Here is a 72,089-nt window from a genome sequence, read left to right on the forward strand (position 1 = left end):
ATAGTAGAGATAGTGGGATTGGAGATCAGATGTGGAGGATGTCAGGATGACAAAGGAGTATGAGCAATGGTTTGCATGACGATGGCCTGTGCCATTGACAGATCCTGATATTCCGATATCGAGGAGATAGGAGGACTTCCCACTCACTGGAGATGATGAGGATGAGGGGGATGATGAGGATGGAGGGGATGATGAGGAGGATGATGAGGACAAGGATGAGGAGGATGAGCCAGATTCAGCCGATCAGGAGTCATTGCAGGATATACCCATAGAGCCAAAGACAACTAGGATAGAGGAGATGGAGATATGCAGGGCTACCATAGCGAGTCAGCATGATCACATTGCGACATTAGAGAGACAGAATGCTATCTTGAGGATAGAGTAGGATCAGTTCAGAGTAGAGATAGCCAGACTCATAGCGGCTCGAGATACAGCAATAGCGCAGGCACAACAAGTAGAGCAGAAAGTGACTGAGTATATTGGGTCGATTAGGGATGCCAGTGCATGTGAGATGGCACAAATGTTGGTAGAGACTGGAGAGGAGATACACCATTGGAGGACACTATATGAGAGTGCAGTTCCACCAGAGAAGAGAGCAGTGTCATATCAGGCATGATTGAGGACAAAGAGCAGGCCACATTCTCGAAGGTCAGTGAGTAGCATGGGGGTGAGTGGACCTAGGAGACCACCACAGCCAGGACTAGGGATAGGAGGGACATCATCCTTGAGACATAGCAGGGATGAGGAGGATAGAGGGAGCACCCAGTGACAGAGGCACGTGCTCCTTATGACAGAGACATGTGTAGTTTGACATTATGTATTCAGCCTATGGGCCATACTTAGGACAAACAGTCCAATTTTGTACTCTGATATTGTTTTGATATATGATATGATATGCAACTATATGATGGGATGCAATGTGTTATGGCTTATATTTAAATTCCATGTATGGATGGCTTATGCACTATTTATGTACCTTGGATATTTATGTTTTGGATGCATTTATAAGATGAAATGGATAAAACGCTTGATGTGATGTTTGATGCAAATGTACTAATCAATGAATGCAGGATGCAGCTTATATGTGTGGAGATCGGAAAACTAGACCGAACTGACTACCCAAATTGACGGAAGAAATGTTAGTAAGAAGAAATTAGACAGAAGACAGTTAGAGATGAAGAAAAACTTGCTTTCACCAATGCACAGAAGTAGGTGAGAACCTTTATTTAATGTAGCAAAGCGGATGCAGAGCATCATGGCATTGAAGGCCAGAGCTGGAACGCAACTCCTTTTTGCAAAAGACAGACACATCGCACACAAGGAATGAGTGAAGCATCCTAGGGTGCATACATCAAGGGTTGAGGTATGTGCGGCACTCACAAAGCGAACGTACTTATCATAGACACCCAATGATATAGTTGCCCCAGTTTGTGACAAACATTTCATAAACAACAAACACAACAAAAAATGAAAGGGACCATGAACCATCCCGGTCACTCTAAATCACTCAGTGACATCCTCAAGCAACATAGGAACATGATCGAAGACAAAGATAAATCAGTAAAAAGATAAGACTCACAAATTCAACCAAGTCAAACAAACAGTCTGATTGTCATTGTCAAAGGTGGAAATCAAGAATGATCATGCTATCTGGTTTCAGGGAATGCGGTACCCCATCTAAGATAGGACACAGTTTGGTTTTGAGTATACCACACCCTGCATAAGACCCATGATAGTAGTGACAAGGACAAATGATATTGATGTTGATTGATTGATATGACAATTTTGATTAGTTTGAATGTCTAGTTTGATTGAAAAGTTCATCTGTTAATGTGTGATTTCATTAAAGCACAATGTTTGAAGTGAGAGTCGTTGGAGGTATGCTGAGCGATCTGTCTATACACAAAGGGGATATTGTTGTTTTGTTTTTTCGAGTTTTTATAATTTTTTTTTCATTCATGTTTTTCAGGACTTTATTTGATTTTTTTAGGGATTTTTTCAGGACATTATGTGATTTTTAGGGATTTTTTCAGGACATTATTTGATTTTTTTGGATTTTTTCAGGACGTTATGTGATTTTTATGATTTTTTTTTCAGGACATTATATGATTTTTAGGGATTTTGCCCTGGTGCAGGAGCACCCATGGCATAAGGAAAGTATATGGTCAAATTCATCATTTGAAATATAATTTATATTTGAAGGTCATTTATAATGTATTTGAATCCATTTGGAATGATTTGTAAGACTTAGAAGCCTAAAAATGTAAGCAAGTCCTGATTATGTCCTAGTTGTCCATATAGGCCCTTATAGATCAAGATGGTCAAAATTGTATAAAAGGCCATGAGAAGACTATCAAGTATGTAAAAGGTATTAAATATATTATTTGGACATGTTTATGAGGTTTTTACAATTTGGAGAGTCATTAAGAAAAAGTGTCAAAGTTGCAAGAAAATTGCAAAAGTGCAACATTTGCAAAAATGTAAAAGTGCAAAAATTGCACATAAAGTTGTAAAAGGGAAGATGAAGGGTCATAAAGGTAGTTGGATGGTTTATAACTACCAAAGAGTCTATAAATATGTTGTATTGGTCGAACTAAATCATGATTGGAAGAATAGAGAAGAAAGGAGAACATTTTGAATACATTTTGGTGCTATCTACTATTGTTATTTTGGTTGGCTTTCCAGTTTTTGTGTTGGTTCCAGGCCTTGTACGACCATGTATGGCCTGGAAACCTTTGTATATGTATAATTTATAGTTAGATATGTCAATTAACTTTCTTTTCCTTTTTTTTTTAGGTTATTATGTTTAGGAATGAAGAAGATATGGAAGTTTTGGTGAAAGTTGTTAATTGCAGATTTGATACTTCCTGAGAACAGTCACATTGCAGCGTATAGTATGAACTCATATGATATTATTAAGACCTCTAAATAGACTTATTGGAAATATATGTGAATCATCTTTCTTTTCCCTTTTGTTTGAGGAATTTTTGTTTATATTTGAGAAAGTTATGAAGGTTTTGGTGAAAACCGTTTGGAACTACCCAAAACCCTGATTCACTGCGACCAGTTTTATAAAACGCATCATAACTTTGGATTTAACCGTTGGATCTTTCTATAATTTTGAGAAAAGTTTTATAACTACCATTTCGATAATCTGACCGGAGAGATTGTCTGGTTGGTTTATATTTTAATATTTATTAATGACTATTCATGACTGTAATTTCATGACCAGAATAGAGTAAATTTCACAGTTTGGACAAATTCTTGGTTTTCATTTGCAAGAAATGAATAGATGAAGGGTTTAAATCATTCAAGTTCAATGCATGATATATGGAGAAGATTTGATAATGGTTATTTGGTTGATGTTTTCCATGATGCTCCGCATCATGCCCCCAGTGTCTAGCAAGGCAAGGAATATGATAGGTGAATAAATAGGCTTTCTGAAATGTTGGTGGATAGAGGGAAGACAAAGGCCTTTTATTATGGAGACAATACGGATGCAATTTTAAAGGGCTATGGTGTGATGGGACAAGAGACTAGATATGACAATGTAAAGTAGTGACATGGCATGAGGTACATGTCAAGAGGTTTTTGAAACTATGTTTAAATTTTGTGTCCTTATGTCAGATCAAGATCAAGGGATAGAAAGAGTGTATGAATAGTGATAAGATATGGATAGGATAAGCAAGACCAGGAATGGATAAGGGACATGGATTGAAGGTTAGGGTAGGATACGGGATAGTGGCAGAAAGTTGCAATAAGCTAGGGAATATAGAGAAAATGGATAAATACCAAAAGCTATGATGGACTAAAAGTTGCAAACAAGATGCATGATGCTTATGACGATCCTCAGCCTTGTCAAGATCAAAGGTGGAAAGGGAAACTGGACATGAGGGACAATAGGATATGAAGGGTAATGACATGGTATGATAGGATAATGAAGGGCAACAGGATATGAAGGAGGAAACCTACCCCCAAGTGTGGTGTGCAAGAAGTTCATAGATTGCGCATGACGCCTGTTTGCCAGGTTTTCATCATGGTACTTGCCTAAGGTGCCTGTTTGCCAGGTTTTCACTAGTGGACGAATTATTTTTGCTTTACTTTTTCTTTTGTCTTTTTTTTTCTCACTTTTTGTTTTTTTGGATTTTGGCATTTTAGTTGAAAATGGACACATGATAGGGGATGGAAGAAGGACTCAAACATGTTTTTGTTTGGATAGTAGCCTGAAAAAAAAAAATGGACCATGACCTTTAAAAGTATGCTCAAAGACGTTGGTAGGATAAGGACATGGAAAATAAGATGAAACTAAGGCGAGGATTTATGCAAAGGATTGGATCAAAGGGATCGAAGGATGGAAAATATGCATTGGGTAATAGATAGGGTATTGGAAGAATTGGACTTCAGTGGATGGAAATGAAGGCAAGATCAACATTGGCACACACCTTGATGGGTGGTGGATTGATGGAGGAAAAATGGATCTCAGATTGTGAGATTTGGATGGAGGAATAGCTTAGGATTTTGGGACATAAGGGCCCAAAATGGATGAAGAAGGTGATGGAGGAATAGAAACTTTGGATGCCAATTTTGATGTTTCTTTAGGCTTTTGTGCTTCAAGGAGTTGCTTAGGGATCCACACGGTTTTTGATTTTTCATGCTTTTGTGGTTCCTTGGACTGCATTGCCAACACAAGGGATTTAGGAACCCATATAGATTTCAACTTTGCTTTATTTTGCTCAGTGGGCCTTTGTGGCCTTTTGGATTTTTCCTTTTCTTTATAGATCAAATTTTTCTTTGTTTTGACATGTTGATTATATTGGACATGTTGATCCTTGAATACATGTGGATTTCTAAACTTATGACTTTTATACTTGGCATCCAAATTGCTTGGAGGGGGAAAGGAATGCATGGATGGATATGAATGAAGTGGAGTTCTTTTGGATGGATGAAATTTACTCATAGATGTGTGCCTTTGCTGACCTTGCATAGAGGATGAAGGAATATAAGGACCTAAGATGGATGGAAAGTATGATGGGGAAGGTGTATGTTTTGATTGTGATGGAGGGATGTTGGATTTAGTAGGGGTACCCACGTCTTGAGGAATTTCACTGAGGCCATGACCCTTAATATTTTCTTTAACATGAAGGGATTCTTGCTTACGAAGATCTACTCCTTTGCCTTTATGAATATCTTGACTTGTAGGATACTCTTTTCTTTGGGAAGAAGACGCGATTCCATTATGAGGTGGATATGATATGAGAGAAATAATGAGATCTTGAAGTGGATCGTATTGCACCAAAGTGGAAGAACCCATTATGCATGTCGAGGGTTCATGAACATCTTGCACTGACACGTTAGAATCGTGAGGGGGATTAGCATCATGAGGGGGACTAGGATTGTGTATTGGACATGGTTCAATGACAAGCTCTTCAAGAGATGGAATGGGAGAAATAATGGGATCATCAAAAGAAATGCGATCTTGGAGGTGTATATGGAGCATTAAGACAAGGAGATGGAGGAACGAAAGGATCTTGTGGAAGATTTAAAGGAATAATTTGATCTTGAGAAGGAGGAAGATCATTGGAATCCTCTTTAATGTTGCTTTGCTCTGGACTTTTAATGGGATCATCATAAAGGATGGAAAAGATATCTTGATCTTTCTTAGTGAGTGGAATGCCAATGGGATTTGAAAGGACATTTTTTTCATGAAATGGAAGGGGATCATTTGGGATTGGATGGAATGGGATATCTTGATCTTGCTCGGGGAATGGAGTGTCAATAGGACTTTGGATAGGATGGACAAGAATAGGGGAATCATCATGAGTGTCTGGGAACATGGGGTCCTGGTCAAGAATTGGATGGGATGATAAGGTTTCAGGATCTTGATCTTGATTTTCTTTAGGACTCATTTCTTCATGCTCTAAGTTATCCTCTTGACATGGGGTTGGACTTTGGATATGCATGGGGGATTTTGGCAAGGGATCAATGCTTTGGCACGAAGTGGATGGAATTTGAATGGGACTCTCTAAAAGAGATGCATTTGATGGCATTAAATCTTGCATTTCCAAATAGTACAAGGGATTTTTATAAATGAATTGATTAGCATATATTTCTGTGGCAAACAATCCTTGGGAGGATGCATTATTTGATGCATCATTTGGAGGTGATTGTGTAAATTGCTCTTGTGAAACTTCAAAATATGAGGGAATTGGAGTGGAAGTGGAGGCAAATTGAGGGTGTTGTTGATATTGCACAGACATCAATTGTGGTTGTGAAGTAAGATAACTTGTTTTGCCTGGCCCATATTGAGGCACATGTTGTTGTTGATGCTGACAAATTGGAATTTGCTGACTTTGTGCCAATTGTCGTTGTCTTGATGTAAATCCCATCATTTGCAAAAAACTTTGCTTGTGAGGTTTCTTTTGTTTCTCCTTGAGATGGGGTATGGCACTTACATTTACTTGTTGTGTTGTTTGTCCAATCCATTGTGGTGGTTGCAAGTTTGAATTGACTTGTAATGGTGCATAAGTCACTGCAACGTGTTGTTGAATGTGATATTGTCATTGTTGTTGGGTTGGATATAATTGTGATTGCCTTGGATTAAAATTCGATTGCATTGTCGGTTGATACGTCAAACTTTGTTACATCATTGGTGCTTGGAACCTTGTTTCAATAGACATGGTCACTATGCAATGTTTTTGGGATTTTTGATTTTAAAAGGATGATGTATGATATGCAACTAAATGCAAACTAAATAGACGAAAATGCAATCTATGGCAAGAATGCAACCTATGTCTTTGTTGCTTTTTCAATATTTTGACAAACTTTTTGGAATGCAAATCTAAAAAAGAGACCCTTAGGAAATTGAAATGATGTCTAGACCTCAAAGGACAAAAGGATCAAGTGACAAAAGGACAAAATGACAATGTCTCCCCTATATGCTTGGATACTAAGCTAGGTTTGACCAAATGACATTGATGACAAAAAGACAAAAGTTTGATAAGGTCTAGACTTCTTAACAATGACTTAGGGTTTATTCAAAGATTTGGATTACTCAAGTATGACAAAACCTAGTTTTTGAGACTACATGCAAGAAAGCAATGATTATGACAATGACTTAGGATATGATATGGAAATAATCTAAGGATATGATATGATAATGCAATGATAAGGAAATGCGAAGACCAATGACTTGGAATATGCACAATGCAACCTATGCAACCTAAATGGAAACCTATCTTGGATATGACAATGAAATGCAAACTTAGGGAAAATGATCTTGGACCTAAGTGCAAAATGAGGACGCTTGCAATGAAAAGGACTAAAATGAAAGGAGATGACAATATGCCTTAGGACCTAAGTGGGACTATGCAAAACCTAGCCTAAAGTGACATGAATTTTGAAACAAAGACATTTAATGTGTTGACGACCATGTTCAAATGTTGGATGAATACTTGGACAAATTTGGACCTTTGTTCGGATTGTGTTTTGAGTTGAATGTTGTTGATTTTGAAAATCCAAGTTGATTATGAGCACTTTTTTAAAAGCTTGTTTTTAATTTAACCTTTGACAATCATGGAAAACAGAATGTTTGTTTGACTTTGACTCAAGACAATCAAGCATATTTACAACAAATCCTATGGATGGCAAGGGCAATATCTGTTGAATCCTCTAACCATAAAATACAACACTTAGCTAGATAGCTAGACGCTTGGTAGCATTGGCTCCCCCTTATAGTGCACTCACTTCTCGGGCATCACTTCTCGGGCATCACTTCTCAAGAACTTGCTATCTCTAACTAAGGAGTACATGAGAGGTGTCTTCGGCATGCGCGTATCACAATGCCTGAGCCAACAGATAGAAGGATTTTGGCCTCTAAAAACAAGAGATTCTAGTAAGGGCATCCGTTCGGGTGGGTATTGATCTGGCAAATAAATTGTCACAATACCATTCCAGCACCCATTTTCTACAACTTTCATTGCATCCATAGTTATTTAGAGTGGTTCAGAAGAGCTTGGCTTTAGCCCGTCACCACTTTGGGTCGTTCCCTCTCACCAATGCCTGTGTGAAGTGCCAGGCAAATCGGGAGGCAAGCCCAATTCTAAGGGTTAAAACATGCAATCAAACTAAAAGCAATCAAACCATGCATGGTGTTCATTAACCTTTAGGAAACTAAATGTGCAACTACTTTAAAAATCACATGCAAGATGTTTTAATAGAAATCTTTGACCGCGTCCTGCATAAGATTTGTTAGTAGTTTCATTCTTAGTCTTCATCACACGTAATGCCAAGGTGCTGCATAGAGAATCAGTACCAAAGAAAACCAGAATATAAGAACAGAATGAAAAACAAACAAATTTTCAATAACAAAAAAAACTTTTTTTTTTTTTTTTGTTACACAAGTGCAAAATGCCTTGACACAGGCGCAAAACCCATCAAGATGCGCCTGTGTACCTTACACAAGCGCAGAATGCCTTAACACAGGCGTAGAACCCTTCAACATAGGCGCAGAAGTGCCCAGAAAGCTCCGAGTTGCTCTTTTTCTTGAGTTTTTCACTTGCAAATAGCTCAAAAGCACTCAAAACATGGTTAAGGGGTTAGTTCATGTCGGGTTCACCAATTAATGTAGATAGGAATTTGGAAATCATCAAAGCAAATAGCAAATTAGACTAGTTCAATCATGAAAACTCAATTGCAATGATAAGAAAACCTACAAACATTCAATTGAGATATGAAAATAAAACATTCAAATCAAATGCAAACCATCACAATGCGAATGTCTCCTCCATGATTCTCCATTGTCCTTCTTTCTCCTTCAAATTTCTTTGTTTGTGGATCTCACCTACAAATGCAAAGGTATAGCATGAAAGCAAGATTGTTAAGATGGCAGTGTAAGAATACTAGAAGCGTGATTTATTGATCCCGGGTCCTTTGATTGAAGAAATTCATCCAATTTATAGATAAATTGGAGAAAATACAAGATTAGCATGAAATTGATTCGAATGGAAATTCAAATCAAGAATAGAAAAATTATGACAAGTGTATGACAAATTGATATGCAAGGAGTTATGACAAGAATTTATGACAATTTATGACAAATTGCTATGCAAGAAAGTTATGACAAGAATTTGAAAATAGAAATAGAAATTAGAAGAAATTAGAAATTTAGGTTAGAAATGATGACTTGGAAATTAGGAATTTAGAAATTGATGAAAATTAGGTAAATTAATTAATAATTTTTTATTCATTAATTAATTTACAAAAAGAGGAGGAATTAATTAGCCAATTAAATAAATATTTAATTGTGACAAGAAGACTTAGGATAAATAAATAAATTATTTAACCTAGAGAGAAAATGACAATCAAGATTAAATGAATAAATCATAAAATCCTAGAAGATGAATTAGAAATGCAAGGATGACAATTAGGTCTTGACAAAAGATAATTGATGTAGGATCGATTTAATCATGATTCTGACTTGATAAATGATTTGATTGATAAACAATTGAAATTGGTTGACAAATTGACCAATATTGATAAAGAGACCAAATTGAAAAGTGCCAATTGACATGATTAAAGAAGACAAGGATTGATGACGAATCGATCGCAAAATGACAAAATTGGCAAGGACAAGGATTGATGACGAATGGATCACAAAATGACAAGATTGACAAGGACAAGGATTAACCAAAATCATGACTAAAGATTGTTATCGACAAGACCTAATTCGAAAGCGAGAAAAATGAGGAATGCAGAAGGACTCGATGCTCGCAAATGATAAAGACCAAATGCGAAACATAGAAGAAATGTTAATGTGACGCAAGAACCCTAAAATAAGGCAATGCGCAAATGTTAAAGTATGACTCCACAAGCATTGACTATTTTTAGATGTCTATAGTAGTATCAATCTTGGACGAGGTAGTAGGAACCGAGTTTGGAGCATTGTACCTATAAGAAAGCAGTATAGATAAAGAATATCGACCCTCCATAATGGTTCATGCTCATATGGTCGAGGTATATGTTGTAGTCAGTAAGCCATAGTGATCCATGGCTGGATTTTGCATAAGATCATGTAGCTTAGTGAGCTTCCCACGTAGAGACCATTAGTACATTCCCAAGAACTTCATTAGAACAATTCACAGATAATAAACAAAATGATACTTAGGAGCCATCCCGGCCACTCTAATCACTTGTGGATAGCCCGGAGTAGCATAGGAACCTGATATAAATGAATAAATAACTTTATCAAACTGACCAAGTATTTGATAGCTTAAACATAATTTTCTTGTCAAATAAAATGTTATCATGTCTTTGTTTTGGTAAGGAAGGATGCATCCTTGTTAAGACAGTTGTGTGTTGATGTTTGATTGTTTGGTTGATTTGATAAGTGATCATCATTTGAGTAACTTAAAATGTTTGTTTGATATCTGATTTGATGTGTATGTGCAAATAATTTTTTATCCATTGCCATGTTTTTGATCAATTTTTGAGGCTTTTATGATGTTTTTGGATTTTGTGAGTTGTTTTTGAATGTTTTTGGATTTTTGCGAGACAGTTTTGAATGGCTTTGGATTTGGTGAGATAGTTTTGAATGAAGAACTCAATGAATCACAAGTAATTCAGAATCCACTTCCATCAATAGGTCAAGAGCATTGCCCCCAGTTTTGACATGACTATGAAAAAGCGGGATGCAAGACGCATGAAGGGTTATCCCTGATTGTAGATCAATAACAAGTCATGGTTTGACTGATGGATTAATGGATGCAATGAATGCAATCACAACAAGTCTGAAAGATAATGGAGCCATAGCCTTTACAAGTGGTGCCTTTTTTCTAGGTTTTCACCATCGTAATCACCCAAGGTGCCACCAGAGTGGTTGTTCACCGTTTTGGATGTATGATTTTTCTTTACTATTTTGATATTTTTGTATTTTCTTCAGGACATTTATCTGAATTTTTTTGGTGTTTTTTATATGTATTGGAGCCTGATGCTCTGTACAACTTATGTATGAAACCGTTTGAGGTGCATGTTGTTGATCGAATTTGCAAGCGGTTCTCCTTATAAAGTAGCCAACTGATATGCCCCGAACCCAAATACAGCGGTGATAACATATGGACCCAACCAGTTTGATTCAAAATTTCCCTGATGTTCTCTGTTTGGTTGGTTACAAGGATTCTCTCTAAGAACAAGATCACTTACCTCAAATGTATGAGGCTTAACCCAATGAATATAGCTTATGCTCATGCATTGCTGATAGGCTTTGAGGTGGTTGTATGCAGCTTGTCATCTTTCATCAAGTAGTTCCAAGTCTTGAAGATGGGAGACTAGGTATGCTTCATCTTCTATCAGATTATGAAAGGCAACTCATAGAGATAGTATCTCGACCTCAATAGGAAGGATGGCTTTTGTGCCATAGAACAATGAATAGGGAGTTGCGCCTGTAGGGGTTTGAATGCTAGTTCGATATGCCCATAGTGCTGGATTTAATTGAACATGCCAATCACGGCCTGCATCATTGATTGTCTTCTTTAGAATTATCTATATGTTCTTGTTTGATGCTTCAACCTGACCATTTCCTTGTGGGTAATAGGGAGTGGAAAAGCGATGCTGGATGTGAAAATTCTCACAAAGCTCACAGACGTCCTCATTTTTGAAAAGAAGCCCGTTATCTGTGATGATAGACATGGGTACACCATACCAGTAGATGATGTAATTAAGGATGAATGAGACGATCTTCTTGCCAGTGACTTGGGTAAGTGGAACAAATTCGATCCACTTTGTGAAGTATTCGGTGGTAGTAATAATGAATTTGTGGCCATTGGATGAATTTTACTAACAAGGTCAAGTCCCCATTGACAAAAGGGCCATGGTGTTGTGATTGATTATAATTCCTATGCTAGTGCATGTATCAAGTCTCCGTGAACTTGGCATTTCTTGCATTTTGTGACAAAATAGTAGGAGTCTTTTTCCATGGATGACCAATAGTATCCAGCACACATGTTCTTCTTTGCTAAGGAAGGACCACTTGAGTGAGTCTCACAAATTCCTTCATGTACCTCTTCCAAGGCCTTTGTTGTCTCACCATGTTCCAAACATCGAAGGAGAGTACCATCAAGACTCTGTCAGTATAGGGTTTCAACAATGATGGTGTATCGAGCGGTTTGGCGAATGAAGGTTTTGCATTGGTTATTCGATTGGTTAGGAGGAAGTGTGTGATCATGGAGGTAGGTGTAGAACTCACTGTACCATAGGGATTTGGAACAGACAAGGCAACATATCATCTCATATTTGGGGATATCATAAGCGGAAATCCAAAGTTGTTCTACCAAGAACTCGTAGCATGTTGAATTCTATGGAAGATCTAGGAGAGATGTAATGGTAGCCATGGCATCAGCAACTCAATTCTGATCTCTAGGTATCTTGTCAAAGGTGATATTCATAAATGATGCTTTTAAACTATCCACCATTTTCTTGTACGACATGAGTTTATCATCCTTGGTCTAATATTCATTTGTAACTTATTGGATGACTAGTTGGGAGTCGCCATATATATGTAGCTCTTTAAGTTTCCATTGTATGGCTAGTCTGAGTCCTTTGATTAGGGCCTCATATTCTGCTATGTTGTTTGTACATGGAAAAGTTAGTTTGTAAGATTTCAGGATGCTATCACCTTGAGGTGGGATAAGCAGAATGGCTGCCCCCAAGCCATGTCTAGTATATGAACCATCAAAGTAGAGCTTCCATGGTTGTGCTACTGTGATCATGAAGATCTCTTCATCTGGAAAGTTTGAAAAAAAAGGATGATCACTTGTGAGGGGTGCATCGGCCAACTGATCTGCAATAACTTGACCCTTGATAGCCTTATGGTCCACATACACAATGTCAAATTCAATCAGAATCATCACCCATTTGGCCAAGTGGCCTATCAATTATGCTTTGCTAAGTAGGTACTTTAGTGGATAGATCTTTGCAATGAGTTGTATGTTATGTGTTAATAGGTAGTGCCTCAGTTTAGTGGCTGCCAAGATTACTGCTAGGCAAGCTCACTCAATAGGTGTATAATTGAGTTTATAGTTGACCAGTGTGCGAGAGATATAGTATGCAACACACTCTTTCCCTTCTGCATTATGTTGTGCCGGTAGTACTCCCAATGTTGTATTAGTTGCTGAAATATAGAGAAATAGAGGTCTACCTGGATCGGGTGAGATAAGAAATGGTGCACTCATGAGATAGTCCTTAAGCATCTGGAATGCTTGTTGGCATCTGGCATCCCCTTGAAAGCGGATGTTTTTGTGTAATAGATGTGTAATGGGATGACACTTATCTGCTAGTTGTGCAATGAATCTTCGGATGGATTGAAGCTGCCCTTGTAATGTCCTTAACTGACTGATGTTCTTGGGAGGTGGAATGTCCATGATTTCTTTGAACTTTTTTGAGTCGAACTCAATGCCTTTAATAAAGATAATGTATCCTAGAAGCTTCCCTAAGGTTACTCCAAAGACACATTTCTTTGGGTTGAGTTGAATATGATATTGTTCTAGTCTGTCAAATATTTTCTCTAATATTTCTAGATGACCTTCTCTTGTTAATGATTTTGCCAGTAAGTCATCAACATAATCCTCCATTATGGTATGCATAATATCATGAAAGATGGTGGTCATTGCTCTTTGATAGGTCACCCCTACATTCTTAAACCAAAAGGCATTACATTCCAACAGTATGTTCCCCATGGACATGTGAAGGTCATCTTATGTTGATCCTTTGGTGCAATCGTTATCTCGTTGTACCCTGAAAAGTCATCCATGAGAGAAAGCATGGCATGTCCTATTGTTAGGTCCATGATCATGTCAATGTTTGGTAGGGGGAAGTCATCTTTAGGACATGCCTTGTTTGGATCTCTGAAATCAGTACAGATACAAATGACCCCATTTGGTTTTCTGATAGGTACAATGTTGGATATCCAATCTGCATAATCAATTGGTCTAATAAAATTAACATCTAGGAGTTTCTTAAGTTTTTCTTTGACTAGTACCGCAATCTGGGGGTGCATCTTGTGAATCTTCTATTTTACTAGTTTAGCTCCTTCTGCCATGGTGAGGTGATGCATGACCAAATCAGGATCTAGACTAGGCATTTCTACATATGACCATGCGAAGTTGATCTAATGCTTCTGGAAGAATTCTACAAACTTAGGTTGTTCCTCTGGAGTTAAAAGAGATGCCAGATGTATGTGGTGCAGAGTTTTAGAAGTCCCCATGTTGAATTCTTGTGTTTCCTCAATAAGGATCGTTGATCGTTCCTGATTTGCACTAGAGGGGAGGATGTCAAACATTTCATCTGTAGGTGCCTTAGAGAGGTTTTCACCATTGGATGCGCTCTTTCTTTTTACTTTTTTGGGATCAAACAGTGCCATAGTGTGGTTTTCACTGGAAGATCCATGTTTTATTGTAATATTTTTGCAGCTGAAAGGTTTGGCATCCACCCCAAAGTATGTTGTGCTATTAAGTTCAATGGCGAATCCAGCTTTGTGATCGCCTCATCATTTTGGAATTGGTCAAGGCATGGGGGATTTGGTTGGTTCCATTCAATGAGTATAGGATGGATAATGGGCATTACCTCATCGATTAGGTTAAGTTCATAAGATCTGACATTGAGGGTTAAGATATTATGGTGAAGGTCGTTGATGGTACTCTCCCTATCATAATTAGGCGTAGGATGTGACGTAGGGTCTGTGGAAGGTGTTTCTAGTTCAAGAACCCAAGAGGTTTTAATTTGTGTTTCTCCGTAAACAAGGATTTATTTGTGAGGTGGAGGTAGTGATGTGTCTTCCTCATCTAAAGTATTGAGATGTATGGAATCAAATTCCCACTCATGTGATTTTGTCTTTGAGTCGTTGTCCAGCATCTATTACTATACAAAACTAAGATATCCTTTGAGTTAAACACTACAGGTGTAATCGGTTGATGTACCTTTGGAGATGGAATGGCTAGTGTTGCGGGGAGGATTACTAGGATCAGTGCATCTGATATTGGGAGTATCGACATTATTGAATCTACTACTTCTGATGAAATTATTAGTGTTGTCGATACAGCTAATGGTGTTGTTGATGCGGTTGCTATTGTTGATGGGGTTGCTGGTTTGATTGGTGGGATGATTGGTGTTGTGGATGGTATTGTTGGTATTCTTATCCTCATTGCGACAGTTGGAGTGGTTCTTGGTGCTACTAATATAATCAAGGGTGGCCTCTTTAGAGTATTAGGCTGATATAGAGGTTTGTTGCATTTCCCTTTGAATATGAGCTTGGAAGAGTCTCCTTTTGAATGCCTAATCCAGTGTTATCTTTAGGCTTTAATTCAAGTTGCAATGGCTCATGTCATCCTTTCTTGTAAGGTCCCAAAGCACTCTGACCATCATTTCCCATTCTTTGCATAATGGTAAGGCCTTTTCCATATTGATTTGTGGGAAGCTTAGCTTGTGGGATTTCTGTGGTAATAGGGTCTTTATAGATCCATTCTGCTAAGTCCTCATCTCTAGTCTCCTCTTCCTGACTCTTTCCAAGGATAAAAGGTGCCAAAGTGCATGTTGGCTTAACCAGTGGTGCTTGAAGTAACCTTTGAGGCTTACCATGAGTTCTAGGGGAAGTGGATAGCTGTCCAACACAAAATAGTTGTCTTAGATTTTACTCCCTAGGACCTTCCTCTGCCATTTTCATTTTTAGCTTTTCTTACTTTTCTATAGTGGTGTTTGAAATAGAAAGAGAGGCTAGACTAACATATGATGTGGATGGGATAGCTTCTCTATTGTTGGGAATGGTAATCTTTGGCTGATGGTTGATATTGTTACAATATGTAAATGAATTTGCATCACCAAGGATTGTAATTTCTACACCGTTATGAGGAAACTTGATACATAAGTGATAGGTGGATGGAACGGATTGCATGGCATGTATCAAAGATCTTCCTAATAAAAAATTATATGATAGAGGACAGTCCAGAACTTGACATATGATATGATTCACCACTGGGCCCACTCAGATTGGTAACACAACTGCTCCTTTTGAAGAATGCTCCACATCATCATAGGCTTTTCTAGTTATCTTTTTGCGGGGGTCCATTGATTCAATTGCATATCCCAATGTTGTGACCAATTGTAATGTACATATATTTAGGATGGCTCCATTGTCGATCAAGACTCACTTGATCCTATGTTGGTTGATAAATCCTTCAATATGGAGTGAGGCGTTATGAGGTTGTTGGAAGGATGTATTGTTGCTTTCAGAGAAAGTGAGACATGGTGATGACCTCATATTACCAACCATAGCTTGAAATTGATCTATATTAGATTAGTAGGGACTGACACCTCTTGGAGAGCTTGATCCAAGATTTTTTTATGAGATGGAGATAGGCGCAAAAGCTCTAAGATGGATATAAGTGTAGGCGTCTTATCTAATTGTTCCACATGGTTATACTGTTTTGGGATGGAGGTTGTGCCTTTTGGAGCTTCTTTAATGGTGATCTTGCTATGACGCATAACAAGTAGGGCTTGGATCTTTGATGGTAATGGTTGCAATTTGTTCATTGGTATCATATAGGTGATTCATAGTATAATTATAGGTAGCTCACGTATAATCATTGGTATTTGTGTTTCTTCCTGAAGTGGAAGGACCCCTTTGATCTTGTGATGGAAGCGGATTATTAAACATGAGATGATCATTATTTTTGGTCTTTGGGTCATGTCCTTCAATTTAAATCTCTCCTCGGTCAATAAGATCTTGAACAAGATCTTTTAGTCTGTGACAGTTACTTTTTTTATGCCCTTTCCCTTGATGGAATTCCCAATGTTCATTATCTCTCCACCATGGAGGTTTGACCTGAGGTTCATAATTAGATGTCTTTGGTAAGGTCACCAGATTAGAAGAGACCAATTAACATAACACTATTTCAATAGGTTCCCCTAAGGGAGTGTATGTACATTTTGGTTTATAATTTTGTTGTCATTGTCTCGGTTCCTCTTGTGGTGTATTGCATCCTTGATTTTGTGGAGGAGCAACCATGTTGTTCTTAGGAGGAGGATTTTGCCCTGCAAATCGAACCACAGGTTGTGCACTCTATATAGTACTTGCATCTACAACCCTATAATCGATGATGTTTTTGTTTTTATTCCCGAAGTTGGGTTTATCACCATTAAAGCGCGGGTGAGGGCCATCTTTTGGTTCATTGTATATCTTGATAAGCCCCTTTTTAATGAGGGCTCATTCACATTTTAACCCTTGGGTGATCATGTCAGCAAAGGATTTTGTGCCCTTCAAGTCTAGGTGGAATTCCATTTCATCATTCAAGTTGGAAATAAATATTTCCACTAGCTCTCATTTAGGTAGATGAAGAGAATGCCTACTAGATAATTGTCTCTACCATTATAGGAAAGATGAAAAATAGTTCCCTTGGTTTTTGCTTGGTATTACACAGATCTGCCATGGTGATATCGCTTCTATGTTGTGTGAATAATGTGCAATGAATTTTTGGACCAGTTCTTGGAATGTCCAAATGCCGCCTGTTAGTCGGGAAAACCATTGTGTAGTTGTCCCTCCCAAACTCTGAGGAAAGAGGCATATTAGATGTGTGTCTTCATATGCCACTTCTAGGCAATCTGAGTGAAATTCCCTGACATGATCTCAAGGGTTTCCTTTTCCCCGATACTTTTCAAACTTAGGTGTTTCAAACCCTCGTGGAAAAGGTGGCATATGTATATTCCTATCAAAGGGATAGGGACAAATATCATTAAGTCAAAACTAAGTAGTTTTCACACCACTGTGGAGTTTTGGGGCTAGATTCTTAATTTGTTAGCTCAACATGTCAATGTCATTAGGAGGAGGAGGAGGTGGGGGATTTCCTTGATTAAGGTCGCATCTAAAGTTATCTCAACCTCTTCCACCCTCATTACGAATATGGTGTTCTGATGCTTGTCGGAATTATGTGGTATCAAAATCAGAGGGTAGTTTGGCTTCCTCTTGAGAAAGTCTCAAAAAATGAGCATCAACGTTGTTTTTGAGGATTTCATCAAAAATTCAATTGAAGAGGGGGTTGTGTTGTGCCCTTTCTATTGCTTCAGGAGTGGGAGTACTAGGATTTTCATCATTTGCATTTCCTCCAAGGGCTTCTTGGAATTCATTGATATTTTCCTCCTCTTCTTCTTTGAGTTCTAGTTGTCTAGTCCTTGATCTGGTTTGAGCCATTTTCTTTGAGAGTTGTTGAAGTTTGGTGAATATGATTATGAGTTGGTGAGGAAATGAGAGATAAATGTTTGGTGAAGTGTTTATCATATAGATCTCTAACACTAAAGGTTTGATGTTACCAAAGTCCTTCTATGAATTGATTGTTTTGTTAACAATATTTGATATGATAAGGTATAGCAAGGTCTGAGATGTGTTACAAACCAAGCTACCTAGTAATGAGGGGATGCACTCATATACTATTTTTAACTTGCGTAGAAATGCCTCTTAGGATGAGTTTATCCTAGATGTAGAGACACTCTAATAAGTGATGTGTTGTTTTGATTCAAGCAATATCTAAAAGAAATCAAGACAAGACCTTTTTATGTTTTGAGAGTTGAAATGGATTGATGATGTATGAATGTGAGAATGGATGGGGAACTTCAATAAAAACTTTGTGCTACAAATGGGACAAATTATTCTTCTTCTCTCTCGAGTGCTAGTGGTTCTTCTCGAGCTATGTTATATGTAATGCAGATGTCTGGAAAGAAGGCAAGATTGATTTTGCCTCCTTTGTTTTTATGATAACTCAAAGCTATATATTGAGTAAAAGCTCTATTGTTCAAAGAATCTTGATCAAACTCATTGGATTTTCCTTTAAGATAAGATGCATATGACCCAAGAAGACTCTGTGTGAGACAAAAATTTATCTATTGAGATAGAAAAATTTCCTTCTTTTGATGAAAGTCTTTGAGCTCAATGGTATTTTCATCAAATTGATATGTTGATGAAGATTCTTCCTTCTCAAATTGTGAAGGATGGTCATATAGTTTGATATCTTGTTTGCACTTTGTTTTGATTTTTGCCAAATGTTTGGTTTTGAAAATTGGTGTTGGATGAATACTTGTTTTTGAATAGGTTTTTGATTTTCTTTGACAAGAAAACAGAGCAAGCACACAAACATAATAATGTTGCCTCAAAAGGCACAAATAAGTGTGGGTCCAAATCAACCCAATCTTTGAACTTTTTGACCCCTTTTCAAATTTTTTTGTGTATGTTTTTCCAAAATCTTGAAGTCAGCTTAATTTATCACTCGTCTGATACAAAACAAAGACACTTCAAACACATTTTATCCCTAAGGTCAAATGGCCAGTTGCAATAATTTCAACCCACATCTTGATATTTCAACTTTGGTACTACATACCTTATGAATCTCGTCGTAGCAGGTAAGGATGTGATATACTAAGTATTGAGCGAGCATAATAGATAGATGATCCCTATGATGGGGGAGTCACCACTTTTATCAAGCTACAAGTAGCCTTTCAAAAATCTTTGTTTCTACTCAAGGAAATATGTATGGTGAGTATCTTGCGAGCAAAACCATCTATGCTCTTGCACTGAATTCATCACAAATATCCTCAATCAATAGAACAGGTGGGTTTCTATATAAAAAGGTGTCTAGTAATTTTTTTATATTTTTGGACATAAGTTCATTCTACAGTGACTCACTTAAGAGCCTTGTAACTTGTGGTGGGGCCCATATGTCCTTTCAACAAGTTACACTATAGGAATAGCTATACCCAAGGCTACAACTTTCGCTCACACCTGATTTCTATAGTGGCATGAAGGATTTACCACACGAGGTCATTCCCAAGAGTAATGTATCTCTTGGCAGGCCTCTCTTAAAAAGATAAAATTTTGAGTGTTACTAACACTTTTCTCTTGCACCTAGGACCACGAAAGCCAAGGGAGAGGATAGTGTTTGTTAGAAGAAGGACCACTCAACAAAATTTGCACAAGTGTGCCAATCACTGAAAATACTTGTTCTTTTTAACTGATTTTCATTGCAATGTGATCTAACTATTTGGAGATGTTTCTCCAATAATCATGGTGTTCTTTTTAACGTCAAAGGCAAAATGTTTTGAAGTCTAAGAATTTGAAATCCTGGTCAACTGAATTGAGAACACGTTTTTGCTTGAAGTAAAAATCTCTTTGAACTTGAAGGAAAAATGGTTTGTTCTTTTTAAACTTTGCCCAAAATGAAGTGTGGATTGTGATTTCTTTTAAGTTTGATGCAAGAAATAAAATTTGTGTTGTTGATTTTAAGCACCAAAATAAAGATTTTTCTCCCATCTTGCAAAAAAGAAATTTTGTTCTGTTTTGAAATTATGGTTCTTTTTACCTTTGACAAATGAGATTCTTTTTATGAGCCTAGACAAAATGTGTAAGTCATTTTATACCCAAAAAGAAATGTGAAGTTTATTTAAACTTAAATAAAAAAGTGAATTCATTTTTAAGCCAACTTTGAAAAAGTTAGTAAAAAAAAGTAAATTTACTTTCTAATATAATTTAAAAACCTGCACAAAGAGATAAACAGTTAGTAAAAATGATTATGGTGGGCTTCTACAAGCCCAAACCCTGATTTTTTGGTTACAAAAAACCTTTTTACAACTCTCTATTACAATAGTGCCATTCTATTTGAAAAAAAAAGCACTATTTAACATGAATGCGCTAAATAACAATCTAAAGCACCAAAAGAAGCACCAACGCCCTAAAAAAAGAGACAAAAGAGCTAAAAGAACTCTATCAAACAAAATTAATTCTGTCAAACAGCGAGCTGAAAGAGCTAAACTGGGAACGATAGCGCTATTTAATGGTCAATATCACTAAAAGAAAGATGATAGCGCCAGTTGAGAGACAATAGCATTATTATTAGGAACAATAGCACTAAAGTACCAACTTTCAAAGGCTAGAGCACGAACAAAAGCACTAAAGTGTGACATGTGTATCAATAAAAACATGTACAAGTTAGTAGTTTTCAAAAAAATAAGATATCGGGAGGTTGCGTGTTTGATTCACGTCTGGTTCACCAAATGATACTCTACAAAAAGGATGGTTAGGATGAAAAACAAAAGCAACAAGCAAGAAACAAGTGTTAGTGTTAGGAAATCAAAGATCAAAACACTATCCTAAGCAAGCATATCAAGAGAGACATTAAAAGCAAAATAGAATATTTAACAAAGAAAATAAATGCAATAAGGCATCTCCAAATGCCTTCCACCATGCTTGTAGCTTCTCCTCCCTTGTTCCTCTCCTCTCCAAGTTCCCAAATGAGTGTAGCTCTCAGTAGCTTTTTGCACTATTCTAGATGTCTTATGGAGGTTCAAGATTGTAAATGCTTTAAACTATGCAATGCAAGTGTAAAACAAACTAAATATGAGATATTATGTAATTAACTAAGATTAATTTTAGCCCAAAATGACAATGTGAGATGCTTATGCTAAATGTTCTCTAAAATTCACTATAAGTTAGATGCATACAAGTTTTCAGGATCTAGATTATGAAGAAATGAGCTCTATTTATAGGTAAAATGGGGCAATGGAGGGCTGAGATTGAGTATTCTCATCAAGGGTTAGGATTGATGGGTTTATGATCTATGTGAGGGCTTTCAATCCAATCCCAGGATGACAAATGTCAACAAGAGATAGGGTGGGAGGAGAGGGAACAAACATTAAATGCTTGACATGACTTGAGGGTTAACTTGGGAGGTAAGGTTAATGTTGAGTTGAAATAATAAAGCCATTATCCAATTAATAATGTCTTTATCCAATGGATAAACTCTTGTGCAAGAGTTAGTGAGGATAACCATGGTCAAAGCAATAAATGCTTGAAGAGACCCATGGGTTAAATGAGGGTTGAGTTAGAGGGAAAGTCTCTAATGATGGGGGCAAGTGGATTTAACCATAAATAGTTATGTAAGAGCCATTAATGGTGATGTAAAGCTAGTAGTGGTTTGGAAGACTTTAGAGGTTAGCTTGTTGAACACATAAAGCATTAAATGCTTTTCAAAGACTTTGAAGGCTTTGAGAAGTGATTTCAAGTTGCTTAGGAATGTGACAATAATTAGGGGATGGATTAGGAATGATTAGAAAGTGGTTAGAAGGGTCTAGAAGGGGATTTAGGATTGCAAGTGGGTTTGGTGGGTGAGGAAAAATAGGATTTAAATTAAAATAAAATTAATTTATAACAATTATGGTTGCAACTTGCATTTGTAGGAGAATGCAAGTGGGGGATTTAATGATTTTAAATAAATATTTTAATTTATTTATTTAAAAGAGGAAAGGGTATTAAATTAAATAAATAGGATTTATTTATTTAATTGATTGTGAATTTGGTGTAATGAATTAATTAAAATAAATTAAATAATTTATTTAATTAATAGGAGAATGTTTGAGGTTGAATTAATAAAATTTCAATTTAATTAACTATTGGCTAGTGTATTTATTAATCAAATAAATAGTAACTATTCATTTAATTAAAATGGACAGATTTATGTGACTACAAAATTTATTGATTGAGTTGCCATGAATGACAACCCCTAAGCATCTTCCATGCATCAATCTTTACCGAAACATTGTCTCTTGCCAACAAGCTCCCCCTTTGGCATTGGTGGCAACATTGTGAAAAATGAACTACACACTCAAAGCTGCAAAATTCCAAGCTCACCAAGAATCTTCAAGCTCCCCTTGAGAATGAGCCCCAATTTTCACTCCGCTCTCTCCCCCTTTGAAAGAAATGCCAAATATAGGAATCTGCCAACACTTATATATAGGGATATGTGTGGTTGCTCACAAAAAATTAAAAATATCAGAAAAAATTATTCTAAGGGACATTAAATGGTTATCCCATTCCTTCTTCAAGCTCTCCAAAATGTCGATCATCCCGTTGAAAAGTTAAGCATGCATCTTTTCTCCCCTATTTTTTGTCAGAACAGGCTTATGCAAAGCATCCTTAGCATCTTGCATGCTACTCATAAATGAATCTATCGGAGGAGTGTTAAGACTCCTCACATTTGTCACTCTACCCAAAAATCTATCCTTTCCTGATTTAAACTCTTGAGTTTATCTATTATTCTCAAAACTTGTGGTTCAAAACTACTAGCCGAAACTGATTGGGGTGCGTATGACTATGATATGCTAGCAAGTTGCCCTTCACATTCTCTAATTTTCTTGTCAATGTCTATAGTGAACTTTGGCAAAATCAAACATGACTTGTATATTCTACCACCTTCATCGAATACATCTTGAATACTCTTCATGGTAGTAACTAAGGTTACCCTATCATCCTCAATCATCTTCAAAAATGTCTTCAACCTCATAGCATTAAACTGATTTAAGACTTTAATATCTGATGCCTTTTCCAAAGACTCAAAATGAGAACCTACAACATTTAGCATACCCTTAAGCTTACCAGAGGGATCAGATGTGTCCAATTTGAAAGATGCCATAATTTTCTCCAACTTATCTCCTGCCAATGATATCAACGCTTTGTCTACTAAATGGGACTTAAGTAAGTCCCCATTGGCTTTAGCTTGGGTGAGAGTTGCTAACTTTAGTTCTTTGATTAGACATAAAGAGCTTAGGTCAATAGGCCCCCTTGACCAAAGTCATCTAAATCAGTAGCAACTTGTTTCCCTTTATTAGTAATAGTGTCTCTAGCCACTATTACCGAAGCTTGATCTACCTTCTCCTCTCCTTTCTCCTCTCCTTTCTCCTCTACTTTTGCACTAGCATGATTATCATCATCTTCACCCTTATTCACATCATTTGTCTCCTCAACTACTTTTTTTGAAACAACTTCAATCATTGGAGGATCATGCTCATCTTCACCAAAGATATTAACATCATCATCATCATCATCATCATCATCATCATAAAATTGTGGTCTGATCATTTGGCTTCCCTTCTAGAATGACTTTCTTAGATTATTGATCCTTTTTCTTGTCAGTAACAACATCATGTACTTTTAGAACAGATGTGTCATGTAATTGATATTTCAGATGAGTGTCATCATGTGTTCGGTTCACATAAATTATTTGATCTATAAAAAATTGTCTCAAAATTGTCTTTGTTTCTTTGGTCACCTCATATATTTTCCCAAGCATAAGCTTATCAACTCTCTTCTTACTCTGGAATATTTCCTTTGCAAGCTTTAATAATCTAATAAATTCATCTTTAGAAATAAAAAAGGATAGATTTACTAATACATACTATTTTATCCTTTCATCTTCTAGACTTGTTGTATGCCTCCGATCATCCAAAATGTTATATAGGCCTTTGGGAATAATAGAGGATAGTTATATTAATCCCTTACTATACATATCCATGTACTATACAATTGCCTCTTCTATAGCTCTCTAATCATCGTCATCAAAATTTTCATAATATATAGGCACATTTTTCAAATTACAATCTTTAAGGACTTCATCAGTTAACTGTTTCAGGGTCATCAAGGGAACAAATTCATATGTACCTTAAATTTTACTGGACATCAAAGCTTTGTCTATTTCAAAATTTTGTTTCATGCCTTCTCTTTCTCTACTAGATGGTTCAATTTCTAATCTTGCCTTCTTTGAAGGCTGGGTTCCATAGGTTTGAGGTTTCTTCACCACTCTAGCATAAGTGGCTATCTTCTTTACCTCTCTAACCCCTTCATCAGATTTGGTTTCTTCTTCTGCAACTACATATTTTCTTTCTAGTTTCTCTTTCTTTCTCTTCTCTACTCTAGCAGTTGATGTGGTTTGTGGCTTGGATGGAGGAACAAGCTTCACACCAGAGGTAGGTGTGTTGGCATTGCACACTCTAATGAGAGTCAAAGGTAATTGAAGGTGTTGTCATTGATGGTAACCTTGCAACCTTGTGGATACCTTCAAGAAATCTTGTGGCATTCATCTAGTAAACCATTGATAGGCACAAGTACCGTCAAGCACCGACACCGGAAGACACTTCACTGGCAGTGAAAATAATATATACTGGCACTCTAGTTGACAGGAACAACTTTTGATTATTGTATTTAATTGTAAATATATTTTGTAAAGTCGACATGGCATATTGTAATAAGACTCATGTATGTATTACATCTTGTAAATCATTTTGACATGGATGATAGATATAGAAGATGAATATGATAGAATTGATGAGCGAATATTAAGGCAAATTTTGTATAAGGTTATGGTTATAGTATGAGCTTAAACCGGTACTAAACTTGGCATAGAAGATGCTGAATTATAGCAGTACATTATATTGGATTCTCATAATCCATTTTGTAAGTCGGTGATACTTCCATTTTGTATTTGAGCAGTGAGCTCTAGGCAGTTGGCCTTCCTACATGCACAGGCACCACATTGTAAGTAATATACATTCATTGGCTAGTGAGCGAATATTGTGGGTCACAAATCCCACCGAGGTTTTTCCCACACCAGGTTTCCTCGTTAAAATATTGTTTTATGGTATGCTTTCTTTGTTGTCTTTATTGTTCCTATTTACTGCATTAATTCTTATTTACTGGTACACTATTTTGGAATACAAAATACTTAGTAAGAAAAAATATATTGTTAACCGGTTAGATATTGATTCACCCCCCCCCCCGCTCTTAGTATCTTTGGGACTGTCATTAATCCTAACAATTGGTATTAGAGCCTGGTCCTCTATTTTCAAAAGCCTAACAACTTGAGGAAGATTGTGACACTGGTACAGATGGACAACTTGAGAAAGCAATTAGAAGGAGCTCTTGCGGACTATGATGCATAAAAGTTAAAGAATATAAAACTTGAAGATGATCAGAGGACTGCACAAGAATTCATTCAAGGACTTTAGGAGAGTCTCACTATTGCTAGAAATAAAAGAAAAGAAATTCATGAGAAGATGCAAAGTGATGATGATGATAATGAAACTCTTAATGATCTTGTGAACAAATTGAGGCAAGAAAATAGTACTATGAGGAATGAAATGCAAGACATGACTATGAGATTTTGTAAAGACATTGAAGATAGGAAAAAGAATGAAGATGATTTGACTCAGAAACTCAATGATGCTGGAAATGAAATTCTAAGACTCAGTCATGAAAATGATATGTTGAAGACAGATCTGATTCAAATGCAACATGATAAAACTGAACTTATGAGACAAAAGGGAATTCTGGAAAATGAGTTGGCTACTGCAAATCAACACAAAGAGAAATTCAAGAAAAGTTCAGAAGAACTTGATGATATGCTGAAAAGTCAGAAACCTAATGGAGATACAAATGGACTTGGTTTTGAAGTTGGTGAAAGTTCTGGTACTACAAACAATCATGATCATAGTAAACCGTTAAGACAACCTAATGCTTACAAATTTAATGGGAAATGCTTTAACTTAACAAGTATGGTCATAGAGAAAATTAGTGTAGATCTAGAAATAATCAGAACATTAATGCACCCACCGGTCAATGTTCCAAATGCAATAAAATTGGTCATAATTCAGAAAACTATAGAATGAATGTGAGATGGTATGTTTGTGGAAGATTTGGGCACTTATCTAATCAATGTAGAACACAAACCAACATAGGATATGGAAAGGCTATTCAGAAAAACAATGTGACTTGTTATGCTTGTAATAAGATTGGACATATTGCAAAATTTTGTAGAAGTAAGACTTCACTGGAAAATAATAAAGGACCCAGTTTGAAAGGCAAAGAGAAGGTAGCTAAGGTAAAGAAAGAATTTTCAAAATAGTGGATTAGAAAGAGAGACCAGAGTGTTGATGAGACTATTCCTTCACCGATAGAACAGAGTATTACTCCACCAACATGAGATTCTTCATCCAACTGAAAAGTAGCCCTTTGGGGGTATTGTAACAAGTTGAATATCATGCAACTTTACCCTCAGTTGATGGTGAGAAGATGGACTTCTTCTCTACCGGAAGATGTGTTAAGTTTCACTTAACCGATAGGCATTTAATGCGGTTGTTAGAAGAAAAGACATTAGAAATCATTGATTTTTCCCTCTTTTTCAAATTCACTGAGCATTTAAACTTTTAGAGAGTGCGAAATACGAGTGAAGGCATCCAAAGCAAAGAAGTGAAGCAAGTTCTTTCAAGCACTCAAACCTATCAGGCAGATTAAGGTATTTATTAATGTCTTCCTCCTCTGCTCCAGAATTTATTGCAAACCCTACTGTTGTAGAAGTTTTGAAGCACCCTAGCCCGTTTTTAAAATTATTCTCGAGATAGCGAAACAAGATGATTCCATAGGTGCTTTTTCAAAAATTCCAAAAGGAGTTGCTTATGCAGAAGACCCTAGAATCTATATTCATTGTCATATTGAGGAATTAGGTTCTGAAGAAATATTGAAAATGTTTAGAACTATTATCTGTGGTGAAAGTGGAAAGGTAAAACCCGAGCACAAGGTTATTCAAACTTTAGTTTTTGTGGAAATCTTGGACATCCCCAAATTTCCTAAGGAGGTAGTAAGAATTGTCCTTGGAAGAGTTCACGAAGAATTCTTTTGGCTAGATTGTGTTTGAAAAATCACTAAGGAAGCAATTATGGCAGTGACTGGTTTACCCTCCACCGGTATCAAGCCAAACAAGACTAAAAAGGTTCCCAATAACATATTGATGACATTAACAGGAGCAACCTATGACAACAGATCCCTAAGAGTAAATGATGTCAAGGATGTGAATGTCAGATTCATAAGCATGATTTTAGGCTATAAAACCCCACATGCAAACCGATTGAACTCAGTTGCTAGTATTTGTATTAAAAGTGCTTATGATATGGTCAATAATGATGAAAAAATAGATGTATGTGTGTGGTTAAAGGATGAGTTGATAGATAATCTGAAAAAGATAAAAGGAGATAAGAAAGGAACTTTTCGTTTTGGCAATCTTCTTGTATGTCTTATGCTATATTTTACAAAAGAAGTTCCCGGTATTGGTAAGAAAGACTTTGAATATGATATACCGGTAGGCAAACATCTGCTAGAAATATTCACCAGTATGGGCACAGACAAGGAAAAAAATATAACAAAGTACTTCAAAACCTTCAAAGCAAAAATGAAAACAAGAGAGAGATTACCACAAAGTATTGTAGACAAATATGAAAAAGAAATTTGTTTTGTAATTAAAAAGGATGAAATTTGGATGGAGGCAATTCTTCCTAGAACTGTATGGGTAACAGAAATGGGGTATGAGGCAGATGTAAACATCATTGAAACTTATGCCAAAGCCCTATTAGAAGCCCCTAAAGAACCAAAAGAAAAGGTTTTTGGAAATGCAGAGACAATAGAGAGTGGTGTGTAGACATTGAAACAGAGGAAGAAAAGGGAAAAATACATAAGAAGTGGAACAAAGAAAGTGAAGGAGATAAAATAAAACATTAGGAACATAACTGGTATAAAGGAAAGTGACTTAGAAGGATTACAACTAGAGGCACATCTCTCACCGGTTGGCACATCATCCGAGAGTGAAATTCCTGCCGAGTTTAAAAGAGTTGATAGGAAGAGAAAACCCTCACCATTACCCTCTCCTACACCAAAGAAGACAAGGAAGAAACAACAGGTAGTGAGGCCACCGGCAAAGAAGTTGACACCCAATAAAAAGCAAAAACAGGTTATACCACAATTGGACAACTTACTGAGTGAGATAACTGATGATGGTAACTTAGCTAATGTGAGAAAATTGTATAATACATTCACTAATGCATAAAAACAAAAGTATTGAGAATAACATAATCCTACATCTTGATATATACAAGAAAGTATTAATTGAAGTTGTAGATGATTTTCCGAGTGAATTATATAGGCGGTTAGATGCTAAGAGGTTATCAATTATGGAGCTTGATAAGAAACTAAATATTGAAAAACTACTAGTTGTACATCCGGTAAAATCTGTAGAGGAAATTGATGAATTAATTAGTGAAGCTAATAGATCAGTTTTTGCAAGTGGACACCAGCATGTGAGCCTAATGGCTGACAGGCTAAATGAAATTGCAGAGGAAACAACAGACAAGTGGGACATTTTTTTTGTTGAGAAAGAAAAACAGGAAGAGTTGAAAAGACCAAAAACTTTCAAATTTTATCAAAAGGACAGAGACAAGGGGAAAGGTAAAGTAGGTGGATTACCCAACATTAAAGTAACTGACAACCTACCACCACCTTTGGTTACTCTACTAGTATAGACTGATAGCACACTGGCTACTGAGAATGTGGACCCACCACATGAAGATACTAACCCTGAGTCAGAAATTTTGTACACTATGAATATTGACACTCAAGAAGTAAACATTGTAGTTGATAAGGAGAACACAGAGGAAAAGAAAGATGTTGCTACTGAGAAACTGGTAGATAATATTGAGGTTGGAACACCAACATAAAATATTTAGGATGAAACTCAAACAGAGCAACCTTTGGGCGGTGAACAAATACTGGTAGTGTAGATGCTGGCACTGAGAAACCAATAGAGATAGAAATACTGGCCGCAGATAGTGCAGAGAAACCAACAAAGAAACCAACTGAGAAACCGGTTGATTCATAGGTACACATTGAGATAGCACAAATGGTAATCACTGGGAAGTCTAAACCATTGCTAGTTGAAATGCAAACTTAGACTGATCCACTAGAGGTCGAGACAGCCAAATTGGTTACTCCCATTGGAAGCACAAAAATTGTAAAGGTAGTTGGGAAAACATCTAGTACTTCACTAACTGAATTTAGACCTACTAATGTGACTGAAGTACTTGTGGATTCAATAAAGAAAATAATAGATTGTAATGCATTGGCCTATAAGGCAATTGATGACACAATACCCATTCTTAAGATGATTGCACCCAAATGCAATGTAGATGATGTAAAGGATTCTTTAAATTAGTTAGACACATTGTCTAAATATATTATTGGAAATATACTAACAGTTGATCAAATAAATGAAGAAACATTCAAAGAGAAAATGGAGAAGGCAAAAGGAAAATTCTTTGAGGAATCAATAAAGAAGTGCACGAAACACATTAATACACTTTCATCGACACTAAACACAACAAATTTGGAGTATAAGGAACTGTACAGAGATACTTCCAAGACAAATCTGTTAACAGTAGAAATTGATAAGGAAATAAGAAAAGTTCAAAAGGAGATAAATGATATAGCTGATAATATCATTGGTTCATCTGAACTTATATCAGATATTGAAAAAGAAATTGCTAGATTTGAGGAGAAATTGGAAAAGTTAGAGAAATAGAAAAAAAGGATAAAAGGAAAAGCCAAAGAGCTTAAGTGCAAACTCATTCCTAAGTTAGACAATCTTATCTCTCTGAGGAAAGAGATCTTTGAGGCACTAATTAAAGGAAAAAAGTCACCAGAGGAACGTATGCATCATCTCATTGGTACAATTTAGAGAACTGAGGCATCCATGATAGACATCAATAGGTTTATTCAGAGCTTAAACTTGGTTTTAGCAGACATATTCTAGATTGTAACCAACTGGTTACAAAGTTCAAGGCAAATTTTTGCACTTATTTGACAAATTTTTGACAACCTTTGTCATTGATGTCAAAGGGGGAGTAGTGGGATAGAGAAAAATGACTATCAAAGGAGATCATCTACTCAAGGGGAGCACACAATTTTGGTAAAATTTTAGACTTCATCTTAGGATAAAGATTTTTGGATTTTTCTCATGAGTGTTGTCATCAATGCCAAAGGGGGAGATTGTTGGCATTGCACACTCTAATGAGAGTTGAAGGTAATTGAGGGTGTTGTCATTGATGGAAAACTTGCAACCTTGTGGATACCTTTAGGCAATCTTGTGGCATTCATCTGGTAAACCACCGATAGGCACAGGCACCGGCAAGCACCGACATTGGCAAACACTTCATCGACAGCGACAACAATATATACCGACACTCCAGCCAACAGGAACAACTTTTGATTATTCTATTTAATTATAAATATCTTTAGTAAAGACGACATGGCATATTGTAATAAGACTCATATATGTATGACATCTTGTAAATCATTTTGACATGGATGATAGATATAGAAGATGAATATGGTAGAAATGATGAGCGAATATTAAGGCAAATTTTGTATGAGGTTATGGTTATAGTATGAGCTTAAACTGGTACTGAACCTGGCATAGAAGATGCTGAATTATAGCAGTACATTATATTGGATTCTCATAATCCATTTTGTAAGTCAGTGAGACTTCCATTTTGTATTTGAGTAGTGAGCTCTAGGTAGTTGGCCTTCCTGCATGTGCAGGCACCACATTGTAAGTAATATCCATTCATTATCCAGTGAGTGAATATTGTGGGTCACAAATCCCACCGAGGTTTTTCCCACACCCGATTTCCTTGTTAAAATATTGTGTTATGGTGTTCTTTTTATGTTGTCTTTATTGTTCCTATTTACTACATTAATTCTTATTTACCGGTACACTGTTTTGGAATGCAAAATACTTAGTAAGACAAAATATTATGTTAACCGGTTAGATACTGATTCACACCCCCCCCCCTCTCAGTATCTTTGGGACTATCATTTATCCTAACAAGGTGCAGATTGAGACTATCTAGGCTTCGATTGCTCGGGAGGAATAGAAACTGGTTTAGTCTTGCACTTCACCATGTCTTCCTCCTTTAGTATGTTTTTCTCTCTTGCCCTTTTGATGCATCCATAATTTGATGGATCGTCAAAGAGAAATGACCAGATCATGTAGCTAAGGTAACATAATAGAAGAAACAACAACACATAGAAATATTACAGAATCATATTTGTATCATCTTAGAACATACAGTAACCAACCGATTACCATCATATATTCATCACAAAACATCTAGTAATCAACCGGTTACATGTAGGCTAACATGCCAGGTTACAATCCATCCAGAAATCTTAGAGTCATCCAAATTTATAATCATGAATCTAAAATCACATACTCATTGATTTTCCTAAAAATGATCATATAAAACCATATATATACCCTTTGAAAAATATCTGGGTTGGCCACACAAGATTACATTTACTAAGACGTGAAAATGAAATGTGTAAATAGGTTTGCCCCAAGAATGAAAGAAAATTCCTTTGGAAAAGAACAACCAAGATGTGTAGATCAACAAGAAGGTTGGCCAAGGACTTGGGAACATCTAGAAATACCCAAAATAGATTCCACATGCCAAGAAACTACTCCAAAAAAGAAGAAAATTTCAACTTAGACGATAAACCCAAAAGCTGCTCGAGAACCCTGAAACAACCAAACCGGAAGCAATATCTTGCCAGAAAAGAATCCAAACAGATTGAAAATGTGGAATTAAGCACATGAACAAGCCAAGAAACTAAAAATCTGATCTGCAACAAAAGGCAAGCAACTACCAGAACACACCGATAGGAACATATTAAAATGCACACTGAATTGAACAAGAACTAACTAAAAGGGAAATATTTTTGGTTGATGCAAGATTTCTCATAGACCGAGGATGCTCTTACATCAGACACCCTAGGTAGAAAGAGATATTCCATGAGAGGCAACTCATGAACATCAAAAAGGACTCATGATATAGATCCCATGCTCATTTATGATCCAAACATCCTCCTTATCTGCAAAACTCTTCCTTAGCTCCTCCAGAACCTCAACTAGATTATCTAACTTCTGATTTCATTTATTCTTCTATCTGTGCTTCTTACCAGCACATTGTCTCTTCTTACTACTTTCTTTATGTTGAAATTATGATTTATTTCTGCCACAAGAATTTGTCCGGTTTGTCACCATAAGCTCTCTATCTTCTGGTTCCATCTTCTTATCAGACTTATCAACTAGGTCCTTTTGCAAATTCATGCCACCCTCTGATAAAACCTCTGCAACTAGTTTCTCAACACTTCAACTTCCCCCAAGATTCAGATTCTTCACTTCCTTCTCTTTCTCCTTCAAAGAAGCCAATGTGAACTTTTGTCCATCCTTTTCAATAGTGATTAGATTTCTTCTATAGTCATAAATAGCTCCTCTATCAAACTACCAAGGTCTTCTAATGCAAAAGCATCTAGTGGTTTATGGGCAATCCTGCATCACACAAAAATATATATTTTTTATTTATTTTTATTTTAATGTTTTTGTAGTTCTGGATACCCATTTGGACGAATAAGAGATTCTAACTCTCAGAATTGTCAAGATACTTTTTCTAGACGACTGCCAAAAAGAGAAAGTTTTTATTTGAAGGTAGATGGACCCCAAAATTTACAAGAAGATTAAGGAAAATTAAGCTAATTGGTGAAATAATTAGGTCAAAATAATTAATGGTTTGAAAGTTATTAAAGTTTCAATTTCCCAAAAAACCAAGAAAAATCTTCCAAGTCAAATTTGAGGCATTAAATAGTGTCGAATGGGACCGAAAATTGTAGGAATCAATAAAGCGAATTCTTAGCATATTCTTTACTCAGAGATATTTCCAACACTTCAAATGGTTCATAAATCTAATTCCTAGATCAAAAGTTATGGCTACTGGAAGTTGGACAATTTTTGAATCTGGCTGTATTTTCAAATTTCCAATTTCATGTTTTGGCATTTGTCCATCATTTGGTAATTTATAACTATAATTTCAGCTCCAAAACATAAGAAAGTATATTTAGGACTCATGTAGAAATTGGGAAGTTAGTTGTTGGAGCTTTTAGGATGTGAGTATTTGAAGAGTGAGTCTGGGGAGTTGTGTTTTTTATTGTAAGGGTTTTCCAGAAAACTCTGTAAGCTATTGTATTGCATCCTGTGAGGATTATTCCTCTTATTTGCATGTATACATGGATTGCAGATAGTTTTTAGATAATAATAATAATAATAATATCTCTTATGTCTCTTTTATTGCAATTTGTTGTTTTTTTTGTTTCTCGAGTTGTGCCTTCATCATCTTCCCAACAAGACATGACAAGCACTCATAGACAAAACATCACACGAGACCTCATTCCTAAAAGGCCCAATATTAAAACTCACAAAACACTGCTCTTTTACCTCCAACTTCTAACCATCTTGTAACCAAATCACCTTGTAAGGAAAATACTTAAGCCTTTTAAATCCAAGCTTCACTAGCATCTCCTCAGATACCAAATTATCAGTAATTCCACTATCCACAATAACCTTGCAACACTTACCACCTGATTTGGATACGGTCTGAAAAAGACTCCTTCTCTAAGTAGGTTCGATATCTTCATTTCTCTGCTCCATCATGACCCTTCTGAACATAAGAGATTCACCTTGCTCCGGTGTACATTCAATTTCAGTAACTCCACCTTTCGAATCCTTATTTTCCACACAACTTCTTGTCATTCCCTACTTAGATTCATAAAATCCATGTCCGGTTTCTCTACACTTGAAACATCTGCCCAAAAATTCTTTGTTGCTACTACAACTCCCTTTCCTCCGTGTTTTCTGATTCGGCTCTTTATTCCACTTAGGTTTTGATTCTTCTTCAAAAATATTCTTCTCTATACTGCCACTCATCTGTCCTTTGTATCTCTTCTTCCCTCTAGGGTTATTTTGTTGTCTTCTTCTCACCTTCTCCTCAGCCTTCAAAGCATACTGGTAAGCTTCCTTAAGTAAATAAATCTTCAACATACTCATCTCATTCTAAATATTAAATGCAAGTCCATTTACATACCTCGCCACCTTTTCCCTATCCATATCTCTATGTCTAGATCTGATCATCAGCTTTTAGAATTCCTCAGTATACTCTTTCACACTCATGTTTTTCTGCTTTAGGTTTTGCAACTTATTTAACAATTCCAGCTCATAGTCTCCCATAATGAACTTAGCCTTCAATCTTGCAACCATCTATCTCCACTGAGTGATCTTCATTTCACCATTCTCCTCTCTATCTCTCTGCAATTCTTTCCACCATAAAGCAACATGACCTGACAACTTAGTCTGTGCCATCCAGATTCTCTATGGGTCCTTGATATCCTTAAACTCAAATTAGTCCTCCAGCTCTCTGATCCAGTCAATCAAATCCTCTCGGTTCAACATTCTAGAAAATTTTGAAATGTCTACTTTATACATTTTACTCACTTGTGCCACTACTCTTAGAAATATTTCCTCTCTTCCATCTTCCAGTACATCGACCTCTTCAGCCTCAAGCTCCCCTCTAGCTTCTTCATATTCATCCTCAGACTCTAGATTCCTCTGCAAACTAGCTAATGCATTCTAGATCTCGTTCCTCATCTCATTCTCTAAGTCCTCCATCATCTGCTCCACCCTTTGAGGGTTCATCCTTCTAGGTGACATCTCCTCCTTTTCTCTAGTGAACTACCTCAGCTTGGCGATCTGACTACCAATTCCGATTTCCTCACACTTGGAAATCAATTGAACACACGCACAACCTACCTCCAATTGGAGATTTTTTCACCCAAAGGAATGCCTCAAGGTTAGCAACTATCTCTTCCCCCAACAATAGGTTCATAACTAGCTCTGATACCACTTGATTCAGCTATAATATGATGGATCCTCACACAGAACTGACTGGATCATGCAACTAAGGTAAGACAATAGAAGAAACAACAACATATAGAAATATTATAGAATTAGATATTTGTATCATCTTAGAATTTCTGATAACCAACCGGTTAGCATCATATATTCATCACAGAACATCCGGTAATCAATTGGTTACATGCAGGTTGACATGTCAGATTAAAATTCATCTAAAACTCTCAAAGTCATCTAGATCTCTAATAATAAATGTAAAATCACATACTCATCAATTTACCTACAAATGATCACGTAAAACCATATATACCCTCCAGAACATATCTGGGTCAATCACACAAGATCACATTTACCAAGACGAGAAAATGAAACATGTAAATAGGTCTACCCCAAGAATGAAAAGAAATTCCTCCAGAAAAAAACAACCAAGATGTGCGGATAAACAAGAAGGTCGACCAAGGACTTAGGAACAACTAGCAAGACCCAAAATAGATCCACACACCAAAAAACCACTCTACAAAAGAAGAAATCTCCAACTTAGACGATAAGCCCAAAAATTGTTTTGGAACCCAAAAATAGCCAAACTGGAAGCATTGCTAGAAAAGAATCCAAATGGATTGAGAATCTATAATTAAGCACATGAACAAGCCTAGAAACCAGAAATCTAATCTGCAATGAAAAACAAGCTATTGCTAGAACACACCGATAGTAACACATAAAATTGCACACTAAACTAAACAAGAACTAATTGAAAGGGAAATATTTTTGGTTGATGGAAGATTTCTCATAGACCATGGATGCTATTGCATCACCTTTACACAACCTCCTTGGCTATATCGATTGTCTCTACTAGCTCCTCAACTTCCTTTCTAACTTTTCTTTTCCTTGTCGGTTTGGTGAATTTCTTATGTAGGTCTAAGTCCTTTTCCTTGAATGTACTGAACCTTTCTTCCTTATCATCCATTGGTTGACTCAATAGGTGTTGAGCATATGTGTCAAGTGTAGTTGCATCCACTTCATATCCCATGGGAAATGATCCATATGGTCCTAGGCTCAACTGCCTCTATATGACATTGATTTTTATCCACCATAAAGCAAATTCTTTTCTCATATTTCTCAATAATATCTTTAGGGATCCTTTCTCTACTTTGCATTGATGCTTGAAATGATTTGAAATATCTCCACAAAACATATTTATGTGCTATAATATGTTGGCAATTGACACTCATTAGATTCATTTTGTTATCATTGATGGCAACAAGATTGGATAGAAGGAAACAAGACTTGATGGAAGTCACAAACCGGCACTAGGAGGCATATACCGATAGATACCAACATTGAAAGAATTCAGGGCTATAGCGGCACCGGCACCCAACATCAGTACTTCAAGGAAACCGACATCAAGAAAGATTTATTTTAGTAAATAATTTTGTCATTATTGTCAAGGCCGAAATTGAATATTCTTTGTAAATGCATTGTAAGCTGACATAAGGCATATCATATGTAAAAGGTATATAAGTCAGTGTGCTAGGTCAATTTTAAATAGAAGAAGGTGATATAGGATGCAAATGAGAAAATGATGTAATAGGTGAATAAGTATAGCAGAACTGTGATGCGAATTATATGTATGGAGATCATTTTTGTATGTGAACATTGTATAAGGCAATGATCTATAGATAGCTAGTAAATTGCTCTTGGAGGAGAAGTAATACCTGTATTAGTTCAAGACTGTAAACCGGTACAAAGCAGAACCAGAACAAGAACTCTATCTAGCATAGAAGATGCACTCTTGAGTTCATTTTCAGTTTTTAACTTTGGTAGAAAGCTTGTAGTCAGTGAGTCTCTTTAGTGATGAGCAATATGCTCTAGGCAGTATGCCTTCCTGCAAGTGCAGGCCCCTGTATTATGTAATATCTTTTCATAAGGCCAGTGAACTGATATTGTGGGTCACAAATCCCATCGTGGTTTTTCCTAATTGAGGTTTTCCATGTATAAAATTTTGTGTGTTATGGTGTTAATTTATGTGGATGGTTTATTAGCTTCCTATTATATGCTTTTTTTTTACCGGTACATACATGTATGGTTTAGAAAGTTAATATTGTTGATTCTAGTAGAACACTGATTTACCCCCCCCTGCCCCCCCCACTCTTAGTGTTCTCTGATCCCAACAATTGGTATTAGAGCCTAGTACCTCGGAAGAAGTTTAACAGCTTGAGGAAAATCCTAAAATTGGAATCTTTGAATATGGCTATGGAAAAGCAACTTGAGATGGCTCTTGAGGATTATGATGCTGAAAGAATGAAGAACTTAAAATTGCAAGAAGAGCTGAATTTTGCAAATGAATTCATTTCTATTCTACAAGAAAGGTTGTCATCTTCTCAATCCAAAAGAAAATAACTTATGCAACAACCAAATGATGAGGAGAAGAATTCTCTTAAGGAACAATGTCAGAAACTAAGTCAAGCAAATATGCTCATGAAGAACGAAATGCAAGATCTGACCATGAGGTTGTCAAAAGATATTGAAGACAGAAAGAATAAGGAAGATAGTCTTACTTTATCTTTGAAGAACAAGTTTGATGAATGTGGAAGATTTACTCATGAGAATAATCTGTTGAGAACTGATTTGGCATACTCCCGAAAAAATAAACAAGAACTTGAAAGGCAAATAACTACTCTAAGAGATGATCTGACTACTACAAGTGAATACAAAGAAAAGTTTAGGATCAGTGCTACACAATGGGATGACTTACTAAAAAGCCAAAGATAGAGTGATGATTCTAGAGGGCTTGGAGTCTCATAAGGTGAAAGCTCTAGTAGTGCTAATGGAGATCAGTCAACCGGTATGCAGAACTCATCAGAACAAAGGAAACCGGTAAGGAAATATAATGCTTATAAATTCAATGGTAGATGTTTTATTTGCAATAAATTTGGGCATATGGCTAAACAATGTAGAAATAAGGAAAATAAAAACTACAATTTTGTTCCTGGTCAATGCACAAATTGCAAGAAATATGATCATAAATCAGAAGACTACAAAATGAATGTTAAATGTCATGCATGTGGAAAGTTTGGACATTTTGCTAATCATTGTAGGTCAAGAAATAATAGTAATATCGTATATGTCAAAGCAATTCAGAAGAACAATGTTACATGTTATGCATGCAACAAAATAGGTCATATTGCTAAGTATTACAAAAGAAAGACTCAACCAGTTAATAATGATAAAGACAATGAGAAAGGGAAGCAGAAGGTAGATGAAATACAACAAGAACATTCCAAGAGATGGATTAGAAAATCTGAAGAACAAAGTGGAGATGGATCTATACCGGTATATCCACTCGTAGAATAGGATAATCCTCCACCGACATGAAATTCCACCGGTAACTAAGGAATAAGCCTTATGGGTTGGCAAAGTCATTGCTAAATTTTGCATATTACCCCAAAAGAGATGTAAGAGATCTAGAAAGAAATCTGGAAAACTATGTTCATCATCGATGAAGGTTACCCTAACACTTAACTATGAAACCGACATCCATAGGGTTGCTAGTGAAGCATTAATGACACAAAATTAGGGATTTATTCACTGATAAAAGAAGATAACTGAATTCATTTTCACTCACCGAGCATTCAAGTAATCAGAGCGAAGTAAAGGTGAACTAAGAGTGAGCAAAGCATTGAGAAAGGATTTTGAGCAGTTATCTGAAGTGCTCAAATCTTTCATCGACATTCACTAAGGTATTTTCCAAAATGGCATCTAGATCTACCGGTCCTACTTTTATTGCAAATCTGACAATTGTCGAAGATAAGGATAGGTTAAGACCAGTCTTTAAGGAGGTTCCCAAAATTGCCAAAAAGGAAGACTTTGCGAGAGCACTTTCTAGGGTTCCTGAAGGAGTAATGTATGTTGAAGATGTGAGGGCATACATTTAGTGCACTCTTGAGGATTTGGGCACCAAATACATAAAAAGAATGTATCAATCGGTGATACTGGGAGACACCATAAATATTAAACCATAATTTAAGGCAATTGAGGATTTAGGGTTAACCGGTATTCTGTACATACTGGAATTCAAGGATGAGATGATTAGATACGTTCTGAGTAGGGTTCATAATGAATTCATTTGGTTAGACATACCTCACATGATTACAAAGGAATCTATTCAAGTTATCACCGGCTTACCTAGGGTTGGACAAGGTAAGAAAATTTCCAACACAAAGGTTGAAAAACTCATTGGTGCTACATCCGAGAGCAGATCAATGAGGGTAAGAACAATAACTGACTCGGACATAAATTTGCAAGAATGATCATAGGATATAAGGTAACTCAATCAAATCGCTTAAATTCTATTGTAAGTTCATGCATTCATGCCGCATACCAAATGTTAATAAATGATGTGAAGTATGACTTATGTGAATGGATGAGGAGTGAGTTAATGTTAAACCTTAAAAAGATCAAAGGAACCAAGAAAGGCACAGTTAGATATGGAAACTTAATTATCTATTTAATGCTTTATTTCCTAAATGAGCTACCCGGTCTAGGAAAGAAGTAATGGGCTCATGACATACTAGTAGGTATGCAAATCAAAATGGCTATCACTAGTCTTGGTACCAGTAGGGATGAGAACCTCTAGGGTTACTTCAAAAAATTTCAGGAGAACATGAGGAAAAGGGAAAGAATCTCTAAGAACATTGTTGAGAAGTATTCCACTGACATATGTTTCATGGTGAAAACTGATGAAACACTCATGCAAGAAGTTGAATCCATGCAAATATGGATAATAGAGCTTGGATATGAGGTAGATGATAGTATTTTTGAGCTCTATGCAAAGATTTTGTTAGATTCCCCATTAGATGATAAGACAGGACACTTTGGTATAGCTAGAGAAAAGGATCTTGAAGTGAAAATAGGTTTCAATTAAAAAGAAGTGAGAAGAAAATTGAGAAAATGTTTGCATATCTACAAGATGTGCTGCATAAGATAGACACTTAGTTAGGCTCCAAATCTAAATAGGGAGTCAAACCGACAGAGGTTTCTACTGAAGAAGTGATGAATCCACAAGTTCACATTTCCCAAATCACTTATGACTCTGACCCTCAGGATAATGAGCCTCTAACCTTCAGAAGGGTGCAAAGGAAGGACATGGTAAAACCACCGGTAGAACAAAAAAAGGAAGAACCAAGGAGGAGACTTGTCAAAAATGCAACTCAGCCCACTGCATCTCCACCATCGATAAGGAAGCCTATGCAGAAGAGGAAACCAGTCACACCAGAAAAAACAAGAAAAAAGAAGAAGGGTGATGATACTAGATCTGGTAAGACAACAATGACCTGTGCTAAAATTATTAATGAAGTGACAAAAAATGAGATATTAAAGAATATATCAAAATATTATGAAGTTTTTGAAGAGAGTGAGCAAACTGAGTTAGAGGAAGCTATTTTATTGTATACAGATATCTATAAGAAGGCATTAGTTGAAATTTTGAAAGAGATACCTTTATCTCTATACAATAAACTTGAAGCTAGGAGACTTGATGCTATCAAGAGGGATAAGGAAATCAAGGAAGTTGCACTTTTGGAACAATATGGCACTATAAATAATGAAGAGATGAAAAGATGTATAGAAACTACTAATAGGACAATTTTAAGTAGTAAAAACAGGTAGATAAGTCTTATGATGGGTAGAGTGAATGAGGTGGTAAATGAGACAAGTAAGGGGTGGACAAAATTATTTCAGAAAAACCCATACTTTCTCACATCTCAGGAAGAATTTGCAAAGGCAGCATCCCCTACAATTCCTGACAAATCAAAAGGAAAGGGAATTTTAGGTAGTTCTACTCCAATTTTGACACAATCTCAACTGAGAGTCATAGAGAGTGTACAGGACACTATAAACATTATGGATAATACTCCACTAGTTGTAATTGACACTGCACCAAGTGGCAAAGCCACCGGTGCAAAAGAGGTTGAGATGGACAAGGTTTAATTAACTAAGTCCATACCGACAGGCAAAACAGATTTACCAGCAAGAATCTTGGCAATTGACACTTCTCAGGTCGAGAAGAAATTAGTCTCTGAATTAATTCCAATATAACTAATGATGATGGCCACTCAAATATTGTTAAAGGAAGGAACTATAGACAAAGGGTTAGTTGATCAATCAGTCTTTGTATTACATAGAATAATGCTTGACTATCAAATAGAGGTTGGAGCAAGCCCTTCCGGTAAGCTCAAAGCTTTAATAGAACACATATCAAATAACTATCCATCCTTGAGACAGATTGTAGACCGATAGGCTTTGGACAGTTTCTCTGCTGCAAAGAGAGCAACTTTTGATAAGATGATAGAAATAGGGAAGAAGAAGATAAAGGAAAACCTTATCTCTATTGAGTTTTGTTTGAAACAATGCACCAATATTTACCGAGTATGTTGTAATATAGGAAGTCTAACAACCAATATAGATGATAGATTGAAATAATATTTGACAAAATGGCTACTATTGCTAATTATTTTGATGGGCTAACTAAACTAACTACATTTGTTGACGAACAAATTTTGTCCTTGGAGAACCAAGTTTTTGCATTTGAGAAAGAAAAAGATAAAATACTAAGGAGAGAAAGAAATTTAAGAGGACTAGTGAGTCCAAGACTTGACTCTTTGGGCGTTCACAAGAGAGAATATACTGACATGATACCCAAGCCCACATCGGTAGATACCCAGGAGAAGGAATCTCTTGCCCACTTACTCAGTGGACTTGTATCGGTATCAAACACTTTCAAATCAGGTTGGGAAACATATCTTCAGTTGCTGCAAAAGGCATACCCAAAAATTCTGAAGATGACTAAGCTAGAATGACTATAACCGCATTCTTTCATTTTTTTTATTCTTTCACCGTTCTTTGGCATTAATGTCAAAGGGGGAGTATGTACATATGTGAAAAATACCAAGGAATATGTTATCAATTGAAGTGTGTTTCCTAGGGGGAGCACACCAGTAGGGAATCCATTTTTCACATGAGTGTTGCCATCAATGACAAAGGGGGAGATTGTTGGTAATTGAAACTCATTGGATTCATTTTGTTGTCATTGATGGCAACAAGATTGGATAGAAGGCAACAAGACTTGATGGAAGTCACAAACTAGTGCTGGGAGGCATATATCGGCAGATACCAACATTGAATGCATTCAGGGCTACACCAGCACGAGCACCCGACATGAGTACTTCAAGGAAGCTGACATCAAGAAAGATTAATTTTAGTAAATAATTTTGTAATTATTGTCTAGGTCGACATTGAATATTCTTTGTAAATGCATTGTAAGCCGACATAAGGCATATCATATGCAATAGGTATATAAGTCAGTCTACTAGGTCAAGTTTAAATAGAAGAAGGTGATATAGGATGAGAATGATAAAATGATGTAATAGGTGAATAAGTATAGTAGAACTGTGATGCGAATTATATGTATGCAGATCATTTTTGTATACAAACATTGTATCAGGCAATGATCTATAGATAGTTAGGAAAGCACTCTTGGAGGAGAAGCAATACCAGTATTAGTTCAAGACTATGAACCGGTATAGAGAAGAACTAGAACCGTAACTTTATCTATCGTAGGAGATGCACTCTTGAGTGCATTTTCAGTAATTTACTTTGGCAAAAATCTTGTAGTCAGTGAGGCTCTTTAGTGATAAGCAATATGCTCTAGGTAGTATGACTTCCTGCAAGTGCAGGCCCTTATATTATGTAATATCTTTTCATGTGGCTAGTGAACTGATATTGTGGGTCACAAATCCCATCGTGGTTTTTCCTCATTGAGGTTTTCCACGTATAAAATTATGTGTGTTATGGTGTTCATTTATGTGGATGGTTTATTTGCCTCTTGTTATATGCTTATTTGTTTACCGGTACATACATGCATGGTTTAGAAAGTTAATCTTGTTGATTCTGGTAGAACATTGATTCACCCCCCCCTCCTCTTAGTGTTCTCTGATCCCAACATAGTAGCACCTAAACCCAACAGACCTTCCTTGATTTGAACCGCCATTGGTTTATCATAGCCCCATTGAATCTTCCCAATACTAAGGATTTCATTCAAGAAATACAGTGCTAAGAAAATGTTCAGGGAAACAAATTTGAATACATATTTATTGTCTTGCTTTATCTTCTTAAGGTTGCTCAATAGCTCACTAAGAAATACTGCACATAGGTCATACCTTTTATCTTCCTTAAGCATTTGATAAGTTAGAAATATGTCAGTACTAGATACAAAATTTCACCTGTTAGATTGGTACACCTTGTATCTCGTCACCATTGAGGAAAATCTCACATCATGCTCAATTATATCGCTAATTATAATTGATTGGTTGTCATATTGGGATCCAATAACAACTATCATTGTGGTGTTCTAAACTTTTCCCAGACCAAGGATCTAATCGGTTGCATTCCAAGAGGTTACAACTTGAATGACTTGCTTCATAATTTTATGAGGTCGGTCCAACCATATGAACTCATCATGGACTTGGCTCAAGTTATAGAAGACACATTTGGGTTCATCGAGCACTAGAAAGTGAATAAATTGAATAAAACCCTTATCCTACAATGAATTGAATCCAGGATTTAAACCTCCCATTCCATCCATGATATGCTTAGTGTAAAGTGATAAAATATCCACATTTCCAAGCCCTTTGATGTTGCAATGGATCTGTTCCCTAATATCTTCGTTATGTAGCACACCATACGAGACAGCAAAAAAAGAACCTCCCAGATAATCTTCCACATATTTTAATGGATGCTTTTTGAATATAGGCCTTTCTCTCTCAGTAATCTCAACCACCAATAGAGTTGCAACACCAGATGTAGATGCCATTTTGAAATTAGGGTATGAAAGGATAGCTCACAAATGGATAAATACTTTATCAATCTCAACCAGATATAAGGAATCTCTGACTGATCGCTTCAAGCTCGGTTATCACTACTCAATCTCGTTCACCTTTCTCCTCTGCTCTTTACTCTTCATTCACAATGTGAGAAATGAATGACTGAAATTCCCTTTTATCCACCGTATGTTAGGATTCCCAAAGATACTGAGAGGGGGGGTGAATCAGTATCTAACTGGTGAATGAATTTACTTGAATTAAAACATGTAAAGCATATCAATACTGTGTACTGGTAAACCAAAATTAATGTAGTAAACAAGAATAACAACAACCACATGAAAAGCACACCATAATACAGTAGTTTAACGAGGAAACCTAGTATGGGAAAAACCTCGGTGGGATTTGTGACCCACAATATTCACTTACTGGCCAATAAGGGAATATTACTGTTTTACAAGAGGGGCCTGCACATGCAGGAAGGCCAAGTGCCTAGAGCTCACTGCTCAATTAGAAAGGAAGTCACATTGACTTACAAAAATGGATTATACATATCCAATGTCTTGTACTGCTTCAAATTAGCATCTGCTATGCTAGATCCAGTACCGGTTTTAGCTCTGCTTCATACATAAACCCTTAACCCATAATTCACATATTAAGTATGATTTATTTCGCCTATCATATTCTTATTAAATGTTCTACAATGATCTCATACATATATGAGTCATATTACAACTCACCATGTCAGCTTACAATCATTTTACAATTAATTACAAAATATATTATCAACAAAATTCCCGTCGGCCAGAGTGCCAGTATCCATCCTTTCACTGCCAGTGTTTTGTGTGCCAGTGTAGAGTTTGTCATTGTCAGTGCCGGTATATTTGTCTTGCTGGTATCATATGATTGCAAGGTTGCCATCAATGAAAAATCCTTCAATCACCTACAATTTCTCATTGGAGTGTGCATTTTCCAACAATCTCCCCCTTTGGCATTGATGGCAACACTCATGAGAAAAATCAAAAAGTGTCCTTAACTGACATACAAAAATAGTCTGCCAAAAATGTCTTACCAAAAACTATATGCTCAAAACTATGTGCTCCCCTTGAGTAGATGGGCCATTTTTTTTCTCATTCCTCTTCTCCCCCTTTGACATCAATGACAAAGTTTGTCATTCACTGTCAGTGGAGTCATTCCTAGTTTCTTGTAACCGGTGGGTTACAATCCAAAAAATGTCTATCAAAACTAGATTTATTCCATTGCTGAATGTTTTGCAGTCTTTTATAGCCTCTTGAGTCCTCTACACTGTACCAGTGAGTATGTGCATTTGCTCTTCAGGTGTCTTTAGTCTAGGAATGAGAGCCTTAGATATTTCTTTTCTCAAATAAATAAGATATTCTAGTCTTGGACCAAGTCTACATTTTAGGTCCTTTGCTTTGTCCTTTATTCTTTGTTTTTCATTTTCCAGTTTCTTGATTTTCTCATCCTGCTCTGCATTTTTCTTCTCTAATTCCAAAAATGAGTCTAATGTTCCAATCTGATTATCAGCAATATTATTAATCTTGTCTTATGCTTTTCTGATTTCTTTATCAAGATCCTTTATTAATACATCCATTTTGCAAGTGTCCCTGTATAATTTCTTGAAGTCAGAAATGATTTCAGTGAGTTCCGATATAAGAGTATCCATTTCCTCTTTGTTCTTATTCACGATTTCCATAAAGAATTTATCTTTCTCCTTTATTAATCTCTCCTTAAATGTACCCTCATTCATTTTGTCCAGTGTTATTAGGTTGTCGGTTATATACTTAGACAATGTGTCTAACTGGATCAAAGAATCTTTGTTGTCTATGTTACACTTTGGAGTTATCATCTTCAAAATTGGTAAAGTGTTATCTATAGCCTTATAGGCTTGTGCATTGCACTTTGTTATTTTCTTTATTGAATCTAATAAGACCTCAGTTACATTAGTAGGTCTTAATTCTGTCATGGCTATACCAGATGTTTGTCCAACAGTTTTTACAATCTGTAATCCACCGGTTGTAGTTTTGCTTTCCTCTTTCTCTGGAGGATCTGTTTGAGTTTGCATTTCTACAAGCAAAATTTTAGGCTTTTCATTTTGGGCCAGTGGCACTGCCTCTGTCTATACCTGTGCTTCAACCTATACTTGTGAAGGAGCCTGTTGCTCTACCTATTTCTCTGTGTTGTCCTCTGCTAGTTTTTCTTATGTGTTGCATGTTGTCGGTGACTCGGTTGGTTTTTTAGTTTTAGTAGTTGTCGGTGGCTTAATGGATGCATCAGTATGCACATTTGTGGTCTTTGCCATTTCAGTGTCTAGGGGTTCATTTGATCCTTCAGTTTGTTTTACTTCCCCAATTTCAATGTTTTCTTCTGCAATATTTCCTGTCGGTGGCTCAGTTGCCACATCTGATTTCTCAGTTGATTCCTTATCCACCACAATATTGACTTCCTGAGTGTCAATGTTCATTGTATATAACACCTTAGAATTAGGATTTGTATCCTCATGTGGTGTGTCCATACTCTCAGTTGCCGGTTGATTGTCAGTAGCGTCTACCGGTGGAGTATCTAGAGGTGGTGGGGGTAGGTTGTCTGTTATCTTTATACTGGGAGGTCCGCCTACCTTACTTTTTCCTTTGTCCCTATCCTTTTGATATACCTTGAAGGTTTTAGGTTTTTGATACTCTTCCTGTTTCTCCTTTTCTACCAGGAATATGTCCCATGCATCTGCTATTTCCTCTGTTACTTGATTAACCCTTCCTGCCATTAGTGCTATATGCCGATGAGGAGTTGAGAATACTGACCGGTTAGCCTCAGAGATTGATTGATCTATCTCATCAGGTGAGTTAACAGGGTATACTGCAAATAGTTTTTCAATCTTTATTTTCTTATCTATCTCAACAATAGCTACTCTTCTAGCTTCTAGTCTATTATATAAATCTGCTAGTATTTCATCAACAACTTGCATCAAAAATTTCTTGAAAATATCTAAGTGTAAGATTACATTATTCTCTACTTTTTCTTTTTCATCAGCGGATAGTGTGTCATATAGTTTGTTGATGTTGTTCAAATTTCCATCCTTTGTAATCTCACTGAGAAGTTTATCAATGGGAGCAATAGCTTGTTGTGACTTCTTCTTGGGAGTCCTCTTCTTTTTCTTTGGAGTTAATTTCTTTGTTGGGGGCCTCACTGCCTGTTGCTTCTGTCTTGTCCTCTTTGGTGTAGGAGAAGGTGCCGGTGAAGGTTTTATTTTCCTTTCAACTCTCCTAAATACAGCAGGTATGTCACTTTCTGAAGAAGTTCCAACTGGTGAAATATGAGTTTCCGGTTGAAGTGCTTCCAACTCATTTTCAGTTATACCGGTTTGTTTTAGCACATCTTCTTTAATAGCTTGTGCCTGCCAGGTTCCTTTTCTAACAGTTGCCTCAATCTTCTTAACTATTTTCCTTGATTGAATTTGGCTTTCTATAGTTTCAGCACTACCAAATACTTTTTCTTCCAATTCCTTAGGAGCTTCCAGGAGGGCTTTTGCATAGGTTTCTATTATGTTGTCATCAGTTTCATACCCCATTTCAGTAACCCAGATGGTTCTAGGGATAACTGCCTCCATCCAAATTTCATCTTTCTTTATTACAAAATAGATTTCCTTTTGGTACTTGTCCATAATAGCTTGTGATAGCCTTACTCTTGTTTTCATTCGAGCCTTTAGTGCTTGAAAGTGCTCATTTATGGTTTTCTCCCATATTGTTCAGCAATTTTGATAGTTATTTTCCTACAGGTATATCAAATCCAAAATCTTTGGCACCAATACCAGGTACTTGTTTCTGAATCTGAATGTTCCTTTCTTTTTGGTGCAAGAGCACCCTTCCAGACTCCTTCTCTTTCTTTGTCTTGTTGGTTTTATGCTTCTTTAGAATCCATTGTACATAAAATAATGAGCCATGTGCTCATAGGTCCTAGGTAGGGTCCTAGAGGAGATATTAGGGGTCATAAGTCAAGATTGTGATTTTCTTGAAAATGGAGAGTATGTGTGTCCTGGAGGTGTTTAGGGGTCCTTCGCATCATGGTGGTGTCCTTAGGTTGGCCCATTGTGGGTCTAGGAGTCATGAAGAGCAACATTGGGAAAGTTGCTCAAAAGTTGCAAAAGTTGCATGACAACTTTTAAAAGTTGTCAAGCAACTTTTCCACCATGATGTTCAAAATCCTTTGGTTGGCATGGACAACCCTAAATGTGGCACACCAACTAAGGTATGGGTAGTATAAGATGTTACAAACCCTAAGTTAAAGGGTTGGATGTCAGAGATTGTACAACCCAAGCAAGAAGAGCTTGACTGTGACTACTTTTGTGTTACCAGACAGTTTGAAAGAAGTTACCGAGCAAACTAATGGATTGAATTGTGAGAAAACCTATGTGAAATGTCTTCTTTGGTGTATATATCTTCATTTTTAGTGTTTAGATTATCTTTTTGTTTACTGGTTGAGTTTTTTGTAAATAATTTGTAAGTTGCAATCTTACTGTCCAGTTTTGGACCAGTTTGAGTAGATGAAGTCTTAACTCCATTCCCCATTGTGGAACCACCATGAAACCATGGGGAATGAGAGTGAAGACCCTGTACTATAGTCCCATGCAATCAGGGCCCTTGGAAATGCAAGGAGGCCAAGCAAAGAACCATTCCTAGGTGAGACTGGATAGTGCCCGATTAGGAAAGGTTGTTGTTGTGGAGGTCTTGGAGAGCAAGGTTGAACAGAGGAGTATGAGTGTGTGAAGCACCACTAGTGTGAAGGACAAGTCTCCACCAATCTAGGAAAGGTGGCTAACACTCAAAACACTCACTGTTACCCAGGCAGACCCTAAAAACCCTCATAAAACCCTTAAAAATCTCAAAATTCACCCAGGGCACTGTACGGCCACTTGGAGGCCCAAAACCAAAGAAATCTTTGAGCCCTTGCCAAATGAATGGTAGTCCATTTTGGGAGTTTGGGTTGTTTGTGCATCGTTTGTGAGAGGGAGCCCTAAAAGACCGGTTAGGAGGCCTAATTGGTCCTAGTCCTTGTAGCCCTATTTTGTAGGAAAAACACAAAATGATGAAATCGGTAAGGGGTTAGAATCTTGAAACCTCTTGGGGACTCATGAATGGGTGGATAGACCATGAAATAGACCTGAAAAAACCTTGCTAAGACCTTGGTAGTTGTGGAACAAGATTAGCCCTTATTAGCCATAGTAAGGGGTTTTGAGTCTCATGAGTAGGTGAGACCTTAGGAGCAACATAGCAACTTATTGGTGGATGGATTGGGAAAGGTCAGGGGATTCCTCAAGCAAAGGAAGTCCTAAAGACCCTAGGGTGTGAGAAGAACACTAGGTGATCCAAGGAAAGGATCCAAGACCATAGACTAGGCTAGTCTATCCCAAGCACCAACCCATCAGATTGGTATCAGAGCAGTAAAAGATTTTATGGACTGTGTATGTCTCTATATACTAGTGAATCAGTAGGGGAGAGCAGAATGGTCACTAATGTAGAGCTGGCTAGAGAGGTAGAAGAACAAAAGGAGAAGAATAGACTCCTTGAAGAAGCTATGAGTGAGATAAGGGATAAATTGCAGGAAGTGGTGGATCAGAGGACACAAGGACCTTGGGATGAAGACACCAAGGGTAAAGGCAAGAAGACTATAGACTATAGATGACATTATCCCTGAACCAGATCCCTTATTCAATGAAGAACCATTTGTAAAGGCTGTCAAGGCTTTGAACACCAAAGCTTTTTAAGGATTGCCACATTTCAGTGGAAGAATGGACATAGACACTGTTATGGAATGGATTGAGGGCATGGAAAACCACTTTGAGTGTGAAGGAGTGACAAAGGCTCATAAGGTTAAAGTTGCCAAATCGGGATTAAGGGGAGCAACTTTGACATGGTGGAAGTACCTGCAAGAAGAAAGAGTTAGTATAGGAAAGCTACCTATTGCAAATTGGAAAGCTATGGTGAGTAAGGTTAAGGAGAAGTACTTACCAGAGGATTATGAAGTCCAACTTCATAAGAAGAGACAAGAATTGAAGCAAAAAGATCTTGATGTGACCTCCTAAATAGAAGAATTTCAAAAATTATGTCTCAGATCCAAAATCTAAGAAGATGAATCTATTAAGGTGGCTAGGTATCTAAGCGGCCTAAAGTGGAACATTCAAGAGGAGATAAGCCTATGGACTCCTACTAGTGTTCAAAAGTGTCATCAGCTTGCTGTCAAGGTAGAAGAGAGGAACAAGAGGAAAGGAGACTCCAATAACAGGGGTAGAGGCAGAGGTAGAGACCAAGTGAATCACCGAGGTGGTTACCAAAGCAAGGAAAATGAGCAAAGGAGCCAAGGAGAAGCCAAGTTGACTGAGCATGGTAGTGAAACCAATCCCAGAGGAGGCCAAACTAGAGGAAGAGGTGCACAAGGTGGTTCAAATAGGGGCAGAGGTATCGGTAGAGGTAGTTCCTACTTTGCAACTATGAAATGTTATAATTGTGGACAATTAGGACACCCGACATATAGATGCCCTGACAAGCCTACCTCATCAAATAGTGGAAAGAGGGTTGCATATGCACATGAAGACTCTTCAAGAAGCAAGACATCGGATGTGGACTAGATTGAATCAGAAATTGGTGAGAATCTGATGTTCAATAGGATTTTGATCAGACAGCCGGTTAAGGAAGAACCCAAACATAGAAGAGCATTGTTTAGGGTGAGATGAAAAGTTCTTGGTAAAGTGTGCAAGATGATAGTTGATTCAGGCTCAACTGACAACATCATATCAGAAGAGGCAGATAGGAAGTTGAAACTCACAAGAATACCCCACACTAATCCTTACAAGGTGACTTGGTTAAACAAAGGACAAAGTGTGCTTGTCAATGAACAGACTTGGGTAGAGTTTGCTATTGGAGGATATAAGGATAAGATCCTTTGTGATGTGTTGCACGTGGATGCTTGTCATTTACTGATAGGAAGACCTTGGCAATTTGATAGGAAGATGATCTATGATGGAGGAGAGAACTCCATTTCTTTAAAGAAGGATGACAAACCTTCAAGATTCAGTCTTTGATAGAGGATGATGAAGGAAGCTCAAGAACACCTAGTGTCTTGTTGAACACTGGTAAAGAGTTCTTACACTTGCTGCATGAGGAGGAGATAGTGGGATGTGCCATTTTTGTAAAGCCTAAAGAGGAGGAGAGTCAGTTGCAGACAGAGGTACCTAAGGAGGTAAAATAGATGTTGTAAAAGTATGAGGACATAGTAAGTGATGGAGCACCTGCAACTCTCCCACCTAGAAGGTCTATTAGCCATCAAATAGACTTTGTTCCCAGTGCATCCTTACCTAACAAGGCTGGATATAAGCTTACACCTGATCAGAATAAGGAAGTAGCAAGGCAAGTGCAGGAGTTATTGGACCAAGGGTTAGTTAAGAAAAGCATCAGCCCATGTGCAGTTCCGGTAGTGCTAGCATCCAAAAAAGGAGGTAAGTGGAGACTTTGCACTGACTCAAGAGCAATCAATAGGATTACCATAAGGTATAGGTTTCCTATTCCTAGAATAGAGGATCTAATGGACTATTTAGGAGGGTCTATGTATTTCACCAAGCTAGACCTTAAAAGTGGTTATCACCATATAAGAATTAAGGAGGGCGATGAGTGGAAAATTTCTTTTAAGACCATAGAGGGGTTGTATGAATGGCTTGTGATGCCATTTGGGCTTACTAATGCTCCAAGCACCTTCATGAGGTTGATGAGTGAAGTGTTGAAGGATTTCATAGGTAGATTTGTGGTGGTGTACCTAGATGACATTCTCATCTATAGCAGAACCAAAGAGGAGCACCTTGAGCATTTGAGGTTAGTCTTAGAGAGGTTGCATGAGGAGAAGCTATCCATCAACCTAGAGAAGTGTGACTTCTTGAAGAAAGAGCTAGTCTACTTAGGATTTGTGGTGTCTAAAGGAACCTTGAAGATGGATCCAAGCAAAGTGGAGGCAATCTTGAATTGGCCTACTCCTAAAATAGGGACTGAGGTTAGAAGTTTCCATGGATTAGCTCAATTCTATAGGAAGTTTGTGAGGAACTTCAGTGGCATATGTGCACCAATCCTTGACACCATAAAGTGAGTTCTTAAAACCAAGTTTAAATGGATAGAGCAGGCTAACAAAGCATTTCAATTGTTGAAACAAGAAGTAGCCACAAAACCTATCCTACTCTTACCTACGTTTGATAAGCTATTCACTTTAGAGTGTGATGCAAGTGGAATTGCAGTACGAGGTGTATTGAGTCAAGAGGGAAGACCTGTGGCATTTTTTAGTGAGAAGCTTAATGAAGCAAAGAAGAAATACTCAGCCTATGACCTAGAGTTGTATGCATTAGTGTAGTCACTAAAGAAATGGAAGCATTACCTACTCCCAAAGGAATTTGTAGTGTTCACAGACAACCAAGCATTGAGTTACATTAACACTCAAGAGAAGCTTAGCAATAGACATCTGAAATGGATGGAATACCTCCAATCCTTCACCTTCACCATCAAGCATAAGAAGGGGCAACTTAATAAGGTGGCAGATTCCTTAAGCAGGAAGTTGTTGACAGTTCAAGAGTTACAGTTGCAGAGCATAGGCATAGAAGGTTTCAGAGACCTCTATCAAGGAGATGAAGACTTCTCATCAACTTACAATATTTGCAAAGAGTTTGAGAACCATTTCCATGGTGAGTATGCAGATTACACTCTCCAAATGGTGTCTTGTTCAAGGGTAACCAGTTATGTGTACCTAGAGGATCCATGAGGGAGAACCTCATCCAAGAAAAACATAATGGTAGTTTAAGTGGACACTTTGGAGTCAACAAGACCTTGGATTTAGTGTAGAGGTACTACTATTGGCCAAAGTTGCCAAGAGATGTAAAGAGGTATGTAGAGCAATGTGGAGTGTGTCAAAGAGCAAAGGGAGGATCAAGCAATGCTGGTCTTTATCAACCATTACCAGTTCCTAACAGACCTTGGGAATTTATAAGAATAGACTTTGTAGTAGAATAGACTTTGTAGTAGGACTTTCCAAGACTAAAATAGGTATGGACATAATCTATGTAGTAGTAGATAGAATTTCCAAGATGAGTCATTTCATATCATGCAAGACTACATATGATGCTAGCTATGTTGCACATCTCTTCTTCAAAGAGATTGTTAGGATTCATGGACTCCCTTTAAGCATTGTTTCAAATAGGGACAACAAGTTCATGGGTCATTTTTGGCAAACATTATGGAGGAGACTAGGAACTAACTTGTCATTTAGCTCAGCTTACCATCCACAAACAGATGGTCAAGCTGAAGTCATCAATAGAGTGTTAGGCAATTTGTTGAGGTGTCTAACTAAGGAGTAAGGTCAAACATGGAACCTTATCATTCCTCAAGAAGAGTATGCATATAATGACAGTGTGAATAGGACCACTGGTAAAAGTCCTTTTGAGGTTGTGTATGGCAGACATCCAAGGGGAGTATGTGAGTTGAGAGATCTTAGTAGTTTGGAAATGAAGAGTGGGCAAGCTAAAGACTTCACCCAAACCATCAAGGAAGTTCAAGAGAAAGTTAAGAAGGCCATCCTTGAATCCACTCAAAAACTAAAAGCTAAAGTGGATGAGAAAAGGAGAGAAGTTCAGTTCAAGGTGGGTGACTATGTGATGGTACATTTGAGCAAAGCCAGGATGCAAAGTGGTACGCCTACCAAACTGTAGATGAAGAGAGTAGGACCTTGTCAAATTCTAGCAAAATATGGTGCGAATGCCTATAAGGTTGATTTACCTTCAGACTTAGCCATTTCACCAGTCTTTAATGTTGCTTATCTGGTAATGTACAAGGGAGAGATAGCAGGGCAGACTGAGAACCAAGCTAAGGTATTACAAGACTTGGATGTAAATACCTTACCTCAAGTGAAGAAGCCTAAAGCAGAGGAGATCTTGGAATCAAGGGTGAAGAAGTCTACTAGACACCAGGTCTACATGGAGCACTTAGTGAAATGGGTAGGCCAACCAGTCTCTGAAGCTACATGAGTGGAGGAGAGCAGGTTCAAGACACTTGGAATAGACCCAGCTCTCATCTCTTCTTCTATTTCTTAGTTGTGTGCAGAGGGGGAGTATGGTGCAGGAGCACCCCTCTATAATCCTTCTCTTTCTTTGTCTTGTTGGTTTTATGCTTCTTTAGAAGCCATTGTACATAAAATAATGAGCCATGTGCTCATAGGTCCTAGGTAGGGTCCTAGAGGAGATCTTAGGGGTCATAAGTCAAGATTGTGATTTTCTTGAAAATGGAGAGTATGTGTGTCCTAGAGGTGTTTAGGGGTCCTTCATATCATGGTGGTGTCCTTAGGTTGTCCCATTGTGGGTCTAGGAGTCATGAAGAGCAACATTGGGAAAGTTGCTCAAAAGTTGAAAAAGTTGCATGACAACTTTTAAAAGTTGTCAAGCAACTTTTCCACCATGATGTTCAAAATCCTTAGGTTGGCACGGAAAACCCTAAATGTGGCACACTGACTAAGGTATGGGTAGTATAAGATGTTACAAACCCTAAGTTAAAGGGTTGGATGTTAGAGATTGTACGGCCCAAGCAAGAAAAGCTTGACTGTGACTGTTTTTGTGTTACCAGATAGTTTGAAAGAAGTTACCAAGCAAACTAATGGATTGAATTGTGAGAAAACCTATGTGAAATGTCTTCTTTGGTGTATATATATTCATTGTGAGTGTTTAGATTAGCTTTTTGTTTACCAGGTGAGTGTGTTTGTAAATAATTTGTAAGTTGCAGTATTACTGTCTAGTTTTGGACCGGTTTGAGTAGATGAAGTCTTAACTCCATTCCCCATTGTGGAACCACCATGAAACCATGGGTAATGAGAGTGAAGACCCTATAATATAGTCCCATGCAAGCAGGGACCTTGGAAATGCAAGGAGGCCAAGCAAAGAACCATTCCTAGGCGAGACTAGACAGTGCCCGGTTAGGAATCGTTGTTGTTGCAGAGGTCTTCGAGAGCAAGGTTGAACAGAGGAGTATGCACACTTTGGAGGAGGTGTAAAGAAGTGTGTGAAGCACCACTTGTGTGAAGGAGAAGTCTACACCAATCCAGGCTGTTGTCTTCAAAATCTGATTCCCTTTAATATCCTCAGAATAATATGAGTTGAGCTTGGTGCAGAAGAGACATCAAAGATTAGGAAATTCTCAAGACAACATATGACAAGGTTTGATTAAACCTTCTACACTTCAGGCTTCCTTGGAGCCCAGGTGGGTAGACCTTTGTGAATTAAATTCACACTTTCAAACATAAACCCACAGCAAACTAGTCCAGAAAACCAGTGGCTTTATTCACCCTGAAATCAACTGAAAACAAAGGATGGAAATTGTACTTAAATTTAGCATTTCGATCAACAAAGCCTGCAATGAACAAATTCAATTAATACCAGTGCCTTATCCAAGGTCACAGAGTCATCTGAACTCTAATAAGATCCCTTAAACGACACGTCTTTATACTTTCCGTCAGCTTGGTTTTTATTAATCCTTATATATGCCTGACACATACAAGAATTCGATCAATCCAAACTATGCTATGGTCCTCAAAATTCAAAGTTCTTTTCAAATAATTTACTGGTATGAGTGATCCCGCATATTTAATTTCCCTCCTAAAGAGAAAAGCTAATAAACACTTATACTAAAATTGCTTTGCAACTTCATTCAAACAGAACAACCCTGGATTATTCAGAATGAAAACAGTAAATAAATTTGTAAACAAACTCGAAGACAACACAGAGCTTTACTCAAAACCGATGGCCTGTATATTGATATTTAGTTCAAAGAGTATTACAATAAGTTCTGATTCTCCATTAGACTTAGAAAAGCTCAGATAAATTTCTGCAGTGTTTTCTTACAAAATTTTGTGATCCCCTTTCCTCTAGTCCTAGTATCCATTTATAACAACATGGATGCACAAAGCTTCGGACTTCTCGAGGAGAGTTTGTTACAATTATTTCAAAAAATGAAGAGGTTACAATTCTTGCGTAAAAACAGTTACACGCTCTTTTCAGCCTCTGCAGTTTGTTCAACATGTTGTTCGGTTGCAACCTCTTCTATCTTTTCAAGGGCACTCTCCAACTGCTCCGGATCATGGGTGGCATATGTAACTTCCCACTCGCTATATGTCTCTTCTGTCAGCTATGAAAAATTGATCACATCATCTTTAATTTTAGTCAACCTTTTCCAAGAATTTCTCAGTTTGTTGATTTCTGAATTAAGAAAACCATAATGTGATTTAATTTTCTCTATTTCCTGTATTGTTACAACAAAGAAAGAGGTATCATCAAGATCAATGATTCCTTTAACCCTTGCTGACAACTTAACTTCTATCTCTTTAAGCCATATTTGCTTGTCTTTTATTTGATCCGGATTAGCAAAAATTCCTGGGAGCAACTCAAAAACTTGATCAGTGTATTCCTTCTTGCATAAATTAACCTTTCTATCCACATTATCTACATCTGCTGCCAATTGCATTAAGACTTTAGCGACATCAGAAGTCGATTTGATAATGGGATTGGCTCTTGCTTCATCACAGGATACACACATGAATTCTAGATCTAGCTCCCTAGGCCTCCATCTGTCAAAAATGGGTGTCAAAATGGCCTTATCCCTCCTCAGCTCATTCCATATCTCCATAATCTTTCCCACACTGTTGTAGAGCAATGAGGCATTTATTGTCTCTGCAAAACTGGAGATTGTGGCCCTTACTTTCTCCTCATATTTCCTTGCATATAAGGTCTGAGCCTGCTTCAGGTTTTCTATTTCTTGAGGAGTAATCTCAATCATTTGAGAACTGGAGGGTGCTGGAGATGGTGGAAATTCAATAATAGGGCTAGTAGGCAGAGGTCTTGCAGGAGAAGAGGAAATCATCAATGTTGAAGACTCACCTTGTTGGTGTTGTCCCATCAGCTGGCTCTGCAACTTGGCAATGATGCTATCTTTGCCTCTTACCTCCTCTTTAGCGCTATTATAGGCCTTTAAAACTGTTTCCAACTTAATTTGGAGGGCCTCTTTTTCTTTAGCTTCCTTTTCTGCCACTGCAACACTGAATTTTGTTGTTTCTAATACAGTGCTGGTAGCCTCTACTACCCCTGTACTCTGCACTCTTTTTACCATCATCCCACCAAGGTAACTTGACCCTGGGGTGTCTTTGCCTTTCTTGCTCTCATTTCTCTTGAGAGACCACATGACTAGTGTAGCATTATCCTTATTGAAGGTAACCCCTTACATGGGTTTGGTCTCCTTTCTTACTGCATCTAGCACCAGGGCATCAGCAATATCCCACTCTGGCAAGATAAGCACTCAAGCTTGTGCTACCAGATCTCTTCCCTGCTCAGGAGTGATGGTTTTGAATTCTTCCATCATCTCCTATTTTATTTCTTCCTCCACTGAGGCTGGATCTTTATTAGGCTGCTCAGCCTTTCTTGTCTCACATCTACCATTATATCTATCTATATGTTGTTTCCAAATGAATTGCATGAATGCTTCCAATGTGACAAAGTTGTCATCATCTAAAAAGGCACTACTTGTCTTTTTTATCTCATGATCCCAGTCCTGGCCTTTAAGTTTAGTGGAGGTAATATCCATTTCAGCATCAATGGGCTCTTCTGGCATCCCTTCCTCCACTTCATCATAGATGTATGCAATTTCCCCTAAGCTACCCAACTGCAATAGGTGTTCAGCTGCTGCTTGCTCATCTCCTATATGGATAGGGGATTGGGATGGGGAATACAAGGGTGTATCTGATTGTACTTCCTTCCCCACCCTTTGCTTCTTTGGGCTATCTTGGATGTCAATGACATCTTGTATCTTCCTCTTTCCTTTGGATGTAGAGGGCTCCCCTATTGTAGGCACCAGAACACTGTAACCTGATTTCTTTCGTAGTGTGTAATCACGAGGAGGAATTGCTTTGGTGGAAGCTGACCTACTCAGGATCACTCTGGCCTTTTCAGGGTCACTCTTAATCACAGGTTCCCTCTTCTCCTTTAGTGTTTGCACTACATCTTCAAAGCAAACAATAAAAAACTTTATTTTTTCTTCCAATGGGAAGAAGCTAGACAATGGGTCATAAGCTAGCATCAAATTGATGCACAAAATCCAAGGCTTTCTTGTAAGCCACCCACTTTTCTTTCCTTAGTTCCTGCTCATCTAAATCAAATTCATTTCTGATGAGGTCTTCAGGAAATTGGAATTGATGAGGCCTACCTCTGCATGCTACTTTCTTCCTGAACACACCGTTGAAGAAGTCCTCTGGATCAGCACACCTGGACACTGCAGTAGATAAATGGTAAGGTTTGAGGAAATCCTCAAAACAATTCCAGCCTCCTTTTGTTATTATGAATTGGTGGGCTATGGTAGCTGGAGGGAAAATAGTCCCTTTACCTCTGCCTGTCAACTCTGCCTCTTGTAGGCCACCAATTTGCCTAAGGATCTCAGCTATTCCCACTTTGAGAGGGACCTGGTAAGGTAACAAAAATGGAGTACCCCTAAAACCAAAAACTCTGAAAACTGTGGAGACTGGATATAAATAAATGTCGCCCCAGTTATGAACAATCTTGATGTTCTCTGTGAATTCCTTTGGCCTTATGAATTCCAGAAGAACTTTGGGGACTCTTGGGTTATCAGAGCATAAGAGAGTTCTTATTTTGGATGCAAAATATTTATCAAACTTCAAAAAACTAGCATCCTCTCTGTCCCATGACAACACAGTACTCCATAATTGTACTGGCATTTTTTCTCCTTCCTTCTCTTTAACCAGGTCTAGTCCACTGGCAAAATAATCACCACCTTTGAAGAGAAAAAAGTGCATTAAGAGTGAATACCATCCGAAAGGGCTGTCCACCTTTCCATTCTTTATTCCTATCAAGCCTCCATGGATAGCATCGGCGATGAAAGAGGCATAATCAAATGTAATAGAAAGAGAAGGATTCAAAATCTGGGCAATCATTAACATGTAATGATTTGGCATATTTGCTTCAGCATCTTCTCCTAGGACTTGACAAAGTGCCCAATACATTCCTTTAGCCCTCAGAGTAAACATACTCAATGAGAAGGGCTCTTGTGTATTGGGTCCTACAACTGTTAACCCTCCTATTTTCACAAAAAGCTCCTTGAGAGGCCCATTCCTGAGATGACTCCTCTGTGCGCTGTAAACTTGGGCTAATGATGTGAAATTTATGGGTTCCAGGAAGTTTGTGAACTCATTAAGCCCAAATGTTATCCTTAATTCTTCAGCATTAATTTCCACAAGGGTTTTCCCATTTACATCCCGGATGCATCTTGTGACTGGATCATAATTCAATGCCATTTGGGTTAGCAGGTCTGTGTCCATGAATACCCCTGGGACTACTAATTTCCCAGCATCTAGTTCCCAAATACTGTTTTGAGGAGCAGGAGAATTTCTCATTCCAAATCCGACTTTAAACAACCCCAACCCGGACAGTCCAACCTGTGGGTCTCTCAGCCAATTACCTTTGTCATACAATCCTTCTCCTATTTTCAGACAGGTAGCCCTAGGCACTAACTCTTTTTCCTTTGATGTCTGATTAGTTGACAACGTCAACTGTTCTAAAAAATCATCACATACACTTCTTTCTAAATAATTAACCTTGCCGAAAAATTCCCTTTTAGGAGCCATTTGAAAATGCAGGAAAATGAATATCACTCTTAAAACAATCCTGCAACAAGAGAATTATATTAGTTAAAACACCACACAAGAATTGCTACAAAATATGAGAGAACCTGATCTTTGCTTGAAGGAATTTGCTCTGCGACTGAACCGACTTGCTCTGTATCTGAAAAAGATAACTCTGCGTCTGCTCTTCTGCAAAATCTTTTAAAAGATATCTTCACTTGGTAGTTAGGAAATACAATATTTGTACTCAGGGCCTTAACTATAACATTGATTCCGCATGCTTCGGCTGTCCCTTCGAAATTGAATTCATACGAGAATTCATATTTTTCACTCCAACGGGTCACAACATTCCTGCAAGTGTTCCATTTTGCTCTTTTGCAACTTCGCTAGGCATAACTATCAGGCAGCTTAGTCCTGCAAAATAGCGCCAACCGTTCGATCAAAAGAAACTTGATCGAGCGTTAGATTAACTGACAGCTTTGGCCTTTTTCTGGGTCCCACTTTTCTATTGGCTACATAATACCACATGGTGTCGACTCATTGGCCTTGAAATCTCCTTCGCAATCCACTTGATACTGGCCGCGTGTCTTTTTTATACCAACATTTCCATCTTGGCGAGCCCACACTTTCTTCTCAGACTACATCATTATCATGACACGTGGACGGTTCTCATTAACTCTCGCTATTTCGCGGGCCTAAAGAGTGAGCATTTTACCCTTGCGAAATAGCGTCGACCGTCGGATCATCTCTGAAGTTGATCGGCATTTAGTCCTTTGAAAAGGCTCTCAGGAATGGTGGGCCCGCTGACTCGTCACGAACACTTGGCATCCAGTCATCTGCGGCGCTGATTTGTCACTCTGTTATTCGCCAGAAGGAAACCACGGGGGTCCCACTTTCGTCTCAACAGGTCTATCTCCCACGTCATTATCATGACACGTGGACGGTTCTCATTAACTCTCACTATTTCGCGGGCCTAAAGAGTGAGCATTTTACCCTTGCAAAATAGCGTCGACCGTCGGATCATCTCTGAAGCTGATCGACATTTAGTCCTTTGAAAAGGCTTTTCAGGAATGGTGGGCCCGGTGACTCGTCACGAACACTTGGCATCCAGTCACCTGCGGCGCTGATTTATCACTTTGTTATTCGCCAGAAGGAAACCACATGGCTCTAGGTGTTATTAACAGCTGTACCCGCCAAGTCATATCCACCTGCAGCCTGACTCACCTCTGGGGCCCGCCTTTTAACCTTTAACCCAGATCTGCTGACTGTTGTGATTTGTGCGACATGCCACCATTTTACTCGCCGTTAACAACCAGCTGGATCATCTATGTTGCATGCCATGTGGTTTTCGCTATTTCGCAGGGTATAAACTACGCGCAACTTCGCCTAGCGAAATAGCGCGAGCCGTAGATCCATCCGCGAGATGCGTATTAGTTACTGGGCCCGACAACTTTAGAAGAAAAGCATACAAGGCATAAATTTTTCAAATAATCAACGTAACCGCCTAGGCAAATAACAAGGGGGGAACACTTCCTACGACCCCACGACCCATAACTTAAGTGAATAAAGTAACGACAGATTAGAGACCAGAGGGTTTAGAACAAATAAGATAGGATCTAAAAATCAAAAAACCCCTAAACCCCTAAGGTCTAGAACAAAGCCGAAGCACTAGGAAATACACCCTATTCGAAAAATTTCAATATACCATAGCCAATCATGGGAAAAGAAAAACCCAATTTTAAACAGTGATAATAGCGGCTCTGACTGGGGATGGTTGATTGCGAGATCAACACAAGAAAACTCAGAAACTCTGGAGAAACAGACCAATAATATAGACCAAAACCAGAAAAACAGGAAAGAAAACAACATATATACAAACAAAGGACCTACCGTACATGGACATTAGGAGAAATAATGCTTCAGGAATTGTCCATGCACTGGAAATTCCTGCATTTCATCATTCATATTCTTTAAGAAATATGAATCCTTACCATTCAGGTCACAAACTACAAAAGGGCCAATCTATAATGATTCAAATTTTTTATGCTTTCCTTTATCCTGTCCTTTTGCATTCCACTGAAGAACCATGTCATCAATTTGAAACTTCCTTAGTGATGTCCTTTTATCAAAAAGATACTTTGACTGCAACTGGATCTTCTGATTTTTCTTATGGGCAGAAGTCCTAAGCTCCTCCATTTCTACAATTTGGATCATTCGGTTTTCCATCAGTTCAGATACTTCCATGTCCTCATCTTGCAAAAACTTATACACTGGAAGAAGGTTATTTACCGGTAGTCTAGCTTGGGTACCATAAACCAACTCAAAAGGTGACATTCCAATGGATTTTTTAACTGTTATTCTATCCACCCACAGAGCTAACTTCAACTTTTGATCCCAAGATCTTTTATTCTCCTCTAGGATTTTCTTGATGATATTCAACAGGCTTTTATTACTGGATTCTTCTTGTCCATTCCCCTGAGGGTGATAAGGTGATGAATATGACATGAGTATACTGTGACTATTGCAAAAGCCTACAAACTCTTCTGATCTAAAACACATAGCATTATCCATTACCAATTTTGTAGGTGTTCCAAATCTAGTCACAATACTATCCATCAGGAAGTCAATGACAATTTTACTAGTAGCTCTTCTTGTAGGGATGGCTTCTATCCATTTGGTGAAGTAATCAGTGGCCACTATGATCCATCCATGACCTCTCCCTGACTTCTCAACAATTTCTCCAATAAAATCAATGCTCCACTGGACAAAAGGAGCTTCTACAGAGACTGGATTTAGGGGTAAGGCTCCTTCATACTTGAGCTTGGAGGAGAATCTTTGACATAGATCACATCTCCACACATATGCATGGGTATCTTTAAATAAAGTGGGCCAATAATACCCAGCCCGTATTATCTTACCAGCAGTAGTCTTAGTAGAATAGTGACCTCCACATACTCCATCATGCATTTCAATCAACACCTGTTTAGCTTGAAATTCATCCAAACACATTAGTAACTCTCCATCTCTTTTTCTCTAGAAAAAATCACCCTGAATGAGCACATACTTTTGGGACTTAAGTTTCAAAGTTCTTTTATGATTGTATGTCATTTCTTCTGGGAGTATATCACCTTTCAAAACTTGGATTATCTCTGTGTACCAGGGTTGCCTCTCAATACTAGTAACCGAAACATCTCCAACCTCAACATTGTGTATTTCTACATTCATGAGATTTGACTCAGTCATGAGCTTAGCCAAGCCTATACCTCTCACCAATTTGGTGATCTTTATCTCCAAGTTGAACTCCTAAATTCTATTAATCCATCTGCATCTCTTTCCAGTAACCTCGAACTGAGACAAAATATCTTTAACTGCAGCATGTGGGACATAAGCAATAATGTTTGCATTCACTAAATATGGCCTAAAAGCCTTAACAGCTTTAACTAGGGCATAAGCTTGTTTCTCCATAGTTTCATATTTTAGTTCGGCTGCCTGCAAAGACTTACTATAGAATGCTATGGGATGTTCATATCCTTCATTGTCCTTTTGTAATAGTACTGCAGCCACCATGTGATATGAAGCAAAAGAGAACAGGGAAAAAGGCTTACTATAATCAGGGGACTTCAACACTGGTGCTTCCTGCATTGCCCTCTTAATCTCATCAAAAGATTTTGAAGCTTCTTGATCCCAATGAAACTTTGTGTTCTTCTTAAGCAATTTGACAATAGGCTTCACTATCTCTGCGAAGTTTGCAATGAATCTCCTGACAAAATTTACTTTGCCTAAAAAGGATTGGATACCTTTCACATTTTTAGGTTCAGACACCCTATTTATTGCTTCAATTCTCTCAGGGTCTATTCTTACCCCTTCCTTGGAAACTATGTGTCCCAATAACTTTCCTTCAGTGACCCCAAAATGACATTTCTTAGGATTCAGTGATACACCAAATTCCAGGGCTTTATCAAACACCTTCTCTAGATGTCCATAATGATCATCAGCTTTCTTTGAAAAACAAGTTAGATCATCTTGGTAAACCACCATGATAATATTTATGAATTCCTTAAAAGCCACATCCATAGCTCTCTGAAATGTAGCTCCTGCATTTTTTAATCCGAATGGCATTCTCACATATACATAGGCTCCCCATGGAGTAGTGAAAGTTGTTTTAAACTATTCAGACTCCTTCACCAACACTTGATTGTATCCCAAGAAACCATCCATCATGGATAAAAGATCACAACCTGTCACTCTTTGTAGCATCGCTTCCATATTTGGAGATGAGTAATTATCTTTCAGGGAAGCAACATTCAAATTCCTAAAATCTACACACAATCTGATGTCTCCATTCTTCTTCCTTACTGGGACCAAATTGGAGACCCATGAAGAATGCCTTATTGGTTTGATAATTCCCCCTTCTCTCAACTTAGTCAACTCTTGTTGCATTTTAGTTTCTAATAAGGGGCTGATAGGTCTCTGTTTCTGTCTCAAAGGCTTAGCATCTGGAAGTAAAGGAACTTCATGCTGAAAAAGATCTTGTCTATATGCCTTTAGGTCTTCATAAGACCAAGCAAAGACATGCTTATACCTTTTCAATAAATTGATAAGGTTAGTCCTAACATGAGAGGGTAATTTCTTTCCAATATATACCAATTTAGGGAATGATTCTGTCCCCAGGTTTACCTCCTCTAACTCTTCTAACTTAGTGGTAGATTGCTGGTGTAAATGACTATCATTATAACTAAACATGCTCTCCAGCTCCACCAGCCCTTTAGGTATCTCATTGGTTTCCAACTGGACAACATCATTTCCAAACACTGTCTCTCTATTATCTACCACTTCCACCAATGCATTGCAATCAATCTTTTGTCCATCATAATCATCAACACATTGGATAAACCTAAGGATGTCTTCATCATCAGCAAAAACTTGCCAATTATACACATTATCAGGGATAGCAAGCCTAGATTTTATTTCCACAGTGGAAATACCAGTTAGTGTTGCATCATCATTTTTCAAAGCAACATTAGCTAGGAAATCTGCCATAATATTTTTGGTTCGCTCTATCCAATTAATAGAAAATGCATCAAAATGCTCAATAACATCCCAAACAGCATGCTTATATTGCTTCAATCTATCATTCTTGGATGCATATTTAGATCTCACCTGAGAGACAACCAACTTTGAATCCCCCATTACTTTCAACAGTTGGATTCCATGCCTTTTTGCAACCTCAAGTCCTAGTAACAGGGCTTCATACTCTACAGTATTATTTGTGCATTGGAATGCCAATAAGAATGAGTATTTGAAAGTTATACCTGACGGGACACAAAAACAACCCCTACTCCAGATCCTTCTTTGGAGCAAGCTCCATCAAAATACATCTGCCACAACCCATACTACTGTGCTTGTAGCTCGACTACAATTGGGTCAGTATTCTTCAATTGAGGTGATATTGGTTGAAGTCTGAAGTTATCTAAATCTACATCAATCATACAATTAAGCATACTAGGGTCCACATTTTCAATTACCTTAGGAGCTCGTGGCTCCCTGTATAGTTTGACCTGATTACCACCAATAGGAATAGTAGCATAAGACAAGTCCAGTTGAACATTTCCCCCTACTGCTGCTGCCCACTGCCTAGAAAGTAACATACCATAGTGGGGTTTAGTATAAGTAACAATAACATCCATTTTATAAGTGGCTTCAGGAAATGCTGCTATCTTTACTTCTACATCTTTCATTGTATCTATCACAGGCACTTCTCTGTTATCCATGGCATAGCATTTCCCATACACAGTAGTTACTGATAACCCCAATTATTTCATAACACCATAGGGCATTACATTAGCAGCAGCTCCTGAATCTATCATGCAGTTTTTAATCAACCGGTTATTGACTAGCAAAGTAACATAGAAGGGGTCTACCTGAGAAGGCTCCTAAGTGATAGTGGTTCCAACATAGACCTCTGGGGTTTGGAACTCTTGATCCTTTCCAACTTTATCCAAACCAGTGGGTAATACTGTGTCACTATCAGATATACTAGAGAATAAAGACAAAGTTGCATCCTTATGTTCTTTAATCTTTAGCAATTCTATTAATGGAACAGTGACTTTCATTTGAGTCAAAGCTTGGGCCATATCAAATGTAGAATTATTACATTTTTCAGTATTAACTTTAACCTTTTCTGTTTTGAATTGACTGGCCCTTTTCACTGTCTCTGCTCTTTGTATATCACCCGCATTTTTGTCATCTATGCCTTTAGGTAAGTCTTTAACTTGTTCCTCTTTTTCTTGACTGACCTTAGGAATAGCAGTAGCACTGCTTGATGCCCCCTTTTTTGTGACTTCTTTTACAAACATAAAACCTGGCTCACCTTGATCAGTGTCTCTCTTGGTGCTTCTCAGATTATAGTTATGTTTTGCTTTGGCAATTGCAGCCTTAGTGAAATTTTTAACTTCTTCCTCACTAGGCCTCCTAAGATGAACTTCTTCATCTTCAATTGTTACCACATTCAATGTAGGATGCCAACCTAAAGCTAGCTGTCCTTGCATTAACCTTTCATTATCCAGCACATCACTGTACTCACTTTGCATAGATTCCTCATCACTTTCTACAATGGTTTCAAACATATTAATATCAGGCTCTGCTTCTAGTCTCATAGACGCTTCGAGAGCTTGAGCCACTGCACACTGATGAAGAGAATGTGGTCCATCACAGGCAATACACCAAGGAGTATTTTCTATATTGTTAACAGTTTTCCCTTTCAAAGGATCCGATGTGTCTTGGCTTTGGGCAATTTTAGGCTTCTCAACTTGGGGTTTACCATCCTTCCAATTTGTGTTGTATGGCATATCATGTAATCTAGGAGGTCTATCTTGCCAGTTATAATGGGGCTTATCATTTTTGTTAACCTTAGCAGTCAAATCTTTCATAGCAGTAACTAGTTTTTCCATTTTATCATCTTCTTTAGCAACTTTGTTAGGTTGCTGTTTGGTTTCATGCCATAATCTACCATCTGTCCTTCCTAATTTTCCAGATGCTTTTCTATTACTTTCTACATTTATGGCAATTCTAAAAGCATCCCTCAGGTTATGAGGATTTTTATCTCTCAAGATATAGGCCATTTTGGAATCAAATGCATTGTAGTATGTATTAAGACACATGTTATCATCTAGCCTCATTACTTGATACAATCTGTGCATAGCTTTCTGGAATCTAGCATTGAAATCAGTGACTATTTCATTTTCAGATTTTCTAATATTATTGAACTCATTCAGCATGAAACTCACATTAGTCTTATCACCATACTGTTCTTGAAAGCAATTTTTAAAATCTTCCCATGAACCTATGCTATTTACTGGAAGACCTCTATACCAATCTCTTGCATCATCAACCAGGGATTGAACAAACAGCTTCATAATAACATCTTCATCTGCTATTTCATAATCATTTATTAAATCCCCAAAAGATTTTAGATGTTCCTCAGCACTAATTGCATTGTTCCCAGCAAACTTATGGAGTCTGTCTCTTAGCTCAGTAGGAACATGATCTGGATATCCTGGGATCCCATCAAAAAACAATTGCCTATATTGTTCTAGATTGATTGACCTTCTTTGAAAAGGGGAAATAGCACTATTATTTCCCATGGTCATTTTAGCTTTTGGAATTGGAGATTGAGGCGTTTGGGTGTACTGTTTATTTGAGGGTATTTGGCTTACTGAGGCAATATTAGCATGTACTGCAGGTTGAGTATTGACCTGAGGAAAAGAAATGTGTTTGGGATTAGGCTTGCTAAGATCTTCTGATGGGAATGTAATAGGGGGAGCCTTTAAGTAATTAATCTTTCTTTTAACTTCCTGATTCGCTGCTTCTAACTCAGCCTTTTCCAGTTCCATTTGGAGGTCTTCCTTTTCTTTCCTCATCCTTTCCATCTCTCTCTCATGTGCTAGAATCCTATGAGAAATCCCTTCTGCAGTTTTAGATTCTACTTCATCATCTACCCATTTCTATTTTCCTTTGTCTAAATTGGCTTTAGGAAGCTGGGAGTCATTAGATACTTCCCTAATTGGCTGTGCTACTGACTTACAAGCTGGTCTAGTTTTAGGGATTAGGATCTCCCTAATCACTCGGCCTTCCTCATCACTTTTTTCTTTTTCCTTAGCAAGCACTTCAAGATCAACTATCTGCCTAAGGAGCCTATCTCTTTCCATTAACTTGGCTTTAACTTCCTTCTCCTTATTTGCCTCCTTTTGGGCTCTTAGGGAGATTAAATGATGGACTCTTTTGTTTAGGTCTTCAATTTCTTGAGACATCTTGTCCTCATTAGGGTAGTTTTCTTCAGAGTCTGATGCATTAATTTGATCTATGTCAATTAGACTAATGTTCCCATCTATTGTCCTAGGAACAGAGTGCCTAATTGCATTTGAACTGGTTCTATCCTTTACAAAAACACTAGCATGAGATAAATCTCGATTTAAAATAGGTGCATCATCGATATTTCCAAACAATCCTGAATGGAAACCTAATATATCATGCTCTGAATCTTTAGAAGATGAATTAGATTTTGCATAGACAGGTCGATCAGGCATCTTACCAATATTATTATTTTTCTGCACCCACGCAGCATTTGATGGCTCATGCATCACAGATCTCTTTTGGCCCCTTCGTGACTGTTCTGGCAGACCTTCTTGCAAGGTTTCACGAGGATGTTTCTTCATGAATGATCTTGTGTTTTTGTTTCCTTGCATCTCGCTTGTCTTCCTGTTAGAAAATTAGTATCTCACAAGGACTGGTTCAATAGTAACAAAGTCGCCACCCACAAAATTATGCGAAAAAAAGAAGCAAGCAGTCTTACCCACAAACACACAACAATCTTCTTCACAAGTCTTGGCACAAATCTATGTTTATATCTTTGTTATAACTCTCCCCAGCAGAGTCGCCACTTTTGTTGTCTTCAAAATCTGATTCCCTTTAATATCCTCAGAATAATATGAGTTGAGCTTGGTGCAGAAGAGACATCAAAGATTAGGAAATTCTCAAGACAACATATGACAAGGTTTGATTAAACCTTCTACACTTCAGGATTCCTTGGAGCCCAGGTGGGTATACCTTTGTGAATTAAATTCACACTTTCAAACATAAACCCACAGCAAACCAGTCCAGAAAACCAGTGGATTTATTCACCGTGAAATCAACTGAAAACAAAGGATGGAAATTGTACTTAAATTCATTATTTTGATCAACAAAGCCTGCAATGAACAACTTCAATTAATACCAGTGCCTTATCCAAGGTCACAGAGTCATCTGAACTCTAATAAGATCCCTTAAACGACACGTCTTTATACTTTCCATCGGCTTGGTTTTTATTAATCCTTATATATGCCTAACACATACAAGAATTCGATCAATCCAAACTAAGCTATGGTCCTCAAAATTCAAAGTTCCTTTCAAAGAATTTACTGGTATGAGTGGTCCCGCATATTTAATTTCCCTCCTAAAGAGAAAAGCTAATAAACACTTATACTAAAATTGCTTTGCAACTTCATTCAAACAGAACAACCCTGGATTATTCAGAATGAAAATAGTAAATAAATTTGTAAACAAACTTGAAGACAACACAAAGCTTTACTCAAAACCGATGGCCTGTATATTGATATTTAGTTCAAAGAGTATTACAATAAGTACTGATTCTCCATTAGACTTAGAAAAGCTCAAATAAATTTCTGCAGCGTTTTCTTACAAAATTTTGTGATCCCCTTTCCTCTAGTCTTGGTATCCATTTATAACAACATGGATGCACAAAGCTTTGGACTTCTTGAGGAGAGTTTGTTACAATTATTTCAAAAAATGAAGAGGTTACAATTTTTGCGTAAAAACAGTTACACGCTCTTTTCAGCCTCTGCGGTTTGTTCAACAGGCTGTTCGGTTGCAACCTCTTCTATCTTTTCAGGGGCGCTCTCCAACTGCTCCGGATCATGGGTGGCATATTTAACTTCCCACTCGCTATATGTCTCTTCTGTCGGCCATGAAAAATTGATCATATCATCTTTAATTTGAGTCAACCTTTTCCAAGAATTTCTCAGTTTGTTGACTTCTGAATTAAGAAAAACATAATGTGATTTAATTTTCTCTATTTCCTGTATTGTTACAACAAAGAAAGAGGTATCATCAAGATCAATGATTCCTTTAACCCTTGCTGACAACTTAACTTCTATCTCTTTAAGCCATATTTGCTTGTCTTTTATTTGATCCGGATTAGCAAAAATTCCTGGGAGCAACTCAAAAACTTGATCAGTGTATTCCTTCTTGCATAAATTAACCTTTCTATCCACATTATCTACATCTGCTGCCAATTGCATTAAGACTTTAGCGACATCAGAAGTCGATTTGATAATGGGATTGACTCTTGCTTCATCACAGGATACACACATGAATTCTAGATCTAGCTCCCTAGGCCTCCATCTGTCAAAAATGGGTGTCAAAATGGCCTTATCCCTCCTCAGCTCATTCCATATCTCCATAATCTTTCCCACACTGTTGTAGAGCAATGAGGCATTTATTGTCTCTGCAAAACTGGAGATTGTGGCCCTTACTTTCTCCTCATATTTCCTTGCATATAAGGTCTGAGCCTGCTTCAGGTTTTCTATTTCTTGAGGAGTAATCTCAATCATTTGAGAACTGGAGGGTGCTGGAGATGGTGGAAATTCAATAATAGGGCTAGTAGGCAGAGGTCTTGCAGGAGAAGAGGAAATCATCAATGTTGAAGACTCACCTTGTTGGTGTTGTCCCATCAGCTGGCTCTGCAACTTGGCAATGATGCTATCTTTGCCTCTTACCTCCTCTTTAGCGCTATTATAGGCCTTTAAAACTGTTTCCAACTTAATTTGGAGGGCCTCTTTTTCTTTAGCTTCCTTTTCTGCCACTGCAACACTGAATTTTGTTGTTTCTAATACAGTGCTGGTAGCCTCTACTACCCCTGTACTCTGCACTCTTTTTACCATCATCCCACCAAGGTAACTTGACCCTGGGGTGTCTTTGCCTTTCTTGCTCTCATTTCTCTTGAGAGACCACATGACTAGTGTAGCATTATCCTTATTGAAGGTAACCCCTTACATGGGTTTGGTCTCCTTTCTTACTGCATCTAGCACCAGGGCATCAGCAATATCCCACTCTGGCAAGATAAGCACTCCAGCTTGTGCTACCAGATCTCTTCCCTGCTCAGGAGTGATGGTTTTGAATTATTCCATCATCTCCTGTTTTATTTCTTCCTCCACTGAGGCTGGATCTTTATTAGGCTGCTCAGCCTTTCTTGTCTCACATCTACCATTATATCTATCTATATGTTGTTTCCAAATGAATTGCATGAATGCTTCCGATGTGACAAAGTTATCATCAGCTAAAAAGGCACTACTTGGCTTTTTTATCTCAGGATCCCACTCCTGGCCTTTAAGTTCAGTGGAGGTAATATCCATTTCAGCATCAATGGGCTCTTCTGGCATCCCTTCCTCCACTTCATCATAGCTGTATGCAATTTCTCCTAAGCTACCCAACTGCAATAGGTGTTCAGCTGCTGCTTGCTCATCTCCTGTATGGATAGGGGATTGGGATGGGGAATACAAGGGTGTATTTGATTGTACTTCCTTCCCCACCCTTTGCTTCTTTGGGCTATCTTGGATGTCAATGACATCTTGTATCTTCCTCTTTCCTTTGGATGTAGAGGTCTCCCCTATTGTAGGCACCAGAATACTGTAACCTGATTTCTTTCGCAGTGTGTAATCACCAGGAGGAATTGCTTTGGTGGAAGCTGACCTACTCAGGATCACTCTGGCCTTTTCAGGGTCGCTCTTAATCACATCTTCCCTCTTCTCCTTTAGTGTTTGCATTACATCTTCAAAGCAAACAATCAAAAACTTTAGTTTTTCTTCCAATGGGAAGAAGCTAGACAATTCGTCATAGCTAGCATCAAATTGATGCACAAAATCCAAGGCTTTCTTGTAAGCCACCCACTTTTCTTTCCTTAGTTCCTGCTCATCTAAAT

This window comes from Cryptomeria japonica, chromosome 7, assembly GCF_030272615.1.
Source record: "Cryptomeria japonica chromosome 7, Sugi_1.0, whole genome shotgun sequence".
Lineage (NCBI taxonomy): Eukaryota > Viridiplantae > Streptophyta > Pinopsida > Cupressales > Cupressaceae > Cryptomeria > Cryptomeria japonica.